This window comes from Castor canadensis, chromosome 5 (assembly GCF_047511655.1).
Source record: "Castor canadensis chromosome 5, mCasCan1.hap1v2, whole genome shotgun sequence".
Taxonomy (NCBI): Eukaryota; Metazoa; Chordata; class Mammalia; order Rodentia; family Castoridae; genus Castor; species Castor canadensis.
This window is the reverse complement of record NC_133390.1, coordinates 109,784,788-109,856,876: the sequence shown is the minus strand read 5'-3', so window position 1 is coordinate 109,856,876 and position 72,089 is coordinate 109,784,788. Positions and strand designations below refer to the sequence as shown.

At 41.2% G+C, this 72,089-nt stretch overlaps 1 protein-coding gene and 1 pseudogene across 3 annotated transcripts; one reads left to right on the top strand and one right to left on the bottom strand.

The window, feature by feature from the left end:
* The first annotated feature begins 18,587 nt into the window (after positions 1 to 18,587).
* Positions 18,588 to 39,516, top strand: Mfsd1 (major facilitator superfamily domain containing 1). Of its 3 annotated transcripts, none has more exons than XM_020185771.2 (16): positions 18,590 to 18,797; positions 20,575 to 20,627; positions 21,684 to 21,796; positions 23,477 to 23,519; positions 23,815 to 23,882; positions 25,493 to 25,601; positions 28,493 to 28,595; positions 30,324 to 30,422; positions 30,842 to 30,953; positions 31,826 to 31,882; positions 32,201 to 32,357; positions 33,713 to 33,810; positions 34,401 to 34,513; positions 35,971 to 36,018; positions 37,115 to 37,172; positions 38,403 to 39,516. In XM_020185771.2, the coding sequence occupies exons 1-16, from the start codon at positions 18,638 to 18,640 to the stop codon at positions 38,404 to 38,406; spliced, it is 1,395 nt and encodes a 464-aa protein (XP_020041360.1). In that variant the 5' UTR covers positions 18,590 to 18,637; the 3' UTR covers positions 38,407 to 39,516. The 3 variants fall into 3 exon arrangements, with proteins under 3 accessions (XP_020041361.1, XP_020041360.1, XP_073930000.1); XM_074073899.1 differs by lacking the exon at positions 18,590 to 18,797 and adding an exon at positions 19,146 to 19,194; XM_020185772.2 differs by lacking the exon at positions 38,403 to 39,516 and having other exon boundaries at positions 18,588 to 18,797; positions 37,115 to 37,176.
* Positions 39,517 to 47,539: 8,023 nt separating this feature from the next.
* Positions 47,540 to 48,642, bottom strand: LOC109700560 (P2Y purinoceptor 3-like; annotated as a pseudogene).
* Positions 48,643 to 72,089: the final 23,447 nt, after the last annotated feature.

Here is a 72,089-nt window from a genome sequence, read left to right as displayed (position 1 = left end):
GGTATAATGAAACAAGATGAATCTGGAGATTCAGGAGTGAAGAGTACTGGAAAGCAGAAAATGTGCATATGAGCCGAGAGGTAGGGGAGGCCTCAGTAAATGGTTGGGGGTCATCAGGGGTCAGAGGTGCTAGTGGAAAGCCCCCAAGGCAGAAGTAGCCAAAAACCTTTTAAGACAATTACTACTAGCTTTCATGGTTTGAGATTTTACTCTTCTCTCTGTGTTACCCCAAAAGCTACATGGAGAGTTTGTCGTATCCGGCAAGTTTATACAGATGGATTTGTGCCTGGGGGAAAAAGGACTATGCTCACTATATGGAGAAGTGATGGTGAGGTGGAGATGCAGGGATGTGACTAGGGTCAGGGTGCACAAGTGTCCCCACCTGTTCCAGGACCCTCAGTGCTGCTGTTGAGGGTCTACGATCTTTCCACTCAACACCGATGGGGCCTGTGTCCAAACTGGAGAGGCCACACAAGAGCCCACAGGATATGGAAGGAGGTCAGATGCGCCCAGAGAGGGGTCCTGTGGAGAGTGGGAGAGCTGAAGGCAGGACCTTCTCTCACCATCCCTTTTGGTTGTCTCCATCTCCTAAAGGCCCCTCTCAGCCACCCACATCTCTTCATTCTCCCAGCCTCACCGCCTCTACACTGCCTTGTCCATTGCTGAGCCACATAACAGAGTTTAACACAGAGACAAGTAGTCACTCAATTTGCTCAAGGAATGAATGTCCTCTACTCATAGGAAATAAGCAGACTACTCTTCTGCCAAGTCTTGTAGCCACTTCTAAATGCTAAAGGAATCCCTGAGTGTGGGGGCAGGTGCATCAGGCAGGGTTACAAACAAGAAAATTATAAAGGGCATAGCATTTTAGCCCGATGAGTCCTATAGGAGCCTATGTTGCTCTCCTTGGGCTAACCTCACAGTAGGAAACAGAGGCCATAACTGCAGTCAGTGAAACTCCAAAAGCCAATTTTTGATTACCAAATGTGTTGGCATCTAGACTATCCAGGGGACTTGATGGATCAGAGTAATGCAGAAAAGCAGGACCTCCAGCCCTAGGGTTTTATGGCATCTATAAAACATGTTTTACAGTTTCTGCTCAATTTTATGCTGTTAAGCTAAACATTTGACATCATATGGCACTTTAAGCACATTGATTGATGGTGAGTCAGCAATTGCATCTGTAATAAAAAGTCCAAAGTATGGGTTTTAAAAGTAATCTACTGTATTTATTATTGACATAAACAGTTACCTGCAGTTCATTTGAACATCATCTTAGATTTAACTCATGTATTAAAGATATTATGTTTTGCACTCAGCAAGGTCACCACCAAGGTGAAAACTGTACGTGGTTGAAAATCAAAAAGATCTAGTGTATAATGATAAATATTTAAAAATAAGTGATATGTAGGATTTCATCTTTGTATACTCTCGATTAACAATAATATTCTCTTTATTTTCATTTTTTACATCCACCCACAACCCCCAATCTTCAGCACACCAAAATACTAATCTGTTTTCTGTCTCTATAATTTTGTTATTTCAAGAGTGCTGTATAAATGGAATCATGCAGCCTGTCACCTTTTGAGCATGGCTTTTTTTTAAAACTCAGCATAATTCTTGATATCTGTTTAGTTTTTGTATGAATTGTCTCACTCTTTTTTCAACAAGATAGTGACAACGAGGCTGGCATAATTCAACTAATTTAGAAATTACTTTAATACAATCCAAAAAATGGAGTCTAAATTTAAATTAATTTCATAACAGGAGAACATTATTTACAATTATGAGTCCATGATAGTAAGAAATGTTCATTTTTAGACAATGTTAGAGTTTGTTTGCACAAAAATGCTTTTAGTTCATCTGTGAGGTAGTTTGTAGCTTAATTTAAAAAATACCCTATTTCCCTAATGTTAATTTAAGAGATGCTTTAGTTAAGTCTTCAGAAGAAATATGAAAATGTTGGAAAATGATTCTGTTTTCATTTTGCAAATGCAGAATTAGAATTTCTCACATTATAAGCATTTTAGTTTATCCTGTGTGTGCACAGTAAGCCCAAAATTGATGGCAAAACAAAATATACATGGGCCAAAGGCACAAGTTTATATTGCCTTCCATTGACTATCTGTGATGTAAGCTATCACTGTGGGTTTATTTTTGTTTGTATAAACAAATTGAAAATTGACAGAGCAATTTCTTTTCAAACACCTCAGCAGAGGGATATCTGAAGTTTGGAGTAAGTTTATTTCAGGGGCGCATTAGCAGGCTGTGCCACAAGATCCCAAGGCCACCCTCAGAGGCTTCCCCAAAGGGACTCAGAACTCAGCATAAGTCATACTAACAATTGTGATTTGTTACAGAGAAAGACTACATAGCAAAACCAGCCAAAGAAAAGATGCTATGGCTGAGTTCTGGAGAGAACCTGGCACAAACCTCTAAGTATTCTCTCTGAAAGTTCTCAGATTCCAAATGGGGCCACTTGTGCTAACGTTTCCAAAGTAACTAAAGCTGAGAGGTTGTAAAGAAGTGGTTCATAAACATGGATGCCTAGCAGCTCCTGCCTGTCTACCTTACAACTGGAGAAGCCTTTCTATCATCTGTGATTCCTATCACTTCAGGAGAAACCCAGACACTCCTCCATATGGACATTTACCACCTCTTAAAAACAGGAATGCTATCCAACTTGTACCACTGCCCACAGGCCCCCAAATCACACCAGACATATGGACAGGAGTGGAAGGAATTATTTATTTCTCCCTAATATGCAAAAACCTGTCACGATAGGTAGCTGATGCTCTAGAAAACACACCCCAAACCCTCATGGATTTACAGGGACAAATTAACTGTGTTCCTACAAACAAAAGGACTTTAAATGCTTAGTGCTGCCCAAGGGGAAACCTGTGCTATACTTAGGGATGATTACTGCTTTTGGGTTAATATATCAGGACATGTTCAAACTAACATTATATATTAAGCCTCTCAATTTAGAGAACAAGCTGCCCAAGGATGGCTCTCCCAGTCATGGTTATCCTGGCTTCTTCCCTTCTTGGGACCTCTAGTCTATTTTACTCCTTTTCACCATTGGAACTTATTTTATTAACCTTCTAACCAGATTTCTTTCTTCTCAACTCTGGGCCATAAAGTTACCTACAAAATGGGTTCCATCCTCTACCATGCCTCCTAGCCTCTTGGACCATGCTTCCATATAATTTTATTCCGATATTCAACTAGACCCTGCCAGGTCCCCACAAACAGCCCCATAACCCCCTGCCAGAACAACAAATACATAGGCAGCGATATCTCTATGACTCTACCCAGCTCAAATCAGTTCCAAGAAGATCAGACATTCACCCCACTTAAACCAGGGTTGGTTCTGTTGTTCTGTCAGGGGTGAATGTGAAGGAGACCTCCCACTCATTTTTAAGGAGACTTGGCAGGAGATGCCAAGGCTGGATGGAATGCACAGGTGAAAGCCAAGTGCACAAAATGTTCCCTGTGCCTGCAAAATAATTCAAACATGACCCAAGAAAGAAACAACCAATTAATAAGGTCCATAAAAAGGAGACAGCCAACCAGAAGTGGCCTAATCTAAGATATAAACCTATGCTTAATCCATTTGGTGTGTTACACTCCCTTGTGTAGCTGCCTGCCATTTTTTCTTTTAATGGCATCCTAATACATATTTGCTTTTCTTGTTCTCTTGTCTTGGTAAGTTCTGTCACCAACCAGTGCCTTGAAATCCATGATACTCTCTCAAGGACATCCTAACCAACCCCTGTCCCCCGCTAGCAGGTTGTGACAATGTATGTGAAATGTTGCCAACCCAAGAAGGTCATCTGGGACTGGTGCCCAGGGTTTTCACCGAGGCTGGTATATAGCACCTGCAGTCTAGCACACACCAGATTCTGGGTTCCCAGAAGGAACCCAGCATAAATGCTATTGTTTATACAGAGTGTAGTCACACCAGGCCTCAGATGCTACTGGAAGGACCACTGTACACACAGGCCTTTGTAGGGACAGTAGTCTAGGCCTGTGGTGGAAGTTTTTCCCTGATTGAAAGCCTATTTAGTGTAATACCTTAGCCTGGCAGTTTGCTCTTCATCTTTCTGATTTCTGTGTCTGAGATCCAGAAGGATATTATCAGCTAACTAATACGGCAGGGACAAATAACAAGAAAGGGGCTAGACAAAAAGACAAAAAAAGAAGTTTTTAGGCAGATATGTCTCTTTCTCATAGAATGAGAATAAAAGAAAACACAAAATCCACAAAAGCAACAACAAATTAAAACTTTATTAATAATACCACCTGAAAATGGATTTATGTTCATGGTCCTTCTTGACAAAAGTTATACTGTGAGATATTGGTAATGAATACATCCCAGTAAATAAGACATTTAAAGTATTACTTGTTTCATTTTAAAATTTCATTCTTTAAAATTTTCTTTTGTGTGTATGTGTTTGGTCAGTACTGTTGGGAGCTAGTTCTACTGGTGTCTGTATTCATTTTGAAACTGAATAAGCATACATGTATTGAGGTATCGAGACCATTTTACTAATAGGTAACCATTGTCTTTGGGTCACAAAAAAGAAAAACTGGGAGGAATCATAGACACCCAGTTAAATTCTCTCACTTTACAAGTAAGGAAATTAAAGTCAGGAAGGTGAAGTTAATTTGATCTTGGCAGCATAAAAGTTAGTAGTGGGGGCAGGCCTAGAGCTAGACGAAAGTGTTCAACAAAACCTGGAAGGCAGAGTCTGTTTGGGAGAGGGAATGAATGAGTTGCCTTTCTCCTTGTCTCCATTCCTCATGATATCATGAACACCTTCTTTTCTTTCCTGGAACATTGGGGCTGCCACGGCTTGGCTTCCTCACCTGGAGTGGGATGAGGGGATATATGCTCTTTCCTGCCCTGACTGGAATTTCTTCTTGGAGGGTACATGACGACTGTGCCATTAGTGCATAATAATGCATCGTTTTATTACTTTCCGGTGGGCTGTAGTTGGATCTTGGAGCAACTGTCTTGTAATAATTCCCACATTTTCACAAGGCTTCTCTAGTTATAAAGTGTTTTCCTCTACACAGTGTCAATTGAATATTGTTTAAGACTAATAAATTTTGGGGGTATTTTGTAACCAGAAATAAATACATAGAATTAACTCTGTTTTACAAATGAAGACTCAGGAATGTTAAATGATAATGAGTGGCAGGAGTGAGTCCCAAACAAGAACTTTGGATTTCTTTCCCTCTGGTTCATAATACTTCTATGATTCTGCAGTGTTATTCAGTCCTTATACAGAACCTTGCAAAAAAAGACAGAGGACTCACGATTTTCTGTCCATCCCATCTGTATTTTAGTTTGAATTTGATGAAGACTGTTTCAGATAAGATGCACAAAACAGAATTCTTAAAAAACAAATTAAAAAATACTCTCTTCAGACTGGTGGAGTGGCTCAAGTGGTAGACCTCTCACCTACCAAATAGTAGGTTCGGAGATTAAACTCCAGTAGGCATAAAAAGTTGAATTGGATGACATGTTAATTATATCTTAATTAAGTTATCAAAAAAGACTTCATTAAGAAAGTAAAAATGTAAACTACATAATGGGAAACATTTTTTGCAAAATGTAGAATTTCATAAAAGAATTTATATTGTGAATAATAAAGAATTCAATATTGGAGACATAAACAACCCATTTTTTAAAAATACTGCTAAAAGATTTGGATAATTCAACAAAGAAGATATAGGAACAGCAAATAAACACATGAAAAATTGTTCAATGAACATCATTAGTCACCAGGGAAATGCAAAGTTCTTATGAGATGCTACTTTACACCCATCAAAATGTAAAATTAAGAAAAGCAAACCTGACAATAGACAGTATTGATGAGGACAAGGATCGATGGATGTCACATATATTTCTGGCAAGATAGCAAAAAGGCAAAACCTGTTTGTGTAGCTTTGGGGCAGTTTATTTTCTTCTCTCAAAGCATTTTTATTAGCATAGTAAGTTGCAGAGGAGGGATTCATTGTGACATTTCTGATTAGCCTTACATTGGACATTGGTTAGGTTCACCCCACTGTCTCTCTCTTTCATCCTCCTCCTCACACCTAAAACAATTGTAAAATATTTCATTGTTCTATTTCATATTTGTACACAAAGAACATCGACCATATTCACCCTCCTTATTACCTCCATTCCCTCTCCCCCTCCCAGAACCACCCACCCCCTCACAGGGCCTAAAGTCCTGTCCATTTTTAATTGCAAAGTCAGTGTTCAAAGGGTTTCTTTTTTTTTTTTTTTCATTTTTCTTTTATTATTCATATGTGCATACAAGGCTTGGTTCATTTCTCCCCCCTGCCCCCACCCCCTCCCTTACCACCCACTCCACCCCCTCCCGCTCCCCCCCTCAATACCCAGCAGAAACTATTTTGCCCTTATCTCTAATTTTGTTGTAGAGAGAGTATAAGCAATAATAGGAAGGAACAAGGGGTTTTGCTGGTTGAGATAAGGATAGCTATACAGGGCATTGACTCACATTGATTTCCTGTGCGTGGGTGTTACCTTCTAGGTTAATTCTTTTTGATCTAACCTTTTCTCTAGTTCCTGGTCCCCTCAAAGGGTTTCTTGATTTATCTCAGCTGTGAATGTACTGTACTTTGCTCAGTTCAAGCCTGCCTGTTACTCTCACTTACCCTTCCCTGCCACCCCCATTATTCAACAGCTTTTAACACATTGTTATGTCATCTGCCTGCACAGAAGCAATGTATTTTGATATTGACTATCATTCTCTTTTCCTCTCCCTCCTCCCCCAAGTTCCATAGAAAATTTCCACTATTACAAACATGTTCTCTATGTAAATGTAAACGAGATCATGTTTGTTTTGTGTATACATTTTATATTTTTATGGGACTGGGTTTGAACTCAGGGCATTGCACTTGCAAAGCAGACGTTCCAGTCCCACATACAATTACCTTTTGGATGTAATTGAGAGAAAACATGCAGCTTTTTCCTTTCTGAACCTGATTTACTTCACTTAACATAATGTCTTCCAATTCTCTCCATTTGCCTGCAAGTAACATAATATCATTCTTCTTTATGGCTGAGTAGTACTCCCTTGTGTATATATCTCAAATTTTCTTAATTTATTGTTGTAGGGCATCTGGGCCATTTCCATGGCTTGGCTGTTGTGAATAGTGCTGCAATAGACATGGGTGTGCAGGTGCCTCTATTGTATCCTGACTTATGTTCTTTTAGGTATCTGCCCAGGGTGGTATCACCGGTAGCTGTTTTTATACTGCTTTCCGTACGGTTGTGCTAACTTACATTGCCACCAACAGTGTGCAAGGGTTCCTGTTTGGCCACATCCTCACCAACATTTGTTGTTTTTGGTTTTTGAAGATTCTCTTCTCATTTTTTTGCCTTTTAGAAAGTCTTTTAAATATGTATATATTATATTAGTAGTGTTATTTTTATTGTGCTGGGCGTGGGTACGTTGTAGCATTTACGAAGGTTCTCCTCCTTGAATTCACCCCCTCCACTTGAAGATTGCTATTCTAGTGGGACAGTTTCTTCAAAAAATTGAGCACATACCACACAACTCAGTAATTACACTTATATGTATTCATTCAATAAACTCTTCTCAAAGGCTTGTAAATGAGGACAGGAGATGTGGCTCAGCGGTAGAGCATCTGTTTCACAAGCATGAAGCCCCGAGTTCAAACCCCAGTCCCACCAAAAAAAAAAAAGAGGCTTATATATGAATGTCCCAAGTGGCTTATTTATTGTCAACCATAATGATCCAAAGCAGAAAGAACTCAAAAGTTCATCAACCAACAGAATGAGTGAATAACTGTGCTGCTTTATGTCCTTTCAATGGACTACTACTCAACAATAAAAATGAATAAACTTGGGGTTTTTGGTGATGATGGTACTGGGGTTTGAACTCAGGACTATGAGGTTGCTAGGCAGGCAACTGCACTGCTTGAGCTTCCCCTCTGCCCTTTGTGCTCTGGTTATTTTGGAAATAGGGTCTCACTTTTTCCTCAGGGTCCACTTGGACCATGGTCCTCCTATTTTATGTTTCCTGTTGTAGCTGGGATGTCAGCTTTTTCCACTGAGATGGGGGTCTTGTAAATTTTTTGCTCTGTTGGTTTGAACTGCGATCCTCCTGATCTCAGCCTCCTAAGTAGGAAGGATTACAGGTGTAGATGAATCTCAAATGACTTAATTCTAAGTAAAAGAAGGCAAACACAAAAAACTACACACTCTATGAACCCACTTACATGAAAATCTAGAAAGGGCAAAACTGTACTGAAGGAAAGTCAGTCAGAAGATGCATGGGGCTGCAGGTCTGGGAAAGAGACTGATTCCAATGAGGATTGAAGGAACTTTGGAAGTGATTTTATTCTGTGTCTTGGGTGAGATCACGGCTCCATAATGGTATAAGATTGTCATAAGTCATTAGTCTGTGCAATGACAAGAGATAGATTTTGCTGAATGTAAATTATACCTCAATAATAGAGATTATAAATGTTAGAAAAATCAAAGAAATGCAAGTTCACATAGAGAATTAACAAAGGATTCTTGGTGGTCACAAACTGGAATCCACTCTAAGGTGGTCCAGTCCTGACTAAGAAAGACCAGAAATTAAGATTCCTACCTTCCAGCTGGTGGAGTGGCTCAAGTGGTGGGGCTTGCTGCTAAGCAAGCATGAGGCCTGAGTTCACACCCCAGTACTGGAAGAAAAGGATTTCTGCTTTCCAGAACCAGAGACTAGTCACTATTCTACATTTTCAGTGGTAAAGGAATACAAAACACTGTAAAAAGACTGGAAACATTAAAAACTTTCAAAACCAAATATACTGAGCCTACAAAAAGATTCCTCGCCAGCAGTGTCAGAGGAGGGCTATGCTTGCATTTTATTTGTGGCTAAGTGAACCCTGAAACAAGGATATGAGGGGCAAGAAGACATTGGCAGCAGGGGGCAGTGCTGAGACTGCTGTCTTTAGCATGCCTGCAAGCTAGGCCTTGAGTGGTGTGTGGGAACGTGGATTTCAGGAAGTTACCCACTGTTCTCTTACAAAAATGACTCACTGTCTTAAACTGCATGCTGGCAATGTGGCTTATGCTGACTACTTACTTTCCTCTGGGAGTCTGTTAGCAGAGCATGCTCCGTGATCAGCTCCCAATAAAAACCTTGGGCAGAGTCTCTAATAAGCTTCCCTGACAGACAGCACTTCACCATGTTGTCATAGCTTGCCACTGTGAGAATTAAGCCCATCCTGTGTGACTCCATTGGAAGAAGACTCTTAGAAACTTGGGCTTCCAGCCTTTCCCCTAGACTTTGCTCCATGAATCTTTTTGCCAATTTTGATTTCTGTCCTGAAGTTGTAATTAATCACAGCCACCAGAATGACTAGATGCTAAGGTGAATGAGTCCTTCTTGTGAGTCACCAAACCGGGGGCGTGATTTTGGAGATGCCCAATATGGGAGGCGATCCTAGGAGAGAGATGACAGCCCTTAGTAGGGTATGTTATCAAATAAGTCACCAGAGTGGGTAATCAGGACAAAATTCCTCTGGGAATTCAGAACTAGTGTAGAATTTGAACTTGAATGTTGTCTGCTCAAGGAAGATGTAATATTTATCCATCAATTCCTGAGTTGGTATTCGTTCCTTGACACTTTCAGCCTATCTGTGCACAGGCCAAGGAAGTTCTGGGGTGCCATGGGCAGCCCCACACTGTGGAGGTAAAGACTTCCCATAGATCTTTGGACAAGAGTAGATATTGAAATAGTGCCAGCTGTTAATACTTACATGCACTGAAATGTTACTTGATCATGGTTTCCTTCCCACTGCTATGAATATTGGTATTAATTTAGCTAATTTTAGTTATCAGATCAACACTGCACAATTCAGAACATGCTAAATTGGTTTTCTTTAGCCCTTAAAAAAGTTTCCTCCTGTTAAGCATATTAGTCTTGGGCTCTTAAAAAAGAAGGTGACCTTGGAAAGTCCTGCCTAGTTTATCTAATAAACACATGGAATGGGTTTTTAAAGGTTATTGTCCTAAAATACAGAGCATGTACTCCCTTCCAGCAGCGCTAGAGTGACATCCACTGGCTAAACAGGTCCATGGCTATGTGAGAGACCTGATCCCCTTACTGAGTGCCAGAGAAAGGACTTTCCAAGACATAGGCTCTAAATAGTTGAACGCATCTATCTAACAACAAATGATTTCTTCTTAAAAAATTATGTCCATTATTGTAGACATTTTTCTCTGCTGTTTCTGGGAATGTATACTACATGGGCCATTACAGATTGGCAAAAATTCATAAAGCTTGACAATATATTCTCTTAGTGAGACTGTGGGAAAACACGGATTTTCTTAACACAAAACACTATAAGCCCTCTAAAAGGAAATGTGGCGAAACTTAGCAAAGCAAAATATGCATTTACCCTTTGACCCCAAAATCCCACATTAGTCTGAGGACATTGCTTCCTACAATATAGAAGTACATACACACAAGGTTGTGGCAAAACATGATTTGCAATTACAAAACACTGGAAATGTACTAACCATACAAACATAGGAGAGAGGCTGAACAAACGAACGAACACGCACGCAACGCAGTGCCAGGCGGGAGTAAGGACGGGAAGATCTGTAGATGAAGTGACAGTAGAGCGTTTCTCAGGACATGGTATTGCTAGATGGATGTTTCTGACCTGAGGCAGGCCATCAGTTAAAATTTTAGTACCTGAAGTACGGGGCTATCAGGAATGGTGGGGGTGGCAGGGAAGGCTTTTCCAGCCAGGTGGAAAACACGCTCACTCATGCAGTCTGTTTGGGTCTATTTGTGGGTGAACCGGCCGCACAGGACTTGCACGCTGCGGAGTTCGCAGACAAGTCCTGCAGGAGGGCAGGGCTCAGGGGACCACGGCCGGCCCGTTCCCTCGCTGCGGAAGTTAGGCTGATCTAAACTCCTCCTTCGTCTTTAAGCACCCTTTGATCGGAAAAGCTGAGTCCCCAACGCAAAATCTGCGTCAGCAGAGTCTGCTCATCTTTCCCTCTCCGTCACTATTGTTCCCACGCCCTCCAGGCTCCTCTCTTAGTTCACGTTTCTCATTCTGTCCTGCTTTTCTCTTCCATTTCAAATAGTTCTGTGACAGCACCAGTTTTAAGTATTTCTTCATGAAGCTCCAGGCTTTGGGGCGGAGGAACCCCCTGCGCAGCGGAGCTAGAATGAGAGGCGTCTCTCTTGCGCCCCCTACTGACGACAGGTGAGCATCGCGCCGGCCCGCAAAGGAAAGGGGCACTTGGAGACGCAGAGCAAGGATGAACTGGACCCGCACAGGAGGAGCGCGGTTTCTGCCTGCTCCTGTTCCTCCCGCAGGTTGCTCCAGATTTTCTTGAACTATCTTCTCATCCTTTGTCATTCTCTTCCTCAATATGTAATCCACATTGTTTTTGTTTAATTTGTGTACTTAACGATTCCTCTGCCAAGCTAGAGAAATTCTTTAAAAATCTTCCAATTAGAAAAATGTAACATTACCTGTCCTTTCCTGACTCCTCTCACCCCCTGTGAGGTGAGAAAAACATGGTGAGATAATTTTTGTCTTTGGTCTGCTTAAACCAACCATAAAAGACATGCTTACACACAAAGACAGAGAAATAGATCAATGTGTAGATACATGAAGGAATGTATACTTGGGTATGTACAAAGAGAAAATAAATAGAAATACATTTAGAGAGGAATGTGTTCATAGATTTAAAAATTCACGAGACATACTTTTATTGAAATTGAAACCTGTACATAATTTTAATCATTGGGCAATCCTCAGTGGGGCATCTTCCTCAGCGTGGCACCTACCTTTGTTCCCAGCGCACCAGCCTGTCTCCTCTTCATCCGAACATACTTCCCAAAACTTAGTGTCATTGAGGGTAGCTAGTTTTAAAAACATAATAGGAACAGGCCAGTCTGGAGTCTGTGTCTGAAGGACGCACATTTCCCCTTATATGTTATGTCACACACAGGCTCACACTGGGGTGGGAGGGCCAGCTGCTCTGATCTCTGGGTGCCACAGCTGTCCGGGCCCTTCTCTTTTTCCTCTCCTCTTCTCAGTGAGCTCTGAACAGGAGAGCCGTTCCTCCGCTGCTGTTTCTCCAATGGGCTGCATGGAATATCTTTAAAATCTTCCCTCCTCCTTTTGTAATTCTGTATTGTATGCCTCTTTATACTATTTTGTCATACTGCTTTGTGTATTTCCAATATTTCTAGACATTTCCACATTATTAGTGACTTAATTCAGTGAAATATATATTAGTCTATAGCATTTGCAATCTTTTGATATATCTTGCAGTCCTTTCCCTCTTTTAACCAGCTGTTTGAAGTAGGGCAAGTAGTAATTTTTTTGTATAGCCTTTGTTCAGTAACTAATTTCTATGGCAATCTAATGTATCATTTATTTGCCTCCTGTGGGACTTAAATTTTCCATAAATGAATGAGGGAAATTATAGAATTATTTCATTTGAAATTAATAAGAATAATCTGAGAGATTCCTGGATGTTTTTCTATACAATACAAAGCAATATTTATTAAACACGTAAACATCCTTTCAGACCTTTAAAAATGTGGTCACAGAGGATTAAATCCATAAACTCTATGTCATATATATACTTGTTATACATATATGTACATATATGACTTTGTACCTAGGAAAGCAACTAAGACTAGCATTTATATTTATTGTAATTCAGACTTTTTCATATGAAGACTTTAACAGGCTTAAAAATCTCACAACCAACTATATTTGCATCCCAATAATGCATGCAGATCACAAACACAGTTTCCTGATTAAAAAATTAAGGTGCAAAGATATACAATGTGCCCAGATCATGTAGTATTGGAAAAATATTGAGTCTTTTCTTGCTGAGAGAAATATCAGTGATCGTGAGTGTTCTCTGACTGTAGAACTGAGCTGAGGGAAGCGCTGTCCCTGCCACATGAATTAGCTAAGGCCTTCCCCACCTCATAGCACCTGCCTTCCTTCCCACTGTCTGAGCTGTTACTTTTGCCAATTTGGCTCTAAAATGTAAGGACAGTCTTATACTCCTCAAGTACATAAAAGCATACTGTTTCTTTTAAAATTTGGTACCTCCTTCAAACAAGAATATACAAAAGTTTTATTCGTTATTGTATAAACCTGACCAGAATATAAAGTATTTTTCATAAGTCTGCCTATGGAAGAAAAACCTAGATTTGAATTCCAAAGTAGTTGTTTTCACCAGGCACTCTGCGTTTTCTTTGCACGTCTTCTCTGCAGTCGGATGATGCTAACATGGGATTTCTCTATCCCTTCCTAAGCCTTAGCACACGACGTTCTTCCCTGAAATGACTTTACCTCCCCCATCCCAGCAATCTTTCTGTATAACTTGGGTGTGGGGAGGGATTTCAAACTCAGATTGATTGATGTGACTGCATTAAAACAAAGAAACCCGTTTTATGGCAAAACAAGCCAACAAACCCAAAACATCTTAAATAAAGACAAAAGACAACTGAGAAAAACTGGGAGAAAAGAGTTACTATCCCTTTAATGTGCTGTTAAAACTGAGGGGAGGAGTTCTCCTGTGTTGAGGATGTAGAAAGCTTCACTGGATGTCCTCCTAAACAGGAGGGAACATCAGATGAACTACAGGTTCTCAACTTCAATTGAGATCATTAGAGGCATTGGGGGAAGCAGGGTAACCAAGTAGCTGGAGTTCCTGAACTCTTGGGTGGCTTCAGCCTCTCACCAGTGACCCAAGGGGTGTCAAAAGCTCTCCCGTATACATTGGGTGTTCAGATTGGTGGGTACTTGACTTTTTCAGTCACATTCCTCTCTGATTTTTTGGTGGATTTTACATTTTATGGTGGGGGGTTGCTGGGGATTGAATCCAGAGCCTTTCACAAGCACTATTCCACTGATGTTCATCCATCCCAGGGGTCCTACATTTTTATAATAAGTAAAAAGAAACCTCTGAGAATTAAAACAAGTTTCTGCATTTTTAGAACCAGTCTTAACCTCATTTGATTACTCAATGGCCTCAAACTGGTTTTGAAAAGGTACCGCAATGCCACTCAATAAATTCCCTGTTGTCAGAATGCCTACTCTTTCATAGGTGATGTTAGACGCTTTTTCCTCTGAAGTGCACTTACCCATCCCTGGTCTTCATTCTCGAAAGCTCCATGTAAGACGAGCAGCCTGCTGTGTGTGGAGAGACTGTGCCTACTCGTGTACTTTTCCTTGCTGGAGTGCACAGTTAAGTACAGTTCTGTCTTTTTATTCCAGACATTGAATGGTTGTCTCATCATCCTTTGACAAACCAAAGCCAAATGATGGTTTGGCAAAACAATCATTTTGATTGCTGAGTAGACATCATATCAGAAATGCAACAGCGGAAGTGGAGACTGATAAGGCTGTTGAATTTTTTAAAAAGATACCGTCTCAATATGTTGCTGAGGTTGGCCCCAAACTCCTGGGCTCAAGCAATCCTCCCGCCTCAACCCTCTTGAGTAGCTGGAACTTCAGGTGTGTTCCACCACTCCTGGCTTTACCGCTGCTGAAAATCTTATGTGGGATCAAATGCCAGAAATTATGGAAAAACATAAATTTGGCACTAAAAACTACATGGAAAATACCATAAACAGAGTCAAAAGAAATTGCGACTCATATTAGCAACAGTGGTACAATTTTGACAATAAGGAAAAAAAAAAACCCCAGGGACTCATCTGCAAAAGGCGGGGGTGGGGGAGGGCAAAGACATGAAGAGAATTTCTACAAAATATAAATAGCTATTAATCATGTGAGACCTCTTTCAGTATAATAGGAATGCAAATTGAGACTATAGCCATTTTTTATGGATTAGATTTTCAAAGACCAAAAAGTCTGACAAGCTTGATTAGGGATAGTGTGGTTACCAGGCTCTTGTCTGCATTGCTGATGGGAAGTATAAATAGGAATAACTTTTAATATGAATGATTTTAATATACCTATTGGATTTTAAAATATACCTATTGGATTTTTTTTGGCACTAAGGTTTGAACTCAGGGCTTCATCCTTTCTAGGAAGGTGCTCTTGAGCCACACTTCCATCCCATGTTTCAATATCTATTTTGGGAGAGAGGGTCTTGCTTTTTCCCCAGACTAGCCTGGACTGTGACCCTTCTAGTTTAAGCTTCCTGCCATAGCTGGAATGACAGGTTTGTGCCACCATGCATTACTTTTCTTTCTGATGAGACAGGGTCTTGCAAACTTTCTTTGCCTTGACGGGCTTGTAGCCATCTCAGGTTCCTAAGTGGCTACTAGCACCCCAGCTTATACCTATCATTTGGCTTTTCTACTTTTAGGGATTTATCCTATAGGCACAGTCAACAAATGTGAATGATCATTGTTGAGGAGACACACTGCAGTATTGTGTATAGCAGTAAAATACTGGGAAGAAATGAAATGTCCACCTGTAGTGATTTGCTAAATAAGGTATAACATCCATACAAAGGAATTCTTTATGTCTGTTAAAAAGAGAATGAGGACAATTTCCAGACTACACAGTGAGGTTGAAAGGAAACAACACATGGGCTAACTATGAAAGGACACAAAAGAATAGTACTTGGGACAGGGAGGCAGAAAGGCCTTGCTTTGGAGCATAATTCTCCTGGTACTGTTTGACTGTCATACCAGGCATGTGTATTTCTCAGAAAAAATATGCAAAATAGAAAAATTTAAAAGTATTGCAGTTGCCTGGGTGATATCTTTGTGGTAAGGGGTAGTAATGGAGAGCATGCATGACTCAGGATGTTTTAGAGGAGAGCTGACAAGACACCCAGGTGGGGATGTGTGAGATGAGGGAAGCAAGTCCTCAAGAGTAGCTGCTAGGCTTGTGGCTCACAACTGGCAGAGATATGTGCTATTCACCTTGCTGGGGAGCACTTACGGAAGACAGGTAAATAGCATTTGTGGGAGAATTCAAGGATTAAGAAAAGCAAAAAGCCCCTCTTGAATAGGGAGATTCCTATTAGTCATTCAAGTGGGGCTGTCAAATGGGCAGTTAGATTAGCTGTGTTATCAGTCTGGAATGGAGCTATTCTGGAGCATCAGGGTATAAATTAGCACTGACCAACAGAGCATGATGTAAATCTCACTTGTAATTTTAAACTTTCTAGCAGCTAAAAAGGAAAACAGGTGAAATTAATTTTAATATGTTATTTCATCCAATATATACAAAATATAATTTCAATGTGTAATCAGTTGAAAATCAACATCTTACATTCCTTTTTGCACATTAAGTCTTTGAAAGTTGGTGTATATTTTATATTTCCTACATATTTCAATTTGAATTAGCCACATTTCCAGTGCTCAAAAGTCACAGGTGGTGAGAGGCTACCTATTGCATATTTAAAGCTCTGGGAATGGAGGAGTGGAGGAGAGCCCAGGGCTAGACTCGAGCGCACTTGAACACCTAGAGTTTGAGTAGGAAAAGAGGAGCTTACAAAGGAGATAGCAAATGAGAAAGCACAGTAAACAGAAGGAAAACAAGGCACATAAAGCCTCCAGGAGGCTAAAGGGGAGGGTGTCCACCGCATCAAGTGATGCTGAGGAGTGACTACTGCATTTGAAAAGCTGAAATTGTTAGTCACGTAGTCAAGACAGAGTCACTACAAGTGGAAGCTGAAAAGGGAACGGGAGGTGGAGCTGCATAGAGACATGTCATTGCAAACTGATCTCTCCTCTGACACTCTCCCCCCACCTTTTCCATCTATATTTTGATCTCTATTGGGGACTCAAGCTAGAAACCCAGGAGACACTCACATCAGTCTTCTCTTTCAGAACTTAAAACTGGAGTTTTGCACCCAAGGCCCAAACTCCTGAGATTCCATAGGCCCGGTCCAGCCACCTGCTCCTAAACACCAAATAAAGAGCCACGGTGAAGGCAGAGAAATGAGGTTTATTGCATGGCTTGGGGCATGCCATGGGAAGAGGTGGAGTAAGCACTCAGCTCATCCTCAGCCATCTTCAGGGTATAGACATGAGCTATAGGTTTAAATAGACAAAAGAACTGGGGGCAGGGGACAAAAGTATGCGTAAATAGTTCAGTCACAGTTGTGTTCTGGTAGAGCATTATCTCAGTCCAAGGGTTCCCAGAGGGCTTCTAGAGAAGATGTTATTACCGTCATCACTTGAGGGGAGCAACCTGGTTCTTCTGCTCTAAGGTGCAGCCTCATCATTATAGGTAACTGTCCTCTTCTGGAGGGGTGGTCTGTCCTGCACATTCCACTGTTTCTCATGGGAAGTTTCAGTTCCTTGTCATAAAGAAGTTATCAGTTTCCTCCTTTCTGGAATCCAAAGTGATTGCAAAGTGACTGTAAAGAGAATGGCTTAGAGCAGAGATAATACAAAATGGAGGCAGGGGAATGCTAGGCTTCACCTGTTTTTAGTTAATTTGTATGCCCAAGGTGTCAGTGTTTCAGCAAAAGCCATTTCAGCGCCTCTTACAACCTCACAACGTATTATTTAAGGTCATTCTCATTTTGCCTCCTAATTACTTAGGAGGCAAGCTGATTCTGTCTCATTTGTGCCATACTTGTTTGTTCTCCAGGATTAGCTCTTGCTCCTGCACTACCCTACTTAATAACCCTGGATTATTCATCCGCTAGCCTTGCTACCCTCAAAATTCTCTTGGCAAATCCCAGGAACATCTAGAAACTGGGCCAGAGGCTGAGCTCACAAACTGAATTTAAAAAAAATGAATCTCAGGGGGTCTTGCTACTCTTCCAACATCCCTGCATGACTCCTCATTCAACAGATGTGATGTTTCTATTCTTGCCTGCTTTCTTTCTTATTCCCAGCTCAATCTAAACATATAGGACCAGCCCTGTTTAGTGCTGATGTCTCATTGTCTCTCTTAACCCACCCTCCGTGCTGTCACCCCCTCAGCCAGTCACCTTGATCAGCTCAGCCTTACTGAGCCCAGGTATCAACTTCAAAAAGCTTCAACTCTACTCATCTTCACCTTCCCCCAAAGCAGGCTAAGCCATGCACCTGCTCCTACTTTTCAAGACGCCCATCTCTGTGGACAGAACTCAACGCCTCTCTGCCTCGGATCTCATCATGGTTACTCATCTTCCTGTGTTAAGGATTAGTTTCTGACAATCTCTCGGAGTCAAGCGCGGACTCTGATATCAGAGCGCCTGATGGCATTCTGTGTTCCCTGTGCACGGTGGGGCACATCGGAAGCCGCTCCATCAAGCCCGAGAGGAAGAGCAGTCAAGGCGGGGGTGGGGGTGGAGGTGGAGGAGCTGCTCCGAGAAGAAAGCGCGAATTTAGGGGTTCCCCCCCCACCCCAGGCCGGGCCGCCCAGTCTGGCAGGAGAACGCAGGGCGGGAAACCAAAGGACAGGAAGGCGGGGCAGCGGGATCCTTAAGAACCCCCGGTAGCAAAGAGCAACGGGCAAACCCCGCCCCCATCACCACGTGACCACGGGCGCCACGTGAGTGCAGCCGGGCGTGACCCGCCGCATCACGTGAGCAGGGCGGGCACGTGACCGCAGCCCTTGCAGGCTCGGGCTGCTCTGCTTCCGGCTCCAGCCCCAGTTGCAGCGGCAGATGGAGGAGGACGAGGAGGCGCGGGCGCTGCTGCCCGGCAGCCCTGACGAGGCCGGCAGTGGAGCCTCCGCCGCTCCCGGGGCGCTGCCTGCCCTCTGCGACCCCAGCCGCCTGGCGCACCGGCTCTTGGTGCTGTTGCTCATGTGCCTCCTCGGCTTCGGTGAGCTGAGGGGGCGGGGGGCAGTGGGTGATGGGGGGAGTGTCCACCTTCTGGACTGTCCACTGGCTGCTTATGTGGCGTCCGATAGTGGGGTCGAGGGTCTGAGCTGGGATAGTTTTGCTCCAAGTCCCGGAGGACAACAGCTCGAACGTGGGGACGTAGTTGTGAAGGACTCTAGAGCGCCACAGTCCCTCTGGGCGCACGGTGCTCGGAATAGATTTACAGGCATGGACTGGGATTTGAACTCAGGGCCTCGCGCTGGCTAGGCAAGCGCTGTATCACAAGAGCTAGCCCCTCGCTCTTTTTGCTTTAGTAATATTTTTGACAGGGTCTCTCGCTTTTGCCTAGGAGGCTCTTGGCCCGCCCCCCATCTCAATCCTCGTAATCTTCCTCCAGGGTAAGATGTGATCTCCTGCATTTTAAAATTGTTTTGAAATGGATGATTTCTGTGGCAGTCTTTTGCGTTTCTCACCCTCTTTGGGATAGTGTGCACCTGTGCCTTGCGGATAGCCTCTTGAGTGATGTGTTCTGCTGATCTTGGGCTCCGCCACTGTGAAGCAATCACAGGGGACTGGACTTGTGGTAGGCCGTTGGTTTTGCTTACGAAATGTAAGAACTCAGAACGCATTTTCTTGAGATAACTTTAAAAATATCTTTCCCGTGTTCCAGCTTTTAATTCGAATATCAGTATTAGCTTGGTATCAAAGAATGTGTCTTTCACGAGACTAGCCGGGACCTGTGCTGAGCCCGTTTAGGAGCATATAGATTAGTCACTTTAGGTTACTGCCGGAATATCTAAGTGGGGATGAAGATGCTTTGGGTTTTGACTCCCTCCCTCCCCCCGCCCTTAATTGGAAAGATGGTGCTCATCCATTAGCTTTAAAATGTGGCATTGAATCCCTTCTATAAGGGACTAAAGCAGACTGAGAAGTTTCTGGGTTTATGAACAAAACCCAAAGTGAGGAAACAACAAACACAGAATTGTCCCTACTCATGCACACAGCTTGTTTGGTATATTTAATTACATGCCTGGGTTTTGGAAGCAAGATTCATTCCTTGCCAATAACAATTTTTGTTCTGTTGATAGCTGGCTTTGTGTACTTGCAGTTAATGGTGAAATGGTGGTGGAAGATTCTATCTTACCTTTAAAATAAATCCTAGTTCACGAATATCAAATCTCTTCCCAATTCTTGTTCTAATCCCCAAGACATTGTCGTGTTTAATTTGATCTTTTAGAACTTTTATTTTCTTCACTTATAGTACTGTAGTTGCTAAATTATTTGATCTTAGGTATTTTGTTTGTAACATTAGGAATTTGTTTTAAATACTGGTCTAGTTAGAGTAGCTGCACTCCATTCTGCTCTCAAAAAAAAAATGGTGACCTCAGATAATGTTGGGAAACTGCTGAGGACGTTTGTAAGACTTTTATGTTGGCAGCTTTACATAAAGAAAAGATAGTTGCATCATGAGAGTGTTAGTAAAGATGTGAAGTGTGATGAAAAGAAAATGTAAAACGGTTAGCTGTTGACTTCTTCATACAGGTTCCTGGTATTTTCTGTTATGTACCCTACTAAATTGTTGAAGTTCTTTGGCTACAAAGTAGAAATAGTGGTACTGTAAGGAAGTGGTCCAAAAATGTTTCCTTTAGGTCAGCAGCCCTTAAATCCATTGTGGGTTTAGAATCGCCTTTGGGTAGTAATGAGGAAGGAGTTGCAACTTGAAACTTTTATATGGACACTACTATTCCTTATAAACTCTTTGCTGTTTCCTTTTCTAGGCAGCTATTTTTGCTATGACAATCCTGCTGCCCTTCAGACCCAGGTTAAAAGGGTGAGTTAACTTTCCACGTTGTGTCTTTTACCTTTGAGCATTTGTAGCTGCTAAGGCTCCTTTGTGTCAGGCTGTGTGGTCAACAGTGGTGACTGATTTCATTGGAACATCTGAACATCTATAGTCACGAAATACATACCTGCAAGGAGTGTTCTTAAGTTGAACTGAGTTGCCACAAAGAATTCCATTATGGCACATGTGACTTAAAATTGTTTTGTATCTTAGGTGAATAATTGTGTGCTGTTTCTATGGTATTGCCAAATATATTAGTTTTTGTTTGTATTTCATTTTCTCATTGCTTATCTGAATGATAGATAATTTGGTGGGATGGTTTGCTTTCAAATATGTCTTTGTTTTTATTTTTACTCATTTATTTCTTCTTATTGTTTCTTTGGTTGTACTAGAATTTGAACCTAAGGACTTGCACTTGGTAGGCAGGTGTTCTACCACTTGAGCCATGTCCCCATCTATTTTGTTTTTTAAGTGTGAATACTGATTCCTGAATATTGTCCATGTCAGTAATCCTAGCCTGGTTTTGAATTGTAGAAATGTATTTGGTGTTCACTGCTTTTTCAGTATTTTGGTAACCCTTTTTTTTTGTACATTTCTTACCATTGGGCAGGAGAAAATGCATAGCTTGCCCCTAGAATGACAGAGAAGCAGGTAGGAGTTGGCAGGGGTTGGAGGTGGAGAGGATAGGCTAAGATTCTTCTTTCCTATGATAGAGGAGTCCCCATTGCAGCCAGTAATAAGGAAGCAGGCATTTAGAAGAGCAGGCATTAGAAGAACAAGGTTGTCCCCAAAGCAAGTGTATGGTCTGTGAAGTCCCTGAAATGCCACATAGACTCAAGAAGTTCTCAGGTGTGACCATTTTTCTGTGCAGGCGCTGTAGCTTTCATGAGATTTTTCAAGGGAGTAAATGATTTACAGATGGTTAAGAAATTTTATACAGAAATAAAAATAGAACTGCTTTCTGTGTTAGATTGTCATATTTTGATTTGTTAGTTGCTAAACCTAACTGTCCGGAAGAAATAGTTTTATTTTCTTTCCATACAGGATATGCAGGTGAATACCACGAAATTCATGCTGCTGTATGCCTGGTATTCTTGGCCCAATGTCGTTTTGTGTTTCTTTGGTGGCTTTTTGATAGACCGAGTATTTGGAATACGGTAAGCTTGAGAAAAAAAAATCACCTATGGGCAAATCTCACCTGGTTATTGAGAAAATGTAGGGCTAGATTAAAGTATTTTTAGAATGAGATGAACAGACTTGTATTTTGACATGATTAAAAAATTTTTTATACCTCTGGAATTGGTACACGTAATGTCAGGACTAGCAAATGCTGATGGGATAAGGTAGCTTCGGCTTTCTGGAGGTAAACTATGCTCATCCTTTGGACCACGCCGACTAGGATCTGAGTCACTTTGCTGCCACTTGCTCAACTTCTGTTCTGAGCCATTTGCAACTTTCTGAGCTGCAATTTCCTCTTTACTAAAATACTGATAAGAATTCCTGCCTTGAAAGATCGCAAAAAGGAAATTAAGAGTGGATGTACAGTGTTGGTACGTACGTAGCTGGTACTTCTTCAGCCTGGTGAGATTGCCTATGGGACTTAAATACCCAGGAAGGAATAATACTGACAAAAAAGCTTTGTCACTTTTCATCCTAATGGTTGTGTGTCTGTTAGTGGAGACTTAGAGAATGACTGGGAATATTTTCAGAAGGCAGAGGTAAAGGTGATGAACCACATTCAAACCATGTCTGCCACATGGGTAGGAGTTGAAAATTGGGGGCTAACCTTAAACATTTTTGAGCAGTTGTAATGTGAAGGAAGAGTTACATATACTTTCCTTGGCCGCAAGGGATAGAATTACTATGAATTTTCAGAGGAAAGACTCCACTTAGAGTGAGGAGGAGCTTGCTTGGTTGGGTTGGGGGCTGAGTAAGTTGTCTTGGCACTGAAGAAAATTTCTAGTGCTAGAACATTCAGTGCAGCATGGTGAGGCGTTTACAGGATCTTCAGAGGGACTTAAATGATGGATGGTCTTTAATTTCTCCTCTTCTTTTTTGTAGTGGCACAGGGATTTGAACTCAGGGCCTTTTGCTTGTCCCTTTTTTGCTTTAATTATTTTTCAGGTAGGATTTTGCACTTTTTCCTGGGGCTGCCCTTGCATCTTGACCCTCCTACCTAGCTCTCCTGTGTATCTGGGATTATAGGCAAAACCCATCACATCCAGCTTTGTCCTGCAATGGGGATCTTACTAACTTTTTGTCTGTGCTGGCCTCAAACTGCAGTCCTTCTGATCTCTGCCTCCCCAGTGGCTAGGATTGTAGGCATTTAACACTATATCCAGCCCAAGGACTCTTCTAAAACTGACATTTCATTATTTTGAGGGAACATGAATCATTCAGACTGTAGAATGTTGGACTTGTAATTGTATTAACATGATTAAAAAGTAATTTTTTGTTATCAAGAATTACAGCTACTGAAGACTACTTTAAAATTCCTTAGAATAATCCTAAACCGTTAGTTAAAAGTTTATGAAGGATTTCCATTTTAAGTAGTTTTGATCCTGGGAATTTCTTGGAGATTATTAAGAGATGATAATGCTAGAAGTAACATGCCATTACTGAAGCCTCTGGAGCCCCCTCAGAGCCTGGGCTTCTGTAAATTAGCATCTAGCCTATGGAAGTGGCTGGTGGCAGAGGCTGATGGGCACTTCAGTTTTCTTTTCTTGGAGGGAATTTAGAGTGGACAAAGAAAACCAAATGAATTGCTAGTAAAGGACTCTGTGATTACTAATAGTAATGTAAGAAGAAATTAAGACTTTGTTTTCTCTCTCAAACAGATGGGGCACGATTATTTTTAGCTGCTTGGTTTGCATTGGACAGGTATGAAAGGCCAAAGCATTTATTGTTTGACAGTAACTTTTGAATTCTTGTTTAATTAATTCCACTGGCAAAGATGTGTTTAATGAATGCCTAGCTTAATTAATCAAGCCCATAAATACTCATGTGGTATAATGTAGTGTATTTTAAGTCTTGAAAGACAGGAGCATTAATATTTTAATTTCACAGATTTATTAAGGAGGAACAGTAAAACTGTCATGAAGATTGTTGTGATTTATAAATTAACTATTTCTCTTGAATGCCTTGAATTTATTCTCTCATTGATTCAATATTCTAGGTTGTTTTTGCTCTGGGTGGAATATTTAATGCTTTTTGGCTGATGGAATTTGGGAGGTTTGTGTTTGGGTAAGTCATGCATAATTTCATTTATCTTAGCATATGTATGAAGGACTTTTGGGGATATTTGATGCTGGACTTGAACCCAGGGCCTCTAACATGCCAACTACTTCATCTACCAATATGTTATATCCAAGTCCCTTATGGATTAAAAAAATATTTTTATCTCTTCCAAGGAAGTACTTCAAATCCTGGAAATTTAGTGACTATATGTATATGACCATTTCTTTGTTGTCTTAATTTTCCTTGAAAACATAAAATAATTTTGAGTGGTCATGGTTAACTCTGTGTAGAACTTCTTTAGAATTATTTTTCTTGGGCCCTTTTGCTTGTTCTAGTGTATTAAAGACTGATCTAAACATCATTTGGAAAAGTACAGACTGACCACTTCTAGGTTGGTGACTCATGCATATCTCACCCTTCCTCAGTGAGAGAACCTTGCTGGAGACAGCACCTGTAGGCTCATAGCCTTGTGCGAAGTTTAGCGTCTGTTAAGTCAGCCCATTCCAGTCCAGCCTCCTGCCCTGAGACACAGAGGTGACGGGACTTAGTCTTCACCTTAAAAACATAATTTATTCAAGCTTTTAACCTGTAACAGGGGCATTCAGACATGTGACATTTGTCCCAAAGTACACTAAGTCAGAGCAGGGATACAAAATGTATTTGATCGTGAAAGGGATTCCATGAAAAAAAATGTAGTCAGAAATAGCCTCAGATGAAGGGGGCCAGTGCAGAAGGAGGGGCTTTGGATTAATAGAAGAGAAGGAAGATATTTTTAGTTTGGGACAAGAGTGTGGAAGAAGGACTCATTCTTAGGATCTGGAGGAGGTGAATCTGCTAACTGAATGTATTTAGGGGGTGATAGTAACTGAAGGAAAATGAAAACCCAGGAAGTAGGAGAATATTGAATATTTAGGGTCAGTGTTGGTACTGATTGATGGAGAGCCTTTTGTATTGGCCTGAAAAGTGAATTCTTGTTTTTACAAAGTATGGATCACTTTCCCCCACATCAGTGCATTACATAGGGAGATTGGTGATGTAGTGACCCAGATCCCTTTTATTGCCTGTTCTAGTCATTAATGCAGCACATAAAATGACTCCAACATATAGAATAAAGCTGATTCATTTTGCTTGAAATTTGGACCAGGTACAGTATACAAATAGCTTTTCTGTGCCCTGATGTCGGGGACCTCAGTTGCCAAGATCCATGGAAGGCTGCATCTGGGGACTGGAATCATCTGGAAGTTCACTGACCCACATCTTGGGCACTGGGCTTGGCTGCCTGGAAGAGTAGGACTGCTGATTGGAGCACTTACACATGCCCTCTCTGTGTGACTTGCTTTCCCATACCATTGGGGTGGCCAGCCTTCTTACAAAGTGGCTCAGGACTCCAAGTGAGTGGTGGAATGAAAAGACAAGTGTCAGTTTTATGATCTGATTGGGTTACTGGGATCACACACTGTCATTTCACCCACCATGTTCTCCTTGTTGAAGCACTCATAAGCCCTCCTAAATTCAAGAGAAAGGGACAAAAATTCTACCTCTTGATATCAGGAGTGTCAAAATTGCTAACTGTGGAATTTAAAGGTTGTAACTTTTCTTCCTAATTCCATTTTTAGGATTGGTGGAGAGTCTTTAGCAGTTGCACAGAATACATATGCTGTGAGTTGGTTTAAAGGCAAAGAACTAAACCTGGTGTTTGGACTCCAGCTCAGCATGGCTAGAATTGTAAGTATGATGACAGCCTAAGGAAGCCAGATAGGAAGCAAAGGATGGAGTCTGGTAGTTCTCTCCATGATCACAGCATGGAGTATGCTTGGGTACACAAGTGTGGTAAAATAGGGATTGATCTTTAGATATTTCTCTATAACAGAGTAGAGCATTTGCTGGGGTTTAAGTACAGCATTTCTTATCTTATTTCAGTTAGTAAACAGTCATGAAATGGCAATGTGAACATTCTTTAGTTCAGAGAGTTAAGTTGCCTAATATCTCACCCATTTTTGACAGCCTTGCTGTGAACATCTCCATTTGTGACCATCCAGCTTCTGGTTGAACACTTCCAGGGATGGGAGGTTTGTTGTGTGATGGGGCTGTCTACTCCAGAAACTTCATGAAGCTCAGCCTCACTTAGACATGAAACCTCCCTTCACAAGTAGCTTTTATTGGTGGCATGTGTTCGGCTGTCTCACCCCAGTGTTCACACCTCTAGAATGACCCCAGAGGTCATTTGTCTCCCAATGATTTTCTGTTGCCTGAGAGCTGAGTTTGTCAGAGCTCAGGCACTTGGACTGTTACCATGCATCTTCAGGCAGAAGACTTCTCCCTTTCCTTTTATTCATGTCTTAGCTGGGAGTGGGAGGCCATGCATTCTTTTGATTTTCCTTCAGAATTTGTTGCTTTTAAGCTTATTATTTCAACAAGTACTTATTGAGTACTTGCTAAGTTAGGTTGTGTGTGTGTACTTTTTTTTTTGGCAGTACTGAGATTTGAACTCAGGATCTTGCACTTGATAGATATGCACTCCACTCCTGAAGCCCTTATTTTTCTGATAGGGTCTCATGTTTTTGCCTGGGGCTGGCAAAACATGAGGTATGTGATCCTTCTCCCTACTCCTCCCATGTAGCTGGGGTTATAGGTGTGAAACACTATGTCAGCTTGTTCTTTGAGATAGTTGGTAACGTTTTTGCCTGTGCTGGCTTCAAATAGCAGTCCTCTTGTTCTCCACCTTCCAAGTAACTGGGATTACAGACAGTAGCTGGAATTACAGGTGTGAGCCACCACACCCAGCCTGTGCTAGATGTGTTAGAATTAAAGGAATATCAAGGCAGCACCCCTGTTTTTAAGAAGCTTATATTTGCAGTGATATTGGAGAAAGTGTCCACTAAGTCTCCACTTACCTTATTTCTTGGTCGAGTGATGCCATTGACAGCATTTTGTAAGAAGTGCCCATGTGAAATTTGTGACACTATTTGCTGTGAGAATATTGTTGAGGACATGGTCATTTCTCAGCCTTTGGTAGTGTCTGACCTCTCAGTAGCATTTAGCATAGCTGGCATTCCCTCCTGCTTGATTTCTGGAGTCTCAGGACACCACAATCTCATCCTCCTCCTCTTGCCTTCTCCCTCTTTTTGTGGCTCCATTTCACTTTTCTCAACCTGTAAATGAGGGAGTGCCCCAGGGCTTGGTTTTGGGCATCATCTTCTTTCTGTCAAAACCCACTGCCTTGGTGATCTCATCTAGTTTTATAGTTTTAAATAGTGGTACCTCCCTCCTGAATTTATGTCACTTGTCCAGGCCTTTCCCCTGATTTCCTCACCCATGTATGCAACTGTGTATTCTCTGTGTCCCCTCATCTGTCTTGTAGGTAAATCAAGTCTAACATGCTCTAAACTCAGCTCTTGATATTCCACCCATTACTCCCGTAAACCACCTCCTCCTTTAGTTTTCTCATCCCAAGTTAAGGACAGCTCTTTCGGTTGCTTAGGCAAAACCTTGGGGTCATTCTGAGCCTCCTCCCTGACATACTTTTGTTAGCAAATCCTGTTAACTGTGCCATTCAAATATGTCCGTATTCTGATCACGTCTCACCACACCCCACTGCTTACTGCTGGTCCCAGACTCCTCCTTTGTTACGGCTACTGGGGGAGCTCCCTGACTGGTGCCCTTGCTTCTGCCTCTGCCTCACCTGTGGTCTGTTTTGAATCTAGCAGCCTGACTCAGTCTGTCAAATCAGAAATGGGTTGTGCTTCGTCTTTACTCAAGACCCCAGTAGCTATCACACAGAAGCCAGCAGTTCTGTCATCATAAGTAGCTCCCTCCCGACCATCTCTTCTCTGGGGGCCTCACCTCATGTTCCTTCCTCTTCATTTACACTATTCCAGAATGCACTGCAGCCAGCCAGGCTCCCTTGGGGGCCTGTGTGCTGTCCTCCTGTCTGGACTGCATCACCAGGTGTCCTCACAGCTCCTTCCTTCAGGTTCCGTTTCAGTCACACTCTCAGTGAGGCTGCCCCACTTTCTGTTCTCCTTCCCTGCTTCACCCTTTCCTTTTTTCTAAAGCACTTGCCACTGTTTTATATTCTACAGTTTTTCTATGCCACTAATATGTTGTAAGCTCTGAAAATTAGGTGGTTTTTGTGTTCTTTATTGTATGTTGAACACCTGAAATAGTGACTGGCTTGTGACAGTGGCTCAGTAATTGCTGAATGAGTGAGGATATTCTCTGTTATTTCTGCTCATTTGTGGATGTTCAGAAGAACACCCCCCATTTTATTTTTTCTGTGCAACTGGTTATATTTTTGTCTTAGGAACTCTGAATTTTATAAATTGTGTTTCATTTTTGCTTTCTTTGTTAGCAAGTTTTAAATGCACTGTGTTAATTTGTGTGCTAGCACTTTCTAATAAACTGACATTTTTTTTCTTGATAAAGTAACCTTATCTATGACTTTATCTTAGTCTGTTAGTTTTTTTTTCCCTTTGTAAGTTTAAAAAAAAATTATCTCCTGGTTAATCTGGATCCTAATCATACTTATTTCTTGAAGCCACCTTAAATCATGTTCTTTTTCAAATGAGGCAGAGGTATAGATAATTGGCAATTGTGTTGATTTCTTCTTTTTTAAGGGAAGTACAGTGAACATGAACCTCACAGGATGGCTGTATTCTAAGATTGAAGCTTTATTGGGTTCTGCTGGTCATACAACCCTTGGGGTAACACTTATGCTTGGTGAGTGAATTCTGACGTCTCACATTCTGTCACTTCTGAAGGCTTATTATAGGGAGTTCTGTGACAGAGAAGAACACTGGACTCCGTGAGGCCACTTTGGTTATGATTTTACCCCACCACTCCCAGTTCACTAGTTTTCTTGCCTAGCTAAAAATAGCCAGTCATTTCCACTTTCTTAAAATGGAGGATTACTCCTCATTTACTTCAGTGATGTCATTTATCCTATCTATTCAAAGAGATGTGTTTATGAAAATTGAGGCCACTCAGGGGATGTATTCAAGTAAGGTGTCAGTAAAGGAAGAATTGTTTCCTTTTGATCGAATTCAGTGGGTATACCTATGGGGCTTAGATTTCATAGGAGTTTGATGTGATATGTTATAGTTGAAAATCCACTAGGCTGAGAGTCAGGAGCCTGGGTTCTAGTGTTGGTTCTAAATAGTTCTCATTTTGGGCAAGGAAATTGACCTTTGTGTCTCAGTTTTCTATAAAATTGTGGGTCTTTGACCAACACTGTGTGGGTCCCTCTTGTTCTTGAGCTCGTGGCTCCATGGCACTAGTTCCTGGGTAGGTAACTGAGTAGTATATGAAGCTCTCTGAATTTACCTCTTATGCTTTTCTTCTCAACAAAGAATCTGTCTAACAACCCCATGGGGTGCATATGGCTTCTTGTAGGGCCTACAGAGATCGTGGCATGGTGGGGTAAAAAGTCTTGTTCTCAAGTTTTGCATGTCTTTTCTTCCTTATAATTCTTTGGTACATATAGCCTGATAAAAAGAGTACAGTGAGGTAATCCTAATTGGAAACATAACTAAGGATTTCCCTTCTGCTAAACCCTCCCTCTCAAATCCTTTGCTTTAATTAAAACTTTCCTCTCAAATGCTCTTTAGCATTCCATCTCCTTTTCTCTACAGTAGAGAATTTTAGAATTTTAAAGAATTTTGGAGCCAGAAAATAGCCTTGTCACCATCAGGTCAAAGTGTCTTATTTTACAGCTGGGGAACTGAGGCCCAGATAGATTAAACTCTGTGCCCAGAGTCATTCAGCTTGCTAGTGCCAGCAGTGGAACCCTTGTCTACCAGCCCTCATTTCAACTAGTTTTTCAACCGAACCATAGCATGTTAGCCAATTAAAGATTCATGATTCATTTAATCTACTAAGCTTTTTGACCTTCTTCTTGAAGTGTAAACTGAGAAAAGCTGAACTCACAGGAGGGAGAGCCTAAGGGAGCCAGGCTTTGGGTGGGTGGAGCTCTCCTGCTGGAGAGTAGGTTACATGTATTACAATGTATTACAAAGGCTTCAGAAGGAAGATGAGGTGGCTACCAATCAGACTGCTTTTATACACTCCCCCACCCACGCCAGATCTCTCAATAGTTGGTGCTTAGACTGAATTAAATGAGGATACATTTGCTAGCTGCTCATCTGCTTTCCCCAGTCTGTATTTTGCTCTACAAGACTAGACTAGTTTGTTCTAGCCTTTTCCTTCTACTTTCCAACCTTCCACATGGAAGTAGTCGAGTAAAAGTGACTGCTGTTGAGTATTTGCCCTGAGCTGTTCCTCCTCTTCTGTCTCTGAGTGCTAATTGTCATCTTTCTTTACTCCTGTCTGTAGGTGCTTTCCCTTTGGGTTACCACACTTTTGCTGTGTATGGAATATGCTGCCTTTTGGGAACTTCTGCTCTGGTTATCTTTTTAAAAATCTCTCTCTCTTTCTGTCTTTTAAATGTAGGTTGTATAACTTGTGTTCTTTCACTAATCTGTGCCTTGGTCCTTGCTTACTTGGATCAGAGAGCAGAGAGAATCCTTCACAAAGAACAAGGAAAAACAGGTAAGTCTAAATGAAAGAAGAGTGGGGTTTTGAGGAATTGTGGCCTTCTATAAAGAAATATACAGTGGGGTAAGTTCCTGATGCAGTGTTGTGAATCTGATGGGGCTGAATACATATATTTTATATTTCTAAATCCAAGTCCACTTGTCTAAATTTTTGGTTACCTTTTTCCCCCTTAGACGTTTGGCAGCATTTACAGTCTCGATTGTACTCGATACATGAACAAAATGATTACTGTTCTTGGATGCGAGTGGGAGGCAGATACCAATCTTAGTGTTTTCTTAAGTCTGTGTAAGAAAAATGCTCTTTAAAACTGAATTACAGAGACTGATCATGTGATTAAAAAATAATCTTGGCTAGAGGTGAAAGCTCTGCAGGCATGTAAAATTTGCTCATGACGTCTTCCCTTTCTCTCCTAGGTGAAGTTATTAAATTAACTGATATAAAGGACTTCTCCTTACCACTATGGCTGATATTTATCATCTGTGTCTGCTACTATGTTGTGGTGTTTCCTTTTATTGGACTTGGAAAGTGAGTATTTTCTAACACCACTTTTCTTAGCTAAAGTATAACAAGAACTCAATCCATAAATATAGTTGATTTTTTAAACAGTAAATCTTCTCTGGTCATAGTTTATATTTACACAGGAATTATTTATGTCCTGGAATGCAGTGGTTTTCTTAAAGTTTAGTTGGATTAATACTTTTGTTATTCTTTTGAAGAAATACTTAACAGTTTTTGATTCATAATACTAATTTAATACTTGATTTTGGACAAGTATTCTTTTTTAATTTCCTTTTTAACCCCTTGATTAGAAGGCTTCTTCATATAAATAGAGACTATGTATGTACTGGTGCACTGTGACTGGGTGCATCACTGTTAGTTAGGACTGTAATTCTACCAGGCTTAAATTCAGAGTTCAGAGCAAATTCTTCTTTGCTTTCTATTCTACATCTCTTTTCTTGATCACTGATGTATGATTGTGTTTATAGGGATGTATTTTTTCATCTTGTTCAGTGATGTATGATTGTGTTTGTAGGGATGTATCTTTTCATCTTTATCGCCTTTAAAATCATGCTGTCATTTAAAATAACTTGAGACAAGTTATTATTTAGTAAAAAGCCTATCCGATACTGTTCTTAAGGAGAAGTACCCTTAATTCTTTGTAGTAGAATATTGAGTTTTCTGAAAGTTTGGATGCACTGATGGCAGTCAGTGCAATATTTACGTAGAGACCTAAGCTTTAGCTGTTTGCTTGTTGATGAATATCAAAGAAGGTGGGAGATACTATCAAGAAAGAAATGTTTACTAAACTTAAGAGTCATTTCTATTCATCTTAATTTTGCTTTTATGTTTTGAAAATACTGTAGTTCTAATGTACACATTTGTCTCTTTAATTTTAGAGTTTTCTTTATAGAGAAATTTGGATTTTCTTCTCAGGCAGCAAGTGCAATTAACAGGTATTTCCTTAATTCTCTAAGTGCTTATTGCATGCAAGGTATGGTAGTCTGTCTAACCAAACATTCTCAGAGACAGAAAAGAAGTGACTTAACATCCCAGTGTAAAGCCAAGACTGTATTGGGACTTACATCCTTTGCATCAATGGAAAACCAAAGAATTCTTGGACTGCTGTGAATATTTCTCTTTCTCCATGGCCATCTTAGAAGAATGTTGAATTAAATAAGTCAGAATTTGTTCTGCTATTACTTTTAAGCACTTTTTGTACTTACTTTCAGTGTATTACATTTCATTAACTTCCTTACATGTTCTCTGGGCAGCATTGTCTATGTCATATCAGCTCCCATGTCCCCAGTGTTTGGGCTCCTGGTGGACAAAACAGGGAAGAACATCCTCTGGGTTCTGTGTGCAGTGGCCACCACGCTCGTGTCCCACATGATGCTGGCCTTCACGATGTGGAACCCTTGGATTGCTATGGTAACGTCTTTTAGCACCTGGGTAGGGCGGGGCTTCAGGGGACTCAGCAAGTCCCATGTCAGGGGGCACATTGGGCAGCCTGAGATAGTTGTACTTTGACAGCCGGGAAACGACTCACTCAGTATATACAAAATAATTATTTTTATAAGTATGATCATAAATTATCCATAAGGCTTCTTTTATTTCATTTGGTTTTTAGTAGGGTAACCTCCATGTAAAGTAGAATTTGAAATAAAATAGCCTTATGAAAGTCAGAGTGCTAATTACTTCCATTTATTTTCCCGAACTTCATTAAAAGAAGTTACTCCATCAAAGGGGACAAAAATACTGGCCCAGCATCCATTCATTTATCTTTGACTCTCAGTAGGTTAGAAAGTGATAACAGATTCTTTAAGTTTTTGTTCTCCAAAATTTCAGTTTTAAGATCACAAGTTGAAGTGCTGCATTTCTTACCTGTTAATGAAGTTGCATCTTGAATATAAATATTTATGCTCGTGGTAAGAATTTGCATAGAAATGTTCCTACAGCAACGGTTCAGATTCCTTTTTCTTTTTGGCAGCATTGGGGTTTGAACTCAGGCATTGTGCTTTGTTAGGAAAGCGCTCTACCACTTGAACCACACTCCCCAGCTGCCTTATTGTTTTAGTTATTTCTCAGTTACAGTTTTGCACTTTTGCCTGGGACTAGCAGGGTTCTTCCCTCCACCTTGCCTCCAGGGAAGCTGGAATTGCAGGCATGCACTGCCACGCCCCATAATTAATGTCTTATAGATGCTGAAAAGCTTCTCTGGCAACTTTTTACCCGCTCATAACTCGACAGTAACATACAAATGTGTCTTTTCCTTGCCAGCGTTGGGCATTGGATTACTTTCACATTTGCCAATCTTAAATTCAAATCATCAAGTTTATTTAATTGAGAGAAAAATCAGCACTAGGCAATGTCTGACAAGCAGAGGAGGCAGTTGTTGGTTCCTGCTGTGATTTCCAGTTGAGTGTTGATGACCCAGAGGCAGGAGAGTGGACTGTTGGCATGAGGTCGCCCTGGTTTCTCAATTTGTAATCCCTAGTAAATAGTGGACCAACATGCCTGCAACATTGGTAAGAACTTTTTGCAAGTTAGTTTGGTTCTTGACTCTATCCTGGGCCTGTGATGACAAGTGAAAATATTAAGACTGTATATCTTGTCACTAGAGGAATACTCTTAAGGCCAACAGTGTTGTCGTTTGTATATTTTGAGTTTTAGTTTAATCACAATCAAATTTACTTCAGTAGTCATAGATTAGCTAGCATGTCACTTTTACTTATTGCCATCAAAGGACTGACAAAGGACCTGTCTTTCCATCATGCCGTCTACAGTGTCTCCTGGGATTCTCCTATTCATTGCTTGCCTGTGCATTGTGGCCAATGGTGGCATTTGTAGTTCCTGAACATCAACTGGGAACTGCATATGGCTTGTAAGTAAAGAATTTACACAGTGAATCATGTATGGCTCTCTCTGCTGTGTCAGTTTAATTATCACAAAAATCCAGGACGCCTGAATGTAGTCATCATCAGATATCTGGGACAGCACTGAACCTGGAGATAGTAGAAAAGTCAATCTATTTATGATACTCCCATGGGTAAGACAAGTGTTCAGGCCTTCAGCAGGAGGGCTGGAGTAAGCCAAGCCAATAGCTTACATCCTTGCCCCTGCCCATTCAACTGAGGACTTCTCAGTGAGAAGTTGAGCTCTATCCATGGTCCAATAAAGCAAAAGGGGGCAGCTGCACAGTGGTTAGTATTGAGGTAACCTTTTCTTTCATCCAGCAGGAAGCATTGAGGACTTAACTGCACTTACAAGGCCAGCTCCCTTACCTGTAAGCAGATGGTTTAGTAGCAGAAATAGTAAAAGGCTAAAAAACAAAATCTGCCTAAGTCACCCCAGCTGAAAGCATCTCTTCACATTAGTAGTATGTGGTTCACAAATACTAATATTAATAGTGAAGTATTTGTCTGTGGTGAAGACTTAAAAGTGAAATGTGCCTTTTTATTTCCTGCATTGTAGCATGCAGTCCATTCAGAACCTTGGGCTGGCTGTCATTGCCATCATTGCTGGCATGATATTGGATACACGGGGATATTTGTTTTTAGAAGTTTTCTTCATTGCCTGTGTTTCTTGTGAGTATGCCATGTGGCAACATTTAGTTTCTTTTAATATGTAGCAAAATGTTCTTATTTTTTATCTTTAGGTTTTTGTTGTTACCCCCTCTTCCCCTCATTTTGACACCAAATCCCTAAGCTGTATGGCTCAGATTTGCCTAATTCTCAGCCTGTGTATTAGACTTTCACAGCTGGTGACTTTCTGGTTAGCTCTCTGAAGAAAAATGCACAAGCATTTCTCTGGAGATTCCTTTCTATAAAGGTAGCATTGGAATCACATCATATTCTGTTTTAAATATTCATGCTTAAAAAATGTTCCCTTTAAAGTGGAAGTTTTGAAGGGTCCTGAGTATATTTCTGGTATGTGATGTGTGGATGGTCATATGGTTTAGGTGTGAGTGCTCATAGTTTATTCATTATGCAGTTGTAAATTGAATAGTTAGTTTTTACCTGTAATGGTGCATTGCTTAAAATTAGTAAAACCTAATCAGCATTTTTCCACAATCTTTATAATACATACAAAGTGTGTTTATCTGAAAATAGATTCTCCTATAGCATATCAGGATGTCTTTTATGCTTCTATAACAAGTTTGAAATGACAGACACGAGATGATTTTAGCAAATTCTGTTTTCATTCACAGGAAGTAAAGGCCATACTTGAAGTGTGGTATTTGTAAACAATTGCTTATGAGTACCTTTGAGTTCATTTTATTATCAAAGTTTTAGAAATTAGCACATCAAATTTAAAAGTAAATGTAAAAAAGGATCTTTGAGGAATTCTAAACAGTCAGGAAGTATTTTTGTCTGTTTCTGACACTGCAACATGCAGTGTGACTCCATTCCATAGTACTCCATTCCATATACTTGGGTCTCAAACTAGACACCATGCACTTTACAAACGTTTGGGTTGCCATGTTAGTTTAAAGTAAATTAAACAGTGTGCCTCACTTGGTGAGGGAAAAAGCCAAGCTCTAATTTTTGAGGTCTTTACTGGTTGTGGGCTTCTGGGAATCTAATGATTATGTTTTAATGTTTCATTATTCCATTTGCAAAAATGCACATGGAGTGTTCAGACTTAAAATCCTCAAATGGCTACTTCTGTTTGCTGTTGTGTAAGATAATAAGCAGGCTAGGGGCTGCCAGAAGATTTGGAGAAGTGCCAGGAAGGACCAGCACTTGGAAAGGGCGAGGAAGGAGAGTCAGAGATGGCCTGGGGGTGGTTGGCTTCCTCTCCTGTAGGGGTCTCAGCTTCTGTTTCTAGTCCTGCCATCTCTGGGCAGTATTTCCTGTGGGGAAAATGCTGCATTACTTCTTTTTAGTACTTTCACAAAACAATATGACATGAGTAGTATTTTTATTTTTAAATGCCAGTTGATAAAGGCTTGATTTTACCTTGATTTACTTTGTTATTATGGTGCAGAGGAAGCATTGAGAAGCGATGTCTTATCTTCAGTGCCCTCTCTTTTTACTCCTAGTGTCCCTTTTATCTGTGGTCTTCCTTTATTTGGTGGATCGTGCCCGAGGTAAGAAATTCTGATTCTTTCTTCTCAGGCCCCCGTGGATCATCCTGTGGGATCTCTGGGTTGTCTGCATGCCTCTTTGAGGACCAGCGTTTTATTTAGTTCAAGTGTAGTGACTTTCTGTGAATAGTGGTGGAAACACATTTGTGTATGTCCTAGGTAGTTATGCATTGTGCACCGTCATGTTTATTAAAAATGCTGGTACAGTTTTTCATCTTCTAGCAGGTTATTTTAAGTTTTGTAGCATATTAGCATAAAGAAGTATGGTGCTTGCATAAATAACGTAAAGTCCTTGGATATTATTGTCATTTATGTATGTATATATATTTATACACACACATACATTCATACTTACGTACACATATGCACATGCATATTCTGCTTTACTGGGGATTGAACCCAAGGCCTTATGAATGTTAGGGAAGTACTCTACCACGTGAGCTAACACCCTCAGCCCTTTTGCTGGTGTTTTGTTTTTGAGATAGGCGCTCACCAACTCAGCTTGGGCTGTCCTCAAACTTCCAGTCCTCCTGCCACAGCCTCCCATGTAGCTGGCAATACAGACCACCATGCTTGTTGTCTTATATTTAAAAATAAAAATGAGAGTAGGCATATTTATAGCTTCAGTTTGTATTTTAAGGTTAAAGGTGCTTGGTTTAGAATTTGAAGTTGCAGTATTTAAAAAAAAATTTTTTTACTGATATTATTACATGAATTATTGCATTTTAATTGTTCTCTATAGGATTTTATGTTGTCTTTGTTGATTTTTCTAACTATTAATTTTCCTAAAGGGTGTTATGTACTTACAGAATGTAATATACTTTCTGCTTAAATAATCTTAGCCTACTTTCTTTAATTTCTCCTGTTACTGGATATTAATGCAGTGTTCCAATTAACAAAACCTGAATCAGTACATAATTCTAAACTTAAAGAATGAAAGGCTAAAATTTAAGGAGTGATGATATTACAATAGGATTCTATTTTTCTCATGTTTCATAACTTTCTATTACTTAAAATTAGGCATACATCTGCAAATGTTTGCATGTGTGTATGGTTTTTACTCAGAATACTTAGAGTGAAAGGATTCTGTGTGTTTTAGGTGGGAACTTAAATTATTCTGCAAAACAAAGGGAAGAAATAAAACTTTCTCATACCGAGTAAGTATTAAAAGGGAGAGAAATTGTGTTTATTTTGAAAAATCTTAAAAATTAGCAATTTATTTTAAGTTACTGGGTTTGGGCTTTTAAGAAATTAGTCATTTCTTTGAGTTTTAAGAGCTAATGATTATGTCTGGAACTATTATGACAGAATTGTTGATTGTTTAATTTAACTTAAAAAGATGAATAACTTAAATTATAAGAATAAAATGAGCTGGGCTTCCTGTAGGCATTTTAGTGGCAGAAAGGCCTTTGCGATAAGTTACCTGTTCTAAACTTACTTTACATTTTCTCAAATATTTCCCTTTTTTTTTAAAAGTAGTTGAAGTTATTTTTCATCTTGTCTTATGCCAACATGTATTCTGTGCACTCTAACTCATTTAGAACAGATTACAATGGGTAGAGGTGTTTGTTTTTGTTACAGGTATGTTAAAGTATAATAGAAATTCTGTTTCCTGTTATTTCTAATTGTTTTAGATATTGGATTTTTTATTATTTAAAATATATTTGTAAATACACCTACCATATAAGGTAAGATTTTTGACTTTTGCATAGGCTGAAGTCTGGTAGAACAGGCTGTGTTTTAGGGATGGTGTAGTGATTTTGACCATACTAAATTCACTTTTAACATAGTAATTCTACTTCTAGAAATAGATCTTTAAATTATAAGTAATATTGTGAATCTTTGTGATGATTTTATTATGTAAAAAAATTGGACATGACACAGATGTCTCAGAATAAGAAAGTGGTTGAATATGACACATCCATATAATCATATGTTGTCAGGATTTTGTTTTAGAAGGATATTTTAATGCCACAGATACTTAATGTACTATATTATAGGTAAATAAAAGATAAAATTGATATACAGTATTTAATTTTATTCAAGAAAAAGTATGTAGGAGTGTACATATCTTATAACCCATTGTGAATAATAGAGAAAATACTGAAAGGAATGATGCCCATATAATAACAGTTCCATTTGAATGGCAAGGTTAGAAGGGTTGGAGGTTTTTTCCGGCTTTTTCATATTTTCCAAATTTTCTACATTGATCTTCAGTTAGTTTTTCAATGAAGAAGAGTTAAAAAATTAACAAGAAAAGTTAATTAACTTAACAATATTTGATGTCACATCTCTTACAATGTTAATGGTTTTCATTTTGTGAACCAGATGGGACTTCCTGTTTCTTTCTTCCTCTTTTTGATAATTTATTGCATTATGTTTTGCAGATGAGAAGTTACTAAATGACTGTGGCTTAAGGATGGGCTGGACACACCACTGATTTGCAAACCTTCATCTCCATTCATTTTTTAAATTTTAGAGTTTAGTCATTAGGGAAAGTAATGGAGTGCAAAGTCACAGTTCTATTTCAGATGCACCTACTTCAAAGAGTGTTTGCAAGGACTGTCTTAGCCTGTGTCATTTGTACTCTGTGTTGCTGAAGAATTCTACTTCAGGCTGATCAACAGCGAACAGTTTAGAAAACTGGTGAACTTCAGGAAGTGCAGTCAATAATGGAAAATATTATCTTGTGTTGAGATAACTTGCACTATGTCTTAGGGATGTGGTCTTTGTCTTATAGCAGAGCCTCTCTTCCCCAACCCTGAACCTTTTGAGGTTGCAGATGGGCTGTTTTACTTAGAACAAATGACCGCATTGTGATGGGCATTCCCTTGTATGGAGAATGATAGGAACTTGCTTCACATTCGCCACTAGCAGATTGTGCCCTGCTGTCCTTACGAGGGCTGCTAAACAGTGGCTCTTGGGAGTTTATCTCCCTGTTACTAAGGAAGCTAATAACTTAGGGACATAATTTTGCAGTACAAACTTTCTGAACATTTTTGTAGACCAATTAACTAAAAAAGTTTATGATGCTAATTGCCTGCCTAGGTGCCTACATGGATAAATAAAACACTGCAAAAGGGATAATTGATGCTTTTTGATGTTTAAAAATATTAGTGCACACCACATTTTCTTTATCCATGATGGGCATCTAGGCTGGTTCCATGACTGCCTGTCATGGACAGTGAGTAGTACTGTGGTGTGCGGCCTGTGTTCACAGTGGAGTATTCAGCTATTAAGAACAAAATCATGTTTGCATGAAAGTGTATGGAACTGGGAATCATGATAAATGAAACAAGACAGATCCAGAAGATGGGCATCCTGTGTGGGTTCAAAGTAAATAAAACATACATGAAAGTAGGAGGAACTACTGAGGAATAGGAAGGGAATCACTGTGGGGAGGAGATAAATGTAACCAAAGTACTTTCTATACCTGTATGAAAATGTCAATGAAGGCTCTATTTTGTATAATTAATATACACTAATAAAAATATTAAAGCACTGACTTTTATTCATGTGGAATATTATCTGTAAGAAAGTCTAAATTGGAAAAAAATGTGCCTAGTCATAGTCACTGAAAGATTATGGGTAGTTTTTTCCTTCAGGGTTGTACTTTCAGCATTTTTAAAGTGTGTGTGTGTGTGTGTGTGTGTGTGTGTGTGTAATATGAATATGAAGCGTTTCTAACAAGCTTTAAACACTTTGCAATGGATGGAGTCTTAACACATATTTATTAGTGTTAAGGGATTTTCATGTGTCCTACTCTTTCTGGCTGTTATGGTTTGGATGTTCCCCACAGGCTTCCAAAGGGCTCATGTATCGAAGGGTTGGTCTGTAGCTAGTGGCACCATTTTGGAATGGTTGGTGGGTCATTCCAAATGATTGAGGAAGTGGGTTCACTGGGGCCATGTCCTTGAGGGCTGTGTTTTGTCCAGGGCACCATATCTCACGTCGCTTTCTCCCCTCCTCTTCCTTTCCCTTCCTCTGTTTTCATTCTTTTAAGTGGCTGAATAATATCCTATATGGTATATGTGCTACATTTTCTTATCCATTTATCAGCTGATGGACACTCAGGTTGTTTCTGTTTTTTGGCTCTTGTGAATAGTGCTGCAGTAAACATGGGTATTATGGTCATCCTTAGTTTATGAAACAAGGATATGGTTGATTTCCATTGTCTGTGGAACTCTCTCTGTGCCTTGTGTTTAATTGATGAATTGGAAAAGTGCTCACCAGGATTGTGCACACTCCTGTGGGCACTGCCCCCAGGGGTAACAGGATGTTTTCCAGGATTTCTGGTTAGAATGGACTATGCCCAGATAGCTAGAAGTGTGGGCTAATGATGCTCTCAGCCTTCTTGTAAGGTTTACCCCTCTTGCAATACTGAGGCTGTTCAGTTTTCCAAGGAAAATCTGATTATTCTGGGGTCTGTCTCTTACCATGTACAGGTGGTTTTTAACTTTTGAAACAGACCTTAGTTACCACAAGGATAGGTAAATGAGTTTCTCCCCCCACACCCTCTGTAGAGCCCAGATAAGAGTAAAGTGGATAAGGTGTGTGGATAAGGTGTATGGGGGTGAGGGGTTGAGTGAGGTGACTTGGGAGGGGGATGAGAGAGGCTGGGCTTGTGTTGGCAGCAACAGGGCTCAAGAATTGGGCTGAGAAAAACTGGGAGAATTAGCAAGAAGCTGGGCCAGGAATGTGGGGAGGTGGTGGGGACAGGAACTGAGATTTTAAAGTCCTCATCATGGAGGGAGTGAGAGTGTTGGAAGGTCAGGGTCCTCTTGGGTTCTGGTGGGGTCTGTGGAGGTAGAGTCTAGGCCTGGTGGGTAGCAGAGTGCAGGGAATGGACTTGAGGATAGCCATATTTAATGGATATTCACAAATGTTTTCCATGACTTTAATTTGCATTCACAGTTCTGTGAGTTTGAAGAGAGATTTTTGTTACAGTCCCCACAGTGAGGATGCAGAACTGTTCAAAGGAAAAATACTACGATTGTTTTTATTTTTTTGGTGGGATTGGTGTTTGAACTGAGGGCTTCTCAATTGCAAAGCAGGTGCTCTACCACTTGAGCCACACCCCCAGTCCATTTTGCTCTGGTTATTTTGGAGATGGGATCTTACGGACTATTTGCCTGGGCTGACTTTGAACTGCGATTCTCCAAATCTCAGCCTCCCAAGTAGCTAGGATTACAGTTGTGATTCCTTGCTTTTGAAGATAACATATATGTATTTACTTTATATGGAAATATTTGAGTTGTCTTAGAAAGTTTTGACTTTCCAGCACTTAGATTTTTAAAAAATTCTTTCTAGTCTGTCTAGTGACTAAATACATAAAGCTTTTAAGGTCATGGTATTTAAATTAACATTTCGTATTTCATAGACTGCAAGTTTTCATCTTTTAGCATCTGAAATTGGTTTGTCTTATCTTTGATAGTACCCCATGATTCAAAGAAATATAGTACTGAGGAAAACCAGGCACGGTGCTTGTAGTGATGTAATGTTGCTGGCTGGTGTAAGATAGACATAGACTTTTGTGCCATTATTATTTGTGCCATCATTGACCCTAAGGCTTTTTACTAAAGCTGGTGGTTCAGAGAGGTAGAAGCAATGGCCCACCTTGCTCAGGTGTTGCATCAGTGAGTAGGGCTTTCAGGCACAGATTCAGTGACTTAATCATGCGGACTAGCATAGAGCAATGACTAGGGAGTTAGGGTTTAGAGAACTTGGGAAATTCCAAGATTCCTAGAGGAGATGCTCTTTGAACTGTGTTGTGATGGATGAGCAAGATGACTGATCGAGGCAGAGAAGCGGCAGGGCGAGCGTGAGGAGGAGAAAAGCAGTCTTGGAGCTGAGGCTTGAGAGGATGCTGGGTAATGGAAATGGGGCGAGAGTGTTTGTAAAGGTGGATCGCTGAAGTCCTTTCCGTATTCATGATTGTGATCTTAATTTTTTGAGTATTGGAAGATTTTTTTTGCTGGGGATTGTGAAAATAGGATTTGCGTTTTAGAAGCAGAAGGAAAGGAATGGGTTGGGAGCAGAGAGCAAATCTGGAGGTAGGAGAATGGTTAATGCGTTGGAACAGGCATGCTGGAGAGATGATGGGACTTGAATTGAGGCCATAGTAGGGAAGAGGGAGGGGACAGGCACTGGTTTTGCCTGGAAGGTTGAACTGAAGAATGTATGGGATGTGAGGTGGAAGACAGGCTAGAATAAAGGTTAACCCTTAGATTTTTGGCTTGGATGGATTACAGTGCCATCCAAGGAAGACCACAAGCAGGAAGCTGCAGGTTTGGGAGTAAAGCGAGTTCAGCTTGGCTTTGTGGAGCTTGCAGTACCGAAGAGACTTGTGTGGTATGTGTCATCACCCTGAATGGACATGAATGGGAAGGAAATGTGTTCATAATGGCAGAGGACTGCCCCAGAGAGAGGTTTGGGAACCATCAGAGTCAGTGAGCTGGCCCAGGAGAGCATGAGATGATCGGAGGAGAATGCCAAGAGTATCGCCCTGGAACACACCGACTCACACAGGGAGGGGAAATCTGGAAGCCGAGGACAGCCGAAGAGAGCAGGTGATAGTGACAAATAGCATGAAAAGGTCAAGCAGGAGAGAGAGGAGGTGTATATTCATTGAAACTGTGTTAAGAACAATTCTAGTGGAATGGGATGGTGGGCAGGCAGCAGCCTGTAATGATTTGGAGAATGAGCTCTAGGTAGATATTGCAATAAAAAATGTAACCTACCTTTCCAAGAAATAGGCCATAAAAGAAGAGAGAAGTGGCACTTTTGGCTTTGTGTTCGTGATTTAGGCACTCTAAAAATGCCCAACTATAGCTTGCTGCAAGAACATAAGTTCTGCTCCTTGTCACAGTGTTCTTAAAGCCATTATCTTTGAAGTTGTTTGACACATTAAAAAAACAAAAAGTTGGGAAATCAAAATTCTAAAGAGATGTAGCTTACTTGCAAGAAAGTAAAAGATAATGAGAGTACACAAAATAAGCTCAGGTTATGCTTAATTGTGAGTTGATTTTGTGAAGAATTTCCCCTCCTTATTGTTGGAAAATAGGCTAAAAAGAAAAAGTGAAATGTTTGCAGGTAGTATGTGTTCTGGAATTTAATTGAATTGAAGATGGTGAGTGTTAGAACAAATAATTCCAAACAACTCATGACTTAGTTTATAGGCATATGTACATAAAATGGATTTAGCTATAGTTTTGGAAAAGCATGCACAAGAGAATTTGCTATGTGTTCATTTATTCTGCCATGATTTACTGAATGTCCATATGTTCAAGGCTTTGATAGATCCTGAAGGAGGGGAATGATACAAGGGGAGAAGTGCCTTAAAAGAGGCACTGAGGAGGGAGAGGGCCTGCTGATGGGTGATCAGGGGGGTTTCTTGGAAGAGGTGGCATTTGAGCTGTTTGCTGAGACAGTTGTTCTCTTTGACTAGTCTGGATTATGTTGACTTCTTTCTTGAAGCTGTTCACTCATTTGATTTTCCTCTGCTTTCTTGGCAACTCCTACCCCTGTGCTATCTGTCAGGGTTTTTATTTTTCCTGTATATTTTAGGTCTTTTCTCTTTTCCCTTTCCTTCTGCTTCAGAGATGTCATTTAATGATGTGGTTTTGAATATTTGTCTCCACAGGTAACTCCAAACCCAGTTTAAGTTGTCTCTGACCTCCATGATACATTTCCACCTGAGGTGTCACTGGCTGTTCCCATGTAACTTGTCTGAATCTGAACCTTTCCACACAATGCCCTCTCCTGTTCCTTCTTACCTTCCTTCCTCCTCACCTGCTACCAAGTATCTCCTTTGTGCTAGATGCTAGTTCATCACTGTTTGCTCAAGCTCACAGACTGAGTTATTTTTGTTGTGTCTCCCTACCCATCACGTCCAAATCATCCTTTTCTTTCTCTTCATTCTTTCCAGTGTATTCTAAGGGTTGAATTGTACCCATTATCTGTGATTTGGATCCCTGCATATGTCTTCTGATGCTATAGTTTTCCTCTTCCCCCCTTCATTCTCAGCATCTCGATTGCTAACTAAGTGCCTGCCATGGTCAGAATGTCGCAAACACTGTTCTGTAAGTTGAAAATGGAGTGATAGGGCGATAAAACAGACCTGCAATGAAAAGGGGGACTGTCATCAATGCCAAGGTGGTCAGCCCAGTGAGGGAGTCAACATTTCAGAGTACTGTTGAGGCAGCTGGAGGAGGTGGACTCCAAGGTCTGTGGGAGGTGAGAACTTAGGCCTTTGGAGAAGCTCTTCTGTGGGGTGTTAGAGTTGGGAGGCAGTGGGCCTGGGAAAGGGTAGGTATGGAATGCCGTGTGGTGTGGATGGAGAGCTGGGAGTGGAAGATTCAATTGGGACTAGCCTGTGATGGGGCTGTAGAACTGAAGCTCTAGGTAGGGAGGGACCTGGAATTGGGGAAGAGGATGGATAGAAAATACTGTTTTAAAGAAACAGTATTGAAAGCACTGAAGGTGCTGTGCAGAATGGCTTTGAAGGAAGGAAGGCCTTGCAGGAGTCTTAGCTGTGACATTTTGTTTCTTTTCTCTAATTCATTCAAGTCATGGGGGCTGTCAGCTGTCAGATTAACAGATCACAACCTTGATCATACCATGCTGCTCAGGTGCCTTGAAGAATGGCATTTTTGCTGGCTTTTGGAGGGCTCTGCAATCATACTTTAGCCTGCACTTCCAGTATTGTCTCCACCTCCTTCCCTTCAGGAACCAACAGATGAATCTCACACAAATTAAATTTACGATACGCTCTTTCCATATCCCCCACTGCTTGGGAAATTCTTCTAATTGAAATTTCATTCATCCTTCAGCATACTCAAAACCTGTGGTCTCCCCACTCTCTCCTGCCCTCTGCCACCCCAAACTTCGCTGGTACTGATCGCCTGCATTGTGCATTAGATCATCGGCAGCTGATGATGTGGCTACTTCTGTAGCTACTTAAACTGTTAGTGCTCACAGTGTTATTTTTTTTTTTTTGTCTGCTGGATAACCTCCTTAGGGGTTGGGACCATGTGTGACACTCAATGACCACAACCATTGTGTTTTCATCCATTCATGGTAGTTTGAAAATGATGACAGTTGACCTTAAGTTTTGCTGTCACTTACCTAAACACCCAGGAAGATTATAGAAGACGTTGTGGATTCAGGGGGATAACAGATTTGAGGGTCTCGGCTTTCCTTACAGTGGTGGGCACTGAACGGATACATGTAGGAAGAACAGTTGTTTTTTCTGCTTTCCGTGTCAACTTTTTGCTAATCACAAGGGAAATGGGGAATATCCTCTTACAATGGATAGTGGATTCCCAGCTCTGCTCCTAGTGGGAATAGTTCAGTTTGATTCTATCATCTTGAGACACCTGTCCCTGAAAACCTAAGGATATGATGTTAACTAAGTTCAAGTTTTGATCCCAGATTTCTATAATTAAGTTAAAAATGAGTGCTCATAATTTACTGTTAAGTAGGTAAAAAAAAAAAAAACTCAGCAGAAGCAAAATTAGCTTTAGCTGGATCAGAGCAATAATCACAGGCACATAGGTTAACCTAGACTTAAAGGCAGGAAACCTTTGGCCAGGAGTGTAGAGTATGCTTTAGGGGAAGGTAGTGCATCTTGAGGATTCTAGGCTAGTTTTCTTCCCACTTCCAGTGGGCAGGGTGGTGGATATTAGAGGTAGTGGCCTAGTGTGTCATGGGATGGTGCCAAGCTGTTACTGGGGGCCTGTGCATGAATTCTCCAGTAGTACTGAACTGCATTAATTTGTAAGAGGTGATAATTAGAACTGTAAAATCAGCTGAAGCTTCCCTGAATGCTGTGCACAGAAAGGGACAAATTAATAATACAAGTGAGAGAGCTGAGAGAATGCTCAAAAGAACAAACAATTCTAAGCTCGGTCAGCTTCTGTAGAAACATTTATGTGGAAACAGCTGACCTGCTAATTAGAAAACATCCTTGCCTATTCATTAGACCAATTATGCTGAGAAATTCTGCTAAGCAACACTTAGTCTAGTTCTAATTGCCTGGCCTTGAAAGCAATAAACTGTACTTTCAAATAAAATTTTATAATTTAGATATGCACACTGTACTCAGACATCTCCCATAATTAGAATTGTATAATAATGAGGGAGTTATATGAAGAGAATTTATCCACCTCTTCATGGGCAGATTATAATGAATTATTAGGTGACTTATGTTTAGATCTGAAAAGTCCTTGCAGAGCATTATTTAAATATGAGAGGTTTTAAGCCTTTTTGGATTGCGTTGGTTCTTAAATGCATTGAAAGTGGTAACTTTTTTTTCATGAAATGAGATATGTTTAAATTAAAAATAAGCCAAATTGTGGTTCATGCAGCCATTTTCCTCTGTATCTGTTGCTTTGTTCTGCAGAGCTTTTCCTAAGTAGAGAACTGGTTGAGAAATGCTGTGAGAGAGCACATGGGGTATGCTTAGCAGCTGTGTAAAGAGTCAATCTAAAATGACCAGCATGCTGTTAGGAGAGCTTGGGTCAGCTCCTGATTAGAGATTTTAAAAATTTTTTATTTTATTTTATTTTTTGGTGGTACTGGGGTTTGACACTTTACCACTTGAGTCACTCCACCAGTCCTGTTTCAAGATAGGGTTTCACGAACTATTTGCCTGGGCTGGCTTTGAACTGTGATCCTTCTGATCTCTGCTTCCTGAGTAGCTAGGATTACAGGCATGAGCCACCAACACCCAGATCTGATTGTTTGTATAGAGCCTGAGCTTCTAGCAAAGGAGCACATGTTTCAGAGGCCACTGCCTGCATTCAACTCTATGATCTGTGTGTTGTTCAGCTGGGTGAGCTTGACAAGTTAGTGCTCTGTGCTTAGTCTCAATCTCTATAAATGGGGGTGACAGCACCCAATTCCAAGGGCTATCAGGAGGTCTTAGTAAGGTCTTTATTCACTCTTTCCTCACCTCTTCCCTCCCTCCCCTTCCTCTCTCTTTCCTTGTCTCTCTCTCTCTCTCTCTCTCTCTCCCTCTCTGCCTCCCTCCTTCCCTTATTCACCAGCCCCTATCTGTTGTACAACTTCTCTGCTGCATGCTGGACCCTGCTGTAGAGGCTGGTGTTTGGGTTCAGCAGTAAGACAGGGTTCTTTTCCTATGGGAACTTACCTACCAGTGGGAAGAGATGGGCCACAAATAAATTAACAAATTAATATGTCCAAGTAGTAATTCTTCCACAGATAATAGATTGGGTTAAGGCAATAGATTGGGTTAAGGGGAAGAGGTCAACATTAGCCAGTGTGGGCAGAAGTGGCTTCTGAGATGGTGACATTTAGCTGAGACTGAATGACAAGAGATAAATGTCAGCTCTCATTAAAATTTAAAAATTCTCCTTTGTGTTGGTGGCTCCCTCCATATTATTACTTTAAAATTTCTTAATGCCAATATAAAGTTCTTTCCACAGGACCCTTGTGGGAGGACTGGAGCCCCTCTCCCACTCATCCTCTGTCTGTTCAACATCATTGTGAGTAATGGTAGGCCTCACCTTGGCAGTGCCCAGATCTGCCTGGCCCCTGGTGCCCCTTTGGCTGCCCTGGCTGGGTACTCGCCCACCTTGTTCTTGTGTAGTCTCTGGAGAAGCCTGACTCCTTGGTTGCCTCCAGACAGAAAGTAAAGGATGGGGTTGAGGCAGCAGCTCATGCTCACCAGAGGCCTGCAGACCTTGTAGGCCACGCTGGCTGCCATCACAAGCCGGCAGTCCTGGGCACTGAGGAAGCAGATGAAGAGGTAGAAGGAGCGGGCGATATGGTAGGGCAAAAAGCACAGAGTAAAGAGACCGCACACCAGCAGGATGGTCCGGATGGACTTAGCCCGGGCTGGATGGCCCATCCTTGAGAGAGTCTCCTCTGGCTTTGTCAGGCTTCTGATCATCAGCGAGTAGCACACCAGAATAACCAAGAAGGGAAAGATGAAGCCGGAAAATGTGAGAACCGTGCCATAGGCAAAAAACTGATCAAAATGCTCCGGGATGGTCGTGTCATAGCAGATTACTTGGCCATTTACATAGTCTGTTTGGGAGAAGACCAGTGTGGGTAGCAGCTGGAGGAACACCAGGGTCCACGTGACAGTAGCGCCCAGCCGTGCAAGGCGGCGGGTCCGGTAGGGCAGGGAACGCAGCGGGTGGCACACGCCTAGAAAGCGGTGCACAGAGATGCAGGTCAGCAGCAGGATGCTGCAATAGAGATTGGTGTAGAACAGAAAGCGCACCAGCCTGCAGAGCGGCCCCCCGAAGAGCCAGGTGTCACCCACAGCATAGGTGATGACGAAGAAGGGCAGTGTAAGGACATAAAGCAGGTCAGCCACCATCAGGTTCACTAGATAAATGGTGTTACAACTCCAGGGCTCGGCTTGCTGCCAGGAGAGCCATAAGACAGCACCATTCAGGGGCAGCGCAAGGATGAAGATGATACTGTAAGTCAGAGAGAGGAGGATTTGCTTGTAGGTCTCTGAGAACTGACAGTGACCCTGTTGCTCTGAGGCATTTGTGTCTGGCATCTCCATCTCCTGGCAGGCTCCCTCCAGGGGCTGAGTCTGCCACAGCTTCCACTTCTGCTTTCCCTGGAAGGAAACAAAATGGAAAACATGGCCTGAGCTGGGTGCTGGCCTCCCCTTGACCTGGCACTCAACTCTGTGCTCCCAGCTTCAGGGGGAAAAAAGAGATAAACCAGGCCCAAAGGAGTGGTCTCACCTTGACTTGTATGCCTTCTGCTCTAGGCTAGATTGTGGTAGGGAGATCAGTAATGTGGTGGCTGGAAGACACTGCTGTCATTTAAATGGGGCACACAGAACCCTTTGCATGGAGTCAGGAAAGCTCTGAGGGGAGACACTCCAGCCGGAGAAATGCTCCCAGGAGCAATACTGCTCACCAGCTGGTCCTAAGCTCACAGACCATTGTGGAAAGGAAAGGAAAGGGATCCTTGGGGTTTTAGGGAGGATTAGGAAAAGCATAGGTTTTGCCTATCAGCTTTCTGGGGGATTTTGATTTGTGTCTCTTTCAGGGTTTATTGACTGCATATTTGAATCCTGAGGCTGATTTGCTTGTAAAACATCTCAGCCTTCTGAGCATCTAAGACAACAAACTTGAGCCAGCAAGCCAGGTGCAGCATTTTTCTCATTTCCATTCCTGCTGACAGAGAAGGTCCAATGGGTACATCCAGTGGCAACGGAAGCTGTGTGGGGAAGTTTCTGTCACATTAGGGAAGTCCCTGTGCAAGTTAGTCAGCATAAAGTCCATGGGAATGTAAAGAAATTTAATTCTAGGCTTAATATTGGAAACTTACCACTTAGACCTGTTAAAACAAGGGAAGAGAAGGTGGGTGTGGTAGTGTGTACTTGTAGTCCCAGCCACTTTACTTGGGAGGCTAAGGCAGGAGGATAGCTTGAGCCCAGGAATTTGAAGCCAGCCTAGGCAATATAGCTAGACCCTGACTCAACAAACAAACATCAAAAATGGGAAGAGGGAAGAGTTTAAGGTAGGTAATTTGGGAATAAACAGTGTAGACTATAAGCTATAATATATAGAGCATTATTCCCCCCCACACACACAGAAAAGAATGGAGACATCACAACAATCCTTTGTTGAGCATTTATTTAGACTCTGGAGATAGAAAAGATGAATAAGCCAGGTCTTTACTCTCCAGGATCTCACTATCTGGTGGGAAAGATAGAAATGGATAGAGTTCATTGTAACAAGTGAAAAATGGTCAACCAAAAGTTGTGAAAATCAGCAGGTACGGCATTCTCCCCTGAGAGAGCCGAGTGAAGGCCTCTTAGAACCAGCAGCTTTGAGCTCTGGGGACAATAATCAGGAGCTTGCTAGGCAGAGAAGGACAAGGTATGGGAAGCACCTGCAATGGGATGGAAGTTAGAAGGCCACCATGTGTGCTGGGGACAATGCAGAGTCAGCCCCGGGGATGATTCTACTGTAAGGAAGGGGGCTGTAAGGAGGGGATAAGGCTGATGTGACAGTTCACATTAGGTGTCCACTTGCTTGAATTAAGGAGACACCAGAGAGCTGGCAGAATGTTATTCCCAGGTATGTCTGTGAGGAAGCTGGGACACTGCCCTCAGACATCAGAACCCCAGGTTCTCTGGCCCTGGGTTCTAAGACTTACCCCATGTCCCCTAGTTCTGAGGCCTGTGGACACAGACCGAGATAGGCCACCGGCTTCCCTGGCTCCCCAGCTTGCAGAGGGCACATTTTGGGACTTCTCAGCCACCATAATCCCACACATCAGCTTCTGTAACAAATCTCTACTCACCCCTCTCTGTATCTTACTGGTCCTGCCCTGGGGAACCCTGACTAGCACAGCTGGGTTTGAGGAAGATACTGTGGCAGCAGGAATCTGGGCTTATAGCTAGGAGAGGCCAGTCAGACTAGTAAGGGGCTTTTGTTCTGGAGGCAGGCAGGATTCACGTGTACCCAGCAAGGCCATGCAGTCATACAGCAGGGACTAGACAGACCCCAGAGGCACTGCGGAGGTCTGGCTGACATGAGACATGAGCCTGAGGAGGGGTTGAGGGTGTCCCTGAGCTCCTCAGCATTGGGAGCTGGTGCATGGTGAGACCAGGGTCTGGGAGTGACCATGCTGGCAATCTGAGTTAGTGGGGGATGGAGGTGCTCAGTGCCTCAGTCTGCCAAGTACGTCGCTACTCTCCAACTGGCTTAAAAACCTACCTGACTGGGAAAGGAAGGTTCTTTGGCTGGGAGAGGAAATGAATGTAGTTTTCATTCATTTTGCTCTCTGTAATCTTTCATGCTGGGACTCTGGTAATGCTTAGTAATTTTCCATGAAGCTGCCATCCCAGCTCAGTGTGGGCTTTCAGGGGGAAGCCAAGGAGAGAACCAGCCTTGACTCAGCACAGGCTTGGCCAGGCAATCACACATGAGATCTTATTTATTCTCAAGAACAACCTTTGTGAATGAAGCACTGTCTTTGTATTCCTAATGAGAAACGTAAGAATCAGAAAAAAATCCCTTCAGGGCTCATCAGGAGCCTCAACTGGAAGACCTGCCCCCACCCAGGACTGCTCTGATGTAGGGAAAAGTACTCTGATCCCACCTCTGCCAGGGACCAGGCAGAAGTGGTTGAACAGCCTGAAGCAGTCTCTGAGCCACACTTTCCTTTGCGGTGAACTGGGAAGATCCCTCTCTGATGACTGGCTATGGGAATGAATTATCTGGGACAGAGGCAAGTGCCCCTCAGGCCTGCCACAATGGATACATGCCCAACACATTCAGTTGCTTTCCTGCCCCTCTATTCACCCTCTTGCACAGAATAGGGTGACCTGGAAACCTGAGTTCTTTGATTTATGTGGGCCAGTGGGAAGGCAGGTGTGGCCTTGCTATCCCATGGTTGGGCAGGACCATTTTTCTTCCTGGCTGTTACCTTCTATGAACTGAATTTGGTCTTTAACTCATATTTTGAAGGTCTAACCCCAGTGCATCTGTATTTGGAGTAAGGAGTAAGGTCATAAGAACTCTGGAGGCTGAGGCAGGGGGATCACAAAGTTTGAGGCCAGCCTGGGCTACCTAGTGAGAGATGCTGTTGCAAAAAAAAAATGATCATGACTGAACCAAGGGCGTTGTGTGTAAGCACCACTGACCTACATTTCCAGTCCCCAGAAAACTTTCTTTAGCAAATGAATCCATTTAGTGGAATCTTGTAAATGCATTTTGATGGTAAAAATTTGTTTTACAAGATTTTGTTTTGCAAAAACTGTTGATATACATTTACCTATTTATGTATGTGCACATTTATCTGTATATATCTAGATTTCTTAATTTACAAAGATGAGTTAGGAGCTATTCATATCACAACATGACCATTTTATGGGTTTCTTTAAATGGAGGACTCCCTTTAATTACGTGGTGTATAAAAGTGGCAGATGGTTTACTTTGAATTAATTTTGTTTCAAATCCATTAGATAATTTGAGGCTATTTATGCAATTTACCACTGGGTGGCGATAAAGACCACAGACAGGTTACAATTCTCCCATCCCAATGCAAATGAAAACCAGAATTGGGTTGGGCTCCGTCCAACCTGTACTTCTGTCTAGGTACAGCAGATGTGGATGAGATATAATTCACTGGGGGCACGTAAAAAATTCCACCCACAAACCCATCTCTTATTGCCAGTCATCTACAGTTACTATGTTAGGGTTACACAAAGATAAGGATTTCCAGTTAGCTCAGAGCCACCTGTTGTGACTGTTCTACAAAAGATCCTGTGAAACAGGCGTGGAAGACTTTATTCTCCCCATCATTTTACAGCTGAGAGACCCAGGTACAGAGAGGTCAAATGGAAAATCATGTCTGATGATTTTTTTAAAACAGAACAGAGATCCAACAGATCACCAGATTTCCCAGGAATCCTTTCTTAACTACTTATCTCCTCCCGCTCCACAACCCCCTGCCACTGCCACCCAAAAAAGTAAGACATGAAAATAAAGTAGCAAGCCATCCCTGAAGTTACTAAATGTGCTGCTTTTGTGACAGACCACAGCACCCTACTTCAAAAACCATGATTTGAAGATAATAGTAAAAAGAGAGATAATAGAATACAGTGTCTCCCCTTATCCGTGGCTTTGTTTTCTGAGTTTGTTATTGGTGGTCAGTCACAGTCCAAAAATATTCAATGGAATATTCCAGCAATATACAATTCAGAAGTAGCACAATGCAATCTCTTGTTGTCCAGCTCTGTGCCAGGAGCCATCCCTTTGTCAGGTGTATCCATGCTGTATATACTACCTGCCTGTCAGCCACTTGGTAGCCAACTAGAGTATCAGCTGGATTGCCATGGTATTGAAGTGCTTGTGTTCAAGCAACTGTTATTTTACTTAATAGCCCCAAGCACAAACATTTATTACAGTATTTTGTTATAATTGTTCTATTTTACTATTAGTTATTGCTGCTAATATCTTACTGTGCCTAATTTCTAAATCAAACTTTATCGAAGATATATGCGTGTAGGAAAAAACCTAGTATATGTAGGGCTCCGTACTATCCATACAGGGTGTCTAGATGGTCGGGGGAGGGGGCAATCGAATATAAAATGTCAAAATACTGTTAAGAATGAGCCATACATAGCAACCACCACCCAGTTTGAAAGTTTGCCTTGAGAGTTAAGATAGAAGCATGGATTTTTTTTTTTTTTTTTTTTAATGGATGGTTTTTTGTAATGGTTTTCCAGTGCATTTTTAGAGTGTGGGCTTATGTCTGCTCTGTGCCTTGATCCCCCTTTGATGTTTGAATTCTCTTGAAATGTGGGATTCCAAGGGCTTTTATTTTTCACAATGAAAGCAATTTGTATCCTTTAAATAATTTAAAAGTCTGTCTCGAGACACTGAGTACTTAATTTCAATAATTAATTTATATAGCAGCTTGCACATTTTTGTTTTCTGTTGACAAGGATCTGACATAACTGGCAGTTTCAACTCTGTGAACAGGGTGTGACTGGGGAACATTGTGTGTCGCAGCAGAGAAGTTTCTGGAATGGATGTTACTCTGTCTGGAAAAATAGTGGCACTGTGCTCTTGTTGATCCTTCTGTATGAATGCATGATGCCTCAAACTGACTCTAAAATCAGAAATTCAAACTTTAATTAAAGATGCAGTGAAGGTCACCATTATGTCTTATTTCTTTTCATTTAGCATCAAAGCTCTTTCAACTGAGTCTTGTCTGTGTGTGAAGGACAAGAGAGGAGAGCAGATGCAGAGCTTGGAGCTTCAGGACCAGAGGTAACGTCGCCCAAGGCATCTGAGACCTGAGTGCTTACACCTCAGGGCCCTTGCTTCCATTTCTTCTTTCCCTCTGGTAGCAAATGAGTTCCTCTCATGGCCTGCCCCCGCAGATGCTGCTTAAAGTAGTGGCAGGCAGCCTACTGTCAGAGCCAGGCTGTGGCTCTGGTGATGTTGGTGGGGGGACAGTGGTGGTGGGAAGACTCAATGTGACATGGAATAAGGAGAATGGTGTCATCTTAGTCTGAGTCACCCAGAAAGCAGAGCCCTGGCTAATGTGCTACCATCATTCTGGAGTAAAGGGCAAGGGAGTGGCCTGTCAACCCTGGGAGTGACCTGGAGCTAGTATGCAGATTTGAAGATGGCCACCACAAAAGGCAACTGGGTGTTCAACTCCAAGAGTCTATCCTTGGAGAGTCTAAAATCTGAATCTACTCTGTCTCAGGAAAGTCCTCTCAGGGACAGGAAGAGGGAAGCAGACATTGAGTCACCTGCTCCTGTCTTCTTCTGGCCAGGCCCCCACTCCATGGAGAAACATTTTGGGGGTGCTCTTTCTGCAGGGGTTTTGAGAGACACAGCTCTCTGTAGAAGAAGGGGCTGTAACACCGGTGCATAGCGTGTCCTGTGAGTTCAGAGGGCATCAGAGAGAAAAGACACACTTGGAGAACGAATTTGCTTTTGCAGAGATCCCTACTTTACCTTTGTCCTCTGAGGTAATTCCCTCCTCCCCACACGCACCTGGGTTGCTTCTGCTTGGAATGCGAAAGCCTCCTGCTGTACATAGACCTGGATCTTTTTGAGTGATGTGGTCCTTCCAGTGTCTTTTTCCTCTTTTTTCCTGTTGTGCTGTCTGTCTCTTGGTCATTGATGTATGGGAGTTACTTTTTTGCATGTTTTAGGTAGAAGTCTCTTCGGGTTACTCATGTTACTTTTTTTTTTTTTTGTACTACTTTGCACCTTTCCTGGCTTAATGATATATATCCACATTTAATTTTTTTAAGGAATAGAAGTTCTTTTCTTTTTTTTTTTTTTTTTTGAGACAGAGTCTCTTTAGGTAGCCTGAGTTGCCTCAAATGCCCAATCCCCTTGCTTCAGCTTCCCACACTGCTGGGATTATAGACATGTGCCACCCATGCTTGGCTCTGTTCTTAATTTTAATATAGTTGAAGTTACCAATGTTTATTTCACAGTTTATGCTCTTGCATCTGGTTTAAGAATCATTCCTACCTTGAGTCAATATCTTTATGATCTTCAAATCTAATTGACTTTTTTATCCCACTAAAGCATTTTGTGTCATGTATGTCTCAGTAACTTTGTGTGTACACGCATGTGTGTAAGAAACACAGAGAAAAATGATCAGATTTTCATTTTGAAAATGCCCTGGGCTGGCTGTTTGGAGAGCAGGAGGCAGGCTCACTGAGAGAACAGATAGGAGGCTATCATTCTATGCCAGGAGAAAGGTGAGTGGTGAGTGGATTCCGTGGTTGTGTAGAAGGTAAAGGAACATGACTTGGTGCTAAACTCAACATAGACTGAGGGAAGCCTTGTGGTGGACTATCCCCAGTGACTCTTACTGTTCCAAGAAGCCAAGGCCTTTACCTGTCTTCATTTATTTCTCTACCTCACTGCTTCTTTCTGCTTTGCTCCTGCTAACCCTTGCCTCCCCTGACTCTCCCTTCCCTCGGTTATCCTTTGGCTTCTGCTCTTGTTACAGATTTCTATGTCCACACACAGAGTCAAAGAACTCCCCAGGGCACTGTAGTTGGACCTGGTATCCAATATTTTTTTTTTGTTTGTTTGAGTAGGATGGTCCAGAAGGACACCGTTGGGCCACTCTTGAGCTGTGGGCTAGCACACGTATTGGGTGGCCCTTTCATAAGGGCCTGGGGCTGGTGTGATGGGCTTATGGAGTTAGCAGCAGGCCTATCCTTGGTAGATGAATATGTAATATGTTCTCTCCTCTATAGACTTTTCTAGAAACAATTCTCTCAGACGAGGTTGTGGGCAGCTGGTGCATGGTGTGTCTTGTGAGGACAGAGAGCATGAGAAAGAGAAGACACACTTAAGAGAGAAAATTTTCTTTTTCACCTTATTTTTCTTTAATAAGTTCTAAATTATGAGCTATTTTTTTCTAAAAAAACATATGGTAGAAATTTCTTATGACAGAAACATAAGTGTAATAGCAAACAGAATGGTAGATGCTGGCCTCCATGAGTCTTCATCTCTATAACGGCATCGCAGTTGAAGCTTTGGCTCTGAGAGACTTTGTTCATGCATAGACCATAAATTGGAATTGACAGTCCTATTAATGATGCAGTGCAGTTATGTATGTTTATGGTAGAAGAATAAAGTGGAAAATTTTGAACCTGATTATATACAAGGCAGATTAAAAAGAGTAGTTGTGGAGAATGAAAATAGGCCTTGATTTTGTGTTCAGGAAAACATATCAGTGGTGAGGTCTCTGAAAGCCATACAGTGAAATACGAGGGGACAGTGTGGAGTTGCAAGGGGTTTCATTTAAACACAAGTCTCATGTATTAATATTTTCATTGATTTATATTCATGCCAATATGTCCTGACATAAATATGGTGATCTATAATGTATCGACCATAAAAGTCAACATTATTTTTAAAGCTGACTCAGGGAAATAAAAACCTCATTGTTAGTGCTGATATATACGGTATGTTACCCTGTAGAAAAGTTAACCTCTTTTGTCCTGCTCCTGGCTGAGCTAAGTAAAAGGGATGAGTTTTAATGGCTGCAGACCTTTTGTGCATGTTTTGCTTTACGGCCAGTGGCTAATTTGCAATAGGCCTGGCCTTTGGTGTGGAGTAAGGAGATTAATGCCATTATGTCCTATTATGTTGTCCTGAGTCCTGTGTCCATCCCTGAAGCCTGTAGCCAGGAGGATGAAATGTGCTCAACATTCTTCAGAAAAAGCTGCCAAGAATGACAGCTATGTAGCCAAAATCTTTGTGTTTTCAAGGATCAAAAGGCCCATGAAACTCTTCTAGAGAGATATCATGAAGCCCATACTGTGTCTTTAGTCAACAGTGAGATCATTGATGAGAATAGACATGGAAAGAGGCTCCAGAACAAAGAGGACATGTGGAGTGATTGTCAGATGTGGGAGTCACGGGAAGAGACTCAGCAGGGATTGCCAGAGGCCAGAGGCAAGGACTACACACCCACCAGCTCTGCACAAGCCGACCACAACAGTGATGTGGTCTTAGAAATGATTGCTACAAAATGAAAACCAAGCCGAAGAGAATTTAATTTAGCAGCATAAGTAAGAATGCTAATGAGAGTTGGGGAGACATGGATGGCTTTTCCTTTTACTCACTTTCTGAACAGTACAAGTTTGCTGGAAATAGCAAAATGCTGAGACTTACAGTGTGTATGTGTTTGTGTGTGTGTGTGTGTGCATGTGTGTGTGTCCTCGTAAGCGCCTGGGCACCACCAGGCTGGAGGAATCACTTGACAGATGCAGAAACTGATTTGTCCAAGGTCACATAGCTGTATCTGGAGTCCAGGGTTCTCTGTCCAGGGCTCTCTCTCTTCTACATTATCAGATAGAAGCCATGTTGATCACATACATGCATGGAGAGTATTCCACAGGACCACCTGGATCTGATTTCCATCCCTCTACTGATGTTGTCAAGGCTCCTGATGGCCTCAAGGTGTCAAGTCCTGTAGGCACTTTGCTGACTCAGTTTAACCTGTAAGCAGCATCTGCATAGTTGGGCACTCCTTGAAGCAATCTCTTCTCTTGCTTTCTCCACTGAGTAGGGACTTCCTTTCTGGTGAGAAAAACCCTTATCAAAGGTGAGCAAGAAAAATGATAATTTATTAGCTCATATAATCAAACTGCCTTGGCTTTAGCTAAAGTCTGAGGCAGACACTCACCTGATGCTGGCAGAACTGCTTTAATGCCACCCATTTCTTGCTCCACTTTCTCCAAGTTGGTTTCTTTCTCATATGTACTCTACTCTTCCCTCAGAGTGATAAAATGGCTGGCATATTATCACTACTCTTCTGTTTATTCACATGCCTCAGGAAGGAAGTCCTGAGATTAGTACCAGTTGGTCCTTTTATCTTGTCCTGAGTCCTGTGTCCATCCCCGAAGCAACCACTGTGGCTGGGAGGATGAAATGCATTGCTTGGCTAAAGTCTTGGTTGAATGCTCTGCCCCCAAGACCGAGGGAGAAATGGCTTTACGCAAATCCTATGCATTCAGAGAAAGGGATGTTCAGTTCTCCTAAAACATATTTGGAATCTGTTACCAGAAGAAAGGGGCTAAATATCAGGCACCAAAATCAACCAACACCTCTACAACTTCTCTAATGCCATGCTTTCCTACTGTGTCTCCTATTTTACCTCTCTTGTTCATGGTATCATCCTCCTGAACTTGGCCTCTGATATTAGAAGGCCAGAACCAGACCTTCTTCCTGTGATGTCCACACCCTGTCAAGGTGATCTCATCATGCATTGTGAAAGGGGAAGGTTATCATAGCCCAAAGCACTTTGAGTCAACTTTGGGTAACATTGTAGTTGGAATTGTAGGCCACAGAACTTAAAGAGAAGTAATATTTAATGGGAAATCTTGAGAGGAAGGACGACTGTTGACCCAAGTGTATTTGAAAATTCAATGCTCCTTACCCTTTTCTTCTGAGATAAGGGACAAAGTATAGGAATATTTACAAATAGTTACCATAAAGGCAAAAAGAATAAAGTGAATTAGGCAGGTAGGTTTAAAGTCCTGTTAAGATTATCTCTCTATATACTTGCTCTTCTCATTGTGAAATTGAATTTCTGGCTGGTTTGTTTGCTGGAAAGGCGAAGAAATCTCCTGAGATATTTCCCTTCTTTACTACCAAGGTTTGTTGTAATCATCTATGGAATATATTTGTTAACCCTGAGGCTATGATCACTGCAAAGGATGTTTTACATATTTGTTGTGGGGAATCATACTTATTTGTGTGTTATAAGAAATTGTGTATACTAGACTATGTCTGAGATAGGAGATTGGGTTTATGTACCTAAGTTGTCATGTATCCATCAACATTGTTAATGACCTAACTAATTTTATTTTTAACTCCTTTTATACATAAATTCCTAAGCTCAATTTCCAGTGAGAAATCATTGAGGCCCTTTGTCTTAATTTTCTTACATGTTTTCTTGAGAAAAAGAAACTTGTGATTCTAGAAGAATAATTTACAAACAGCATATCTGTTCTTCACACCATCTATTGATATCCACAGTTTGTTCTGTCCTTTGAGTTCCAGACTCTTATAATGAGCTGAATGCTTGGTACCACCTGGATATTTTAGAGACTTCACCAACCCATGTGGCCTAAAGTGAACCATTTTCCTCCCTTTAAATTTAACTCTCAACATTCTTCATCATTTCAGAAAATGCACTCATGTATGTGGTTGTTCAGGAAAAACACTAGAAATCCTTCTTCTTTCCTCTTTTACCTTCTCCCTCATCAGTCCATCACTAAGCCCTATGGAAAACCTGTCACACCACCACTGCTGCTCGCTCACTGCAGTGCCCTGGACTTTGGCATTGTAATGTCTTCCCTGCTGACTCTTGTCTTATTTCTCAATTGATAGAGAACTTAGCAAAGGTGGTGATATTTATTAGACTTCCCTTATTCAGACATTGAAAGTAAATATTATTATTAATTTCCATTTTGCAGTTGAAATCACTGAGTTAAGCAGGACCACAGAAAAGCTGGTAACATGTCCAGAGAGATGCATGTGGAACTGTATTCAAAACCTATAAATTATTACCAAAAGAGCACAATTATGATCCTACATAATAACCTATTCAAAATTCTATTTTACAAGGCTATTTGCTAGACATTTGAATTATTATTACTTAAAATTTTTATTGGACTTACTTCACCTCTGCCTCTCATGCCTCCTCCTGCACCACTCCATGCATGGCAGCAAGGGTGACCTGAATGAAATGTAAATGACACCAAGTGCCCTTCAAATGAGTTTCCCCAGCTTTCCTATTGCTTTTCAGAACAAAACCAATGTCTTCCTATGGATTATAAGGTCCATGTTGTCTTGCCTTCCTCCACACTCCATCTTCATGCCATCCAATCTACTCATTAGTTGTGGGGTCACAGCCACCCCAGCTGCCTGCAGTTTGTCAAGTGGGTCACAGGTTGGCAACAGGAGGAGACACATGAATGCAGGTGTGCACACACACGCCCATACATCCTAATTGGTAAAGTCAAGGCTCAGAAAGTTTTGAGAAAAACGTGGCCACAGAAATTGAGAGAAGTCTTTCATACCTAGGACTAACATCAAAAGCTAACGGTCTTTGTGCTGAGTATCTGGGCTTGCCTCGTTTGAACCCAGTTCAGCATCAGCAAAGCTACATCCTCATTGGAGGAGAGTCAGTTTGCCTGAAAAATATGTCTGTCTCTCACTTTTCAGTATTTTAGAAGTCCCATTTCCCTATAGTCTTGTTCTTCTGGCTCGGATTCAGTCAAGGAGATGCTGAGTTTAGTCCCAGGGCCCAAATCACAAGTCCATTTCCTTAAAATCCAGTCTGTTATCTGAACATGCTGTGCTCTTTCATGCATCAGTCTTTGCTGTTTCTGTCTCCTCTGCTTCAAACACACTTTCCCCAGCTCTTTCTCTGCGTGGCTGAATTTGTCTTATCCTTCAGATCTTAACTAGCGTCACATTTTGAGAGGGCTTTTTTACTATCTAAAAGACAATTTGTGTTGCAATTTCTGACTATATCATCTTATTTATTTTCCACACAATCTGTTTATTTGTTTTGCTTGATTTTTCTCTCTCTCTCACCAAAATATAAATTAACTGAAGTCAAGGACTTTGTCTTTTTATTTTCTTGGCCTTACAGTACCTTGTACATATAGGCACTCAACAGGAGATAGCTGAATGAGGAATGGTCCTATTTACTGTCGAGGAGGGAGGGAACAAGTGGTTTGCTCTATTGAGGATCACACAACACCTCCTCCTCCAACAGCATGGACTTTATTCATACAGATGGTGACCTGCTGGCCTCTAGGGCATGGCTGTTGGTGATTACCATCATGCATAGTAGTTTGAGCCTTCATCTCCAAGGTCTTGGCTTTTGGGGTGTTAGACTTCTCTGTAGCTCCCACTCTTTACCCTCCTTTCCTGGAGCTAGGGGTATCTAGGAGTACTTGATGTTGAGATGGAACATCTTCCTTTCATGCTCACAGGTCTTCATTCCTTTGGTATGAGATGTGTGCATCTGAGGAAGGTAAGTGAAAAGCACCTGTTAGTGATCCCATAATGAACTTTTCACACTGTTTTTGGAAAGAAAGTTTTGTGCAATGTGGAAGTGAATAAGTCAAAGAAAATTCCGACTTGCCTTTTCTTAGAAAATAATGTGTGAGCTGTTTTGTGATGACTAAGTAAGCATTTCTGTTTTTATTGCTGTTTGCTGGGACCTGTAACAGTCAGCTTTTACTATGTTATGCTGCAATAACAAAGAGCCCTAAACCCTTAATAGCTCATGATAGCAAAGGTTTTTTTTTTTTTTTTCCTCATTCACAATGGGTCAATTGTGTCACTTTCAGCTCTTTTCCATGTTTATTCTCTATCTTGGGATCCAGGTGAAGAAATAGTCCCTATCTGGGCATGCTTATTTCATACCTGAGGGGGGAAAGAGAGAAAAGAATGATAGATGGAGGGAACACACAATGACTTGTAAAGTTTTTGCTTTCAAATGGCAGGCTTTACTTGTATTCACGTGTTATTGTCAAAGCAAGTAACACATCAAGCCTGGCATCAAGGGGAGAGTGTAGTCCTCTCACAGGGAGGCAGAGCACATGGTTGAAAATATTAATATAATCTTCCCAGAATTTTCTCATGAAGATCTAAAGTACTGCTGTTGGAAAGTTTTGGCAACTTCTATTTTTTTTGAGGCAGAGTTTGCTATGGTGGTCTAGGCAGGCCCTAGATTTGAGATCCTCTTGTCTCAGCCTCCTGAATGTTTGCAGTGTATAGGCTTGAGTTACCAAGCAATTCATATGAACAACAATTAACACACACACACACACACACATATTTTCCATTGCTGGGAATTGAACCCATGGCCTTGGGCATGCTAGGCAAGCACTATACCACTGAGCTTTATGCACAGCTCTTTAAAAATGAACAATTTAATTGTCATCATATATTGACGTTATGTATAATCTACATAATAGAGGGCAAAGAGCATGAAATAAATACTTCAGAGTCTTTTTCTGTTAATGGTTTACTGTAAACCATTAACAAGTTTAATAGTAAACTTGAACAAGACATTTATTATTAATAGGCTCCCTCTCCTGCAAAACAAGTGGTTTAAATTAGATATCTCCTAGTTCTTTATTAATCGAAGAAATCTGTGTTCCTCTGATTCTGAGTGCATGGTGGGTGGTGTGTCAGTGACAGCAGTGACAGTGTGGAGGGCTCCATTTGCAGGTCTTCTTCAGGCTGTTAAATACACTGCTCTGTGTTGGTAGTCAGGTAGTGTGATGCAAGACCTTTACCCTTAGTTGACATTGGAAGGAATGAATCCTATACTTAATTTCTTTCCAATGAAGCCTTGCCACTTACCCCATGGGACTGCTGTTCAGTTTAGAAGGATTTTTCATTTTCAGTTCACTTAGCCAAAGGGCAAGTTCTGACACGGTGGCTGTTGGAGTATTGTAGATGAGTGATGATGAGAAAGCTGCAGTAAGATGTGAAGGGAAACCCTGACTCCAGCCTGGCCCCAGTTAGTTAGTTTTTGGAAAGAAAAAAAAATGAAAAAAAATCAGACTTTGATGATCGCATCCATTTGTAGCTAATTCTTTATAACTCTTGGTGTCAAATGAGCCTCCAGGGTTTGGGAAACTTGTTCAGTGAGACGCTAACCTGAGCCTGTCAAGTTTTTTTTCCCTCAGTATATCTGTTCTCATTTCCACTTTCTATTTAGGTCTACTTGGCATACATCTTAAATTAGAAACATTCAGCTCTTTCAACCAGATTTGCAGCTTAAATCATACCCTGAGAGCTTCAGCCGGGTCAAAAACTTGACCAAGTTCTGGTTGACGTCTGCATGTCTATGCTTCATCTCCATTTAGGTGATTTCAACATGCTCTCAATTACATGTCCTGAATATGGTCCTTTCAGACTGTTCTCTGGGACCCAAACATATCATTGTCATTGTTATTACAACAAGCAGTTAGAATATTAATTCAATTTAATAGGCTACTTTCCTCCCATGTGTTGAAACTATGCAAATGTCCCTCAGGGAAGCTGTCGTGATTGTGCATCAGGAGATAGGTGAGTGCAAGGATGTTCAGTGTGGTATTGTTTCCAGTTAGAGAAAAGGGGATCAGGGGGTGTCTAAATATCCACCAATAGGAGAACTGATGAATATGTGGTGCAACATTCAAACAGTGGTTAAAATGCATGGACTGGAACAGCAAACATACGTGTGAATACATGAGAAAGCATGTTGGGTAAAGAAAGCAAGTTGCAGAGTTATGCATACAATAGGAAACCATTGACAAATATAAAAACACACAAGATGATACACATTATGTGCACACATTTATAATAAAAATAAAATTAAATTAAAATGTACAAGAAGGACGTATAGGAATTTTGAGGCAATGGTTACCTCTAGAGAAGGGGGGAACAATGCTGAGGAATCAGTTTATGTCTGTCATGTTTTAGTTCCAAAAAGAAAGCAAACAAGAAAGAAAACGATAAATACTGTCCTTTTAAGAAAAATTGTATTAGGGTTTGAATTCAGAGCCTCATGCTTGCTATGCAGGTGCTCTACCACTTGAGTCATTCTCCCAGCCCTTTTTGCTTTAGTTATTTTTTCAGATGGGGTCTCCTGCTTTTGCCTGGAGTCAACCTTGCACCAAGATCCTCCTACCTCTGCTTCTCAAGTAGCTGGGATTATAAGCATGAACCACTGTGCCAGGCCAAGTACTATTTGTTGGTAGACATGAAAGTATTTGCTGTGTTTCTTCATGCTTTTTGACACATGGGAAATATTTACTATTTAATTATAACACAGCTCATTCCGCTCCCCCATCGTCCTACTTTTCCTCAAGCTGCAGAGAGATAGGTAGCATTGCATGTGAGAAACAGCCTGTAGACCTTATTTCATGTAGTTTGGAGAAGGTAGCCTCTTTTCTCTTTTTAATTTAAAAAAATCCCCTCAAACTCTGATTCAAAATAGAAAAAGAGTTCACTTTTTCATTTACAGTGATTCGTTGTATGTGTTCCTAATGTGCCTTCAGCCACCCCCATGCTTAAACCCTAAATGTCTTCCCGCTGTCCTCTGAATAAACCCCAGGCCCACTGTGGCTGGTAGTTCTGCAGCAATTCACGCAGGCCCCTCCTGAGCCTGCTGGACATCTCCCTTCTCCTACTGCCCCTCCCTGTTCTCTCCACGGGGGCTTTCTCAGGTCATTGTCTCTGCCTGGCTTGCTCTTACCCCAGCACTTTAACTCTAAACTCTAGGTGCTTCTCCAAGGGTGTCCTCAGGACAGACCCCCATGCTGAGGTCTGTGTTGCTCTCTCTCCCTGCTGGATCCCCAGTGTTGCCCATGGTTCTGAGGACATACGATGAACACATGTTTATTAACTGTAACTATCCTGGAATTAGAACTGTAGAGAGTAGATGGAAGCAGGTCACACATTCATATCCACACCTCCTTCTTTATGAATGACTATGCCTATTTATTCTTGGTATACACAGACCAATGGTAGTTACATGGAAAATTATTCTACTAGAGTAACAGAAATTCCTGCCATATGTCTTTGGACATAACTAAATATAACATTGCTTCATATTTGTAAGTGACACCTCGTGTAAAGGGCATATTGCCTCATGAATAGAGTGCTGTTAGTTATTTTTAATTCAGTTACTTATATAGCTGATATGTCCCCCGATTCAGGAGCATATGTTGGTAATAACAATTCCTGTTGAGTTTAATGTCAGTATTGGCAAACACATGGGAAGACAAATTCAGACACAGTAGAAGCCTATCTAAAGCAAACTTGTTTTAAATCACAGTTTAAAATTAAGGGTAATGTTTTGATTATTTTATTGTGTAGGCAGTTCCTTGGAATGGATTTATGGGGTGATATTAGAATCAGAATCCTCTAAGTGTAATAGTGCACGGGAAAATTTATGTAGTGTCTTTCTTGCTTTTGTGTGAGAGGCTGAAAGTCTACAAATCCTAATAGGGTATATCTAATAACATGCTAATAACTCACGAATTGTAGCCTTTGGACTACAGATCTTGAATGAAAGGGCCCTCATAAATTATACATGTTTGACAAATAGATGATACATTTTTCAGATCACATAAGCTCTTCAGAATTAAGTCTGCTCTGTGGAGATAATTAAAGAAAATCAATACATGTTGATTGATAGATATTTGACTTGAAAACACTTTCTCCACGCTGTCTCAGACAATGGCGCCTGAACTTCAAGAGACTGTTCCCTGAAGACAGAGTGAGGGGCTGGGGCAGAGGCTCAAGTGCTCTGGGTGTTGAACCCCTGACTCCAAGCACTAAGGTCTCACCTCATTTCTGGCCTTGACCTTTGCTCCCCATGCTGAGAGCAGTGAAATTGGTTTCCCTGACTGTATTCTTCCCTGGGCCATGGATGTGACTTGTAGTCTCCCTGGGGCCCTGGGGCGCTCAGTTCATCAGTGCTGGTAAAGTGCTATGAAGATGAGAAGTGCTGTGCCCATTCTAAGCAGCACTATTGATTCAGGTTTTTCCTTGTGGTTAATGTGAAATTCTCCACATATCAGATAATGGCTCAACGTGGCATAAACAGCCAAGAATCACTGCAGGAGAGATGTGGCCTGTGTTTTGTCCCAGGAAAATTGATGTCTGTAAAATGCCTTCAGTTTCTCTGAAAAATACTACTGCATGATTTAAACTCATCATGTATTATTGTGTATTTTTTTATTAGAGTATTTTCTTTTTGGCTATTTGTTTTGGTTTGTTTGATTTATTTTTTTAGTAACTATCTGAACTAAAGTTGAGCCCAGTGAATCCTTTATGTTAAGGAAGGCCTGGATTGGCAACAGTTTTGCTTATCCCTTGTGGGTAGTTCTGTCCACTAATTAACGAGAGGATGTATGTGAACACACACGTGTGTGTGTGTGTATGTGCATGAAGTATATGTGTATAGTGGTTAAAGTGTGTGCCTTATATATAAAATGCTAGTGTGCATCGCCCTTAGTGCATAATCCTGTATATCAAATAATAGGATGTGTATATATATATATATATATATATATACATATACGTACATATAGACATGTATAATTACACATATATCATGTTACTATGCTTACATATGTATTGCTATTCTGCTGAAATAATATCACATGATTAGTATCTGCTAATTATGGCATTTAGCTAATTCTCCATTCTGGAAAAGATTTTAGGAATTACAGTTTTGAAATTGGTTTCAGCAGGACTTTACAAGCAGATAAAGAATCTAGACCAGTTGATTTAACACCGTATTTTGTAAGAAACCTGAGTTGTCACAAAAACTTGATCATCTGCCTTATTGCCTTTGTCCTGGATCACTTTTTCATGTTTCCAAATTCTGGGTTGGGGTGTAGCTCAGTGTTACTGGTGTCTACCCCAGCACTGAAAAACAAAACAAAAAACTACAAACAAAACAAAGCAAACCCAAACAAATGGACACCCCTCCATGTCATGTGTCTGAATTCTAAACATACCCCCAAAAGAGGAAACTCCAACACTGCTGGTTATTGTAAAAGTGGCCGAGAAGTGGGCTATTGTGCTGAAAGCAAAGTTTCTCTTTTGGGTATATAAAGTCTAGTTTGTACAAGCAAACAAACACATAAACACACAAGCAAACCTGTTTCTGATAGTGTCATGGTGATAGCTTTAAAAAGTCCTTATCTTTTCATGACACATACATACATACATCCAGTTTCATCATCTCAAAGTCACACTACCTACTTTGCATTTGTGTTTGTGCTTTGTAAGGCTCCCCCATGAAAGCAGTGTGCACATGGGTTAGAGAGGTTTTAAGAACTCACTCCTTTTCCTTTTGGTATCCACCTGTCTTTTCCTGCCTCATTCAGTGGATGCTCGGTGTATACCAGATGCCATGAAGCACATGATAGAGCAAAAAGGGGCAACTCCTGCTCTTGGGGAAGTCATAATCTAATTGGGTCAAAGCCAGAGTTTTAGGCATAGAAATGAAATCATTATGGACAGAAGCTGGCAGTTGTCTCCCAGTATCTCCCCTTCCTCCTCAGTCACAAAATTTCCTGGTGCTCGCTGGACATGTGGTCTTCTTGCAGCTTGGCCTGTGCCCAAGTCTGGATGATGCTATGGAAAAGAAGTGTTTTGGGGAAGCTGCAGATAATCTCCCTTAAATGTCAGCTGTGCCTCCTTTGGCCTGCCTTTTTCATATCTTCCTCTTGCTCACTGAATGTGGATGTAACTGCTGGAATTCCTGTGACTATGCTGAGCCTGACTTAGGAATGAAGGAGTGGGGTCTGGCAGGAACTGCAGCCCTGTGTTTGTGGGACTATCATGATGATGTCCGGGGGCAGCTGACCCCTGGAGCTCCCCACAAGAGAGCAATAAACTGTGATGGATCTGGCTGTCTCTGAGCCATCCACCACTCCCTTCCTCCGGCCCTGTTTTTCTTTTAGTTATTTTTCAGGTAGAGTCTTTTTTTTTTTTTTTTTTGCTCAGGGCTGTCTTTAGATTGTGATCCTTCTTCCTATGCCTCCAGCATAGCTAGGATGACAGGCATGCGTTACCACTCCCAGCTATTGATTCAGATGGGGGTCTAGCTAATTTTTACCAGGGCTGGCCTCAAGCCACAGTCCTTCTGGTCTCCGTCTCCCAAATAGCTGGGATTAGTTGTGAACCACTGTTCCAGACTCTGAGAAGTCTTTATGATATGTCCTTAGGTGTTTCTGATGCAGGGGTTGCTATACTGATACAGCTAGCATGGGGCTGTGTGTGTCAGATGTTCCCACTCTCAGCTCTACTCAGGTGTCCTCCTTTCACTTTCATCCCTCCAGTCTGTCCTGTTGCTGCTTGTGGGCTATTGCCACTCAGGTGTCTAGGCAGCTGACTAGGAGTGGTGGAAACTGGCATTATACTGGTGTCTTGGTTGGGCTTGTACAAATATATCTTGCTTGGGCTTTGGGAGTCCAGACTTACCAAAAAAAAATCCCCTATGAAGAATAGGGAGGGCCTTGACTCTGAAAGGATGAGGCTGGTTTCACTCCAGGTGATAGGCTCCAGGAAAGGAGAATGGTCCTGTGACATTGGAGCATTAGTGAGTGATTCCTCCACTTCTTGGTCCTGTTTCTGTTTGGAGAACTGAGTCAAGATGTCCATCCAGCTTCCTCCCACTGGTGCAAATATCCTGCACTGGCTGTACTTTTGTACCACATTTCCCACAGTGACAAGTCTTACAGCTCAGGCCAGTGTGCAGACACCATAATTCATTGTAACTGCTATCTTATTGGGGTCTTTCTTTTAATCACACTTACTTTACCAGTAAGGCAAACTCTTACTTATTCACAAGTTTTCTACTGATAGGTGATTGTAATACAAAATCATTTATCTGATGCTATCCACCCCTGATTCCCAAAGAGCAAAGTTACCTAGCAGAATATTGGCTATCATTTTTCAAGAATGCACTAGAAAATGGCCCAAAACTAGTTCTGACCTTCTCATTAAGATCTGCATTTTCTCCCCCCACCTCCCAAGTAGATACAAATGGCAGACACAGTATGACCTTGTGGCCCACAGACTCATGTTTCATTTGCTTTGGAGAGGACTTAGCATTTGGAGGATTAGATCCTAGTTATTAGTGAAAGATTTCACAGAAACACCCAGATTCCTGACTTGCCAGCAAGAGTCTGTTTCTACTTGGTGCCAGTGGGCTTGTACCAGGCAATGGCTGTCTCCTCCAGCCAAGGCACTTGCTTACCAGCTCACCTTGGCCCCTATTTGTCAAGTTTTGCTGATTATCTGCTTAGCTCCAGAAGCCATTTGAGTTTGAGACCTTTGACATGGCCCCTCTTCTCCAGTTCCCACACTCTCCAGTGTCTCTGTACTACTCCTGCTATCTTGGGGGTTCTCTTCAGGGAGCCCTCCCTGGTTCCTACTGCAACATCTTTAAAGCAGCTGTCTTCTCTCTCCCTGGGAAGAGCTCTACACCTCATTTTCCTTCAGACTTAGGCCCAGATGAAGGAGGTGGGCAGCTGCGTGCTGGCCCCCAAGTGAGTGCCTGCTGACCTCCAGGCTGCTGGCTGGATGTTTGGCTTCCGAGCTTCTGGGCATTTGGGCTAGGTCCTGTGATCTTTTGCCTGCTCCTAAAACCCTTGGGTGAGCTTGACTGTAGCCTAAGATTAGAAACAAAGCAGTGTGTGGGATTGTTTGTACCATCTAAAGGATTGTGAGCCTTTCACAAAATAACAGTCACAGTTGCTTTGTAATTTTTTAAGTGCCATCTTATAAATCATCCTTTTACCCTCCACTGTAACCTGATTCAGTGGGTGTTATTGTGCCTGTTTGCAGATGAAGCCTAGTGGAAGCCCTGAGCACATTTCCCAATATCTACTTACCCCATGAGGACCTTGGGCATTCAAGGTTTTTACTTTTTTAAAAAAAGTGTTCATTCATCATACTGTACACTGCGTGGCCACAGTTTGCAGCTTGAATGTTTCTCTATGTCTCAAAACACCTGTAGATCCAGTTCAGTGTGTGAGAGCATCAGGGGGACAGTCACACTCACCCTGTCACTGAACAAGCTATTAACACAACTCAAAGAGGAAAGCTCTGCCATACTAATTAGGCCAATAAACTTCTCAATCTAGATTTTCTGCAACCTAAACTATTTAAAATGAACCATTTAATGTTTAAAAAACTCCACATTTTTAGGACTGGGAGTGTGGATCAAGTGGTAGACCACTTGTCCAGTAAGCAGGAGGCCCTGAGTTCAATCCCTAGCACTGCCAAACCAAGCCAAACCAAACCAAACCAAACAAAAGATTTTTAGTAACAAAAAACACTTTGGTATATCTAAATATCCAGAAATGTGTACATACTATTATATTCTTAATTTTTTAATTAAATTTTTTATTAGTGTATTAATTGTACAAAGGGGTTTTGTTGTGATGTTTCTGTACATGCATAGGATGTACTTTGATCAAATTTATCTCTATCACCCTCTTTTTCCCCCTCCCCCTCCAGTTTGTGTCTTCCACCAAAAGTTCTCCTTGTATATTCATGTAATTCATATATATATACATATATATAATATTACATATGTGAATATAATATATAAATATATAATATATACACATACATATATGCATGTATATTAGGTATAGATTACACATATATATATATATTAGATTATACATGTACATATGTATTAGGTAGACTATACGCTGGCTTATTTTACTTAACATGATCTCCAGTTCCATCACATTTTCCCTTAAGTGACATGTTTTCATTCTTCTTTATTACTGAATAATACTCCATTGTGTATATATATCACATTTTTCTTTATTCATTCATTGGTTGACAAGCACCCAGGCTGCTTTCATCGTTTGGCTGTTGTGAATAGTGCTATAGTAAAGGAGGGTGTGCAGATGCTCTATTGTATGCTGACTTGCCTTCCTTTGGATGTATACCTAGGAATGGTACAGCAGGATGTTATTGTAATATTTTTATTTTCTGAGGACTCTCCATACTGATTTCCATAGAGGTGGCACTAATTTATATTCCCAGTAACAGTGCGTAAAGGTTCCCCCCACCATTTATTGTTGTTGGTTTCCCTGATGCATATTCTTAAATTTTTAAATTCAAATTTAAATTGACAGAAGTTGAAAAAGTTAGTCACATTTTAATTAATAATAAAATACATGGGTTTGATATGTTAACTATATTTGTAAATATCCATGAAAATAAATATGCAACTACTAATTTTGTTTTAAAGTTGTGTATTACCTACCATTGTCATCCTTTTCTGATGGGAAAACTATGCAAATTGCAGCTGTTTATTTTTTGCTTTCTAAAATTAATCATTATATTTTAACTATATATATTTATGGGGTATGTGTGATAATTCATGTGTACAATATATATACAACATGCATTAATTAAATCAAGAGCATTTCCATCTCCTTCAATATTAGATTTTTTTGATTATCATGCAATAATTGTACATATTTTGGGGCACGGAATGATATTTCAATAAATGTAAACAATGTCTACTAATCAAATCAGGGTAGTTAACAGTTCTGTTTCCTTGTTCTTGGGGCCTTTGAATTCTTCTTATTATTCATAAAATAAATAATATATTATTGAGAACTACAGTCACCTTGCTGTGCTAGAACTCATTCTTTCTATTTAACTGTGTTTTTAGGTCCATTATCCAGCATTCTGTGTCACTGGTGAGCGTCTCTGGCTCAGTGTTGTAAATGTGTTTGCATAACACTGCAGGCATGGAGCAAAACCACTGGGGTTTGTCAACATCTGTGCAGCTATCAATCTGTCAAGCTTTCCTAGACTTTTGCATGACAACAGGCAGAGCTGGCACACCAGAGAATGCAGGGTGCGCTGAGCACGTGTGATGACCTGTGTACCTCAAAGGCCAGCCCTTTCTGGTGATCCTTCTCTAAGGCTGGGGAGGTATATTCTTCACCTGGCTTTGTGGTGAATCAAAATTCATCCCATTGGATGTGAGGGCGATCTGGCTGCGACATCTGTCACCCCATTGATCGCCAGGGTTGATTCGGCTGATCTGGCTGGCTAGGCGGGTGTCCCCTTCCTCCCTCACCGCTCCATGTGCGTCCCTCCCGAAGCTGCGCGCTCGGTCGAAGAGGACGACCATCCCCGATAGAGGAGGACCGTTCTTCGGTCAAGGGTATACGAGTAGCTGCGCTCCCCTGCTAGAACCTCCAAACAAGCTCTCAAAATTCATCCCAGGTTGAAAACCTCCATGTTATCTTGGTTGGCTTCAGAGACAGCAGGGATAGACTCTTTATGTCTTGTATTGAATTTAAATGAGCTTCAGAGTTGTAGCACTAATTCACTTATTTTATTTTATACACTTAGATTTTGAGCCTTTGAACTCAATTAAGGTAATTTATGCACACCATAAGCTGTTTGTTAATGTGAACAAAAGGTTCTGATCCTTTTTAAGAAATGGCTTTCAAGTATTGAAGAAAAACTGAGAAAAAGTTTATGCAT

Bases quoted from the DNA above. Each gene is read 5' to 3' on its own strand.
- Mfsd1 (XM_020185771.2), top strand. From the start codon at position 18,638: ATGGAGGAGGACGAGGAGGCGCGGGCGCTGCTGCCCGGCAGCCCTGAC. The intron at 30,954-31,825 runs GTGAGTATTTTC...CTTTAATTTTAG, and splicing joins CCTTTTATTGGACTTGGAAA to AGTTTTCTTTATAGAGAAAT. The intron at 34,514-35,970 runs GTGAGTATGCCA...TTTTACTCCTAG, and splicing joins CTTCATTGCCTGTGTTTCTT to TGTCCCTTTTATCTGTGGTC.